General features: G+C 53.8%; 4 protein-coding genes across 7 annotated transcripts in view; 1 reads left to right on the top strand and 3 right to left on the bottom strand.

Annotated features, from left to right (window-relative positions):
- Positions 1-5,577, bottom strand: part of ARSI (arylsulfatase family member I) — a 5,938-nt gene extending 361 nt beyond the window's left edge. The window contains exons 1-2 of the mRNA XM_065849459.2: positions 4,612-5,577; positions 1-3,472 (exon numbers count right to left, since the gene is read on the bottom strand). The exon at positions 1-3,472 is cut by the window's left edge and continues 361 nt beyond it. Of these exons, the coding sequence (XP_065705531.1) occupies positions 2,071-3,472; positions 4,612-4,931 (1,722 nt within the window). The 5' untranslated portion in view covers positions 4,932-5,577 and the 3' untranslated portion in view covers positions 1-2,070. The remainder of the gene's footprint in view (positions 3,473-4,611) is intronic.
- Positions 5,578-24,634: 19,057 nt separating this feature from the next.
- TCOF1 (treacle ribosome biogenesis factor 1) lies at positions 24,635-44,534 on the top strand. 3 transcript variants are annotated; one of them, XM_065848900.2, is made up of 17 exons: positions 24,635-24,764; positions 25,273-25,328; positions 27,885-28,027; positions 28,783-28,889; positions 29,170-29,524; positions 30,336-30,430; positions 30,892-31,107; positions 31,692-31,961; positions 36,020-36,194; positions 36,359-36,501; positions 38,113-38,389; positions 38,635-38,723; positions 39,414-39,642; positions 40,736-41,293; positions 42,858-42,952; positions 43,488-43,524; positions 43,968-44,534. In XM_065848900.2, the coding sequence occupies exons 1-16, from the start codon at positions 24,654-24,656 to the stop codon at positions 43,518-43,520; spliced, it is 2,952 nt and encodes a 983-aa protein (XP_065704972.1). In that variant the 5' UTR covers positions 24,635-24,653; the 3' UTR covers positions 43,521-43,524; positions 43,968-44,534. The 3 variants fall into 3 exon arrangements, with proteins under 3 accessions (XP_065704972.1, XP_071670817.1, XP_071670816.1); XM_071814716.1 differs by having other exon boundaries at positions 38,638-38,723; positions 43,488-44,534; XM_071814715.1 differs by having other exon boundaries at positions 43,488-44,534.
- Positions 44,535-45,220: 686 nt separating this feature from the next.
- CD74 (CD74 molecule) lies at positions 45,221-49,863 on the bottom strand. Of its 2 annotated transcripts, XM_065848902.2 has the most exons (9): positions 49,708-49,863; positions 48,102-48,277; positions 47,901-47,992; positions 47,751-47,804; positions 47,421-47,516; positions 47,093-47,183; positions 46,487-46,675; positions 46,072-46,158; positions 45,221-45,875 (listed from the first exon to the last, which is right to left on the bottom strand). In XM_065848902.2, the coding sequence occupies exons 1-8, from the start codon at positions 49,776-49,778 to the stop codon at positions 46,091-46,093; spliced, it is 837 nt and encodes a 278-aa protein (XP_065704974.1). In that variant the 5' UTR covers positions 49,779-49,863; the 3' UTR covers positions 45,221-45,875; positions 46,072-46,090. The 2 variants fall into 2 exon arrangements, with proteins under 2 accessions (XP_065704974.1, XP_065704975.1); XM_065848903.2 differs by lacking the exon at positions 46,487-46,675.
- Positions 49,864-55,088: 5,225 nt separating this feature from the next.
- Positions 55,089-58,353, bottom strand: RPS14 (ribosomal protein S14). The gene is made up of 5 exons (XM_065849104.1): positions 58,200-58,353; positions 57,006-57,156; positions 56,536-56,697; positions 55,965-56,041; positions 55,089-55,197 (listed from the first exon to the last, which is right to left on the bottom strand). Exons 2-5 carry the CDS (start codon positions 57,152-57,154, stop codon positions 55,130-55,132), a joined length of 456 nt encoding a protein of 151 aa, XP_065705176.1. The 5' UTR covers positions 57,155-57,156; positions 58,200-58,353; the 3' UTR covers positions 55,089-55,129.
- Between the last annotated feature and the right edge of the window lie 230 nt (positions 58,354-58,583).

Genomic DNA, 58,583 nt, shown 5'->3' with positions numbered 1-58,583 from the left:
GTGGTGGTATCTTGGGGACCGGGCTGGCCAAGTGAGGTAGTTTAGGGATGTGCAGCATGCTCCCAGGGTTCGCCTCAGCCAAGGTGATGCTGCACGGCCAGGTCCCCGTAGAACGATGTGTTAAGGGAGCTGGGGGTGGAGATGGGGCCAATGGAGGAGCTGAGTCCCCCTGTGAAACCTGTCCCTGGTGCCACTGCAGGGGACGTGCCCGCAGGGATGCGGGGGCTGACGGGGTGGTGATGGGTGTGCACAGAGCAGCTGGGACCTGCGCACATGCTGCCACGCTCTGGCTTTGCCAACTCTTTCCCATCTTTACAAGAGGAGGCCTCCTCTATTCTGCCTTGCTGTCAGTTTTTTTTTTTACTTCGTTTCTATAGAAAATCCCAATTCCCCCAAATAATCCAGCTAAGAGTAAGAAAAAAAAAAAAAAAGAAATACAAACGTGTCATTGCATTCTCTTCCCGTCTTCGTCCCTCACATACAGGGTTTGAAAGCGCACTGAAAGGTATTCAGCGTGCACGCTGCCAATTGTCACATCTTTCAATGACAGATTTTAAATGAATGTTATTTTGCAAGGGAGAGAGGGGGGGAAAAAAGGGGAAAAAAAAAAAGCCCACACTGCTCATCCAAGAGCTGACAAGTCCTAACGGGCCTCATTTTCCAGAGACAAAAATAACTATTTTCAAAATTCACAGCAGGGCCTTCGCCTACACACACTGCACCAAGAGAAACCTGTAGAGAGAAATGTAAAACACATTGTGTAAATGGAAATGCACCATGCATCCAAAACGCTTTTAAAGCTATTTACCCTCTTTCATGCTTGCCAGCTCTCCTCGGAGCACACGTACACACACTTGCTCCCCGCCAAAGGCGGGGGGGGCTCGGTGCTTTGCTCCCGCGCTGCCCAGCCCCCTGCAGTCGCATGGGCTGGCTCCCCACGGCGGGTGGATCATGGAGAGGTGCTTCCCCTCCACCACATGCACTGCTGGGACAGCAGTGGCCATATGCAACATCCCCGTGTCCCCCATGGCTTCGAGGTCCTGCAGCTACAGAGCAGCACATCAGCCTCTGCAGAGATCTTCTTGAGATCTTCCTTCTGCTCCAGGTTCCACGGCAGAGACGTGGGGATGGGGACAGCCCCAGCCCAAAGAGATGGCTGGCTGGATGCGTAGGGTGCATGGGGTGGAACGTGGGTGACTACAGCCATGCCCTTGGTGGGGTCTGGCCAGGCAGAACTGTGGATGAAAGGATCTGCTGGGTGGCTGACCCATGTGAAGCCCACCAGAGTTTGGGCCAAACCTGCCTCCCAAGTGTGGGGCTGTGAAGAACCATCTGTCCTCTCAGTGCCTCCAACCACATCTCCGTGGGCCATGGCTCCTCACTGGCGCTGCTCCTGGCCCCCCAGGCCAGCAGAGAGGAGAAGCCACAGCCCCACATGAGGTCCATGTAGCAGCAAAGCTGAGTCCAGTCTTGGTGGTCTCAGGTCTGACATCCATGGTCAGGAATCCACCCTTCCACAAAGAAGTATAATAGGGACATGTCATGGTCTTGTGTCTGGGGGAGGCTCTCGAGTTCCCAGAGTAAGAGCAAAGGTGGCAGCTGCCTGGCAGCATGCAGAAAGTCAGGAGCATGTATATACGGGGACATGACATGGGACAACCCGCAGACAGAGTCGCCAAGGCCAGCCACCCCTCTGCATTGCCACCCCAGGATCCTGTGCTGCCTCCTGCCCTTGCAATGGCCAACACTTAAAGTTTGCAGTTGCCTGCAGAGCCCTTGAGAAAAGTGTCTCTGGCTTTGGAAGGGGCTGTGCATGGGCCAGCCCAGCTCAGCAGAGCCGTACGCCACCACTGAGACTGCATCTCCCTTCCCTGCCCACCGAGACCACCGCCCTGTGGCCACAGGTCCAGCCAGAGAGGAGAAATGTTTTGGGGTGAACTCTGGAGCAAGGGAAAGCATGAGGGTGCCGGCCACCTCCCTGTCCGTCCCTCTCCCTCACTCCCACCCTGTGGCACTGCGGTCCCGAGCTCCATCCTGGCCATGCTGGGTGTGTGCTGGGGGATTCTCCCATTAGATGCGATTCGACATGAGCCTGGTGTTCAGCTTGCGGAAGAAGGAGCGCAGCTTGCAGATCTTGCATTTCTTCTTCTTGTTCCTACTCTTCAGGGGCTCCCCACCACCTTCCCACTCCTCCGCATCGTCCTCGCTGGCCCAAGGTCCCCAGGCACCGCCGTTGAAGTCCGGGTGAGCCCGGGGGTTCTCCGCAGGGTACCGCACCGGGATGGCCGTCTGGTTGTAGTGCACCAACCTCATCAAGAGGGTCCTCACCACATCTGGGCGCTGGTCTGAGAGGTCATAGCGCTCATAGGGGTCGGCAGTGATGTTGAAGAGCCACACGGACTTTCTAAGGCCATCGGTGAGACGCTCCAGGTTCCACCAGCTCCCCGGGAAGTTGGTCAGGGTCTGTGGGGGGATCCAGTCGCTGTACCCTGGGTCACCTGTGAGGAGCTTCCACTCCCCAACCCGGATGGAGGCTTGCACGGCTGTGTTCCAGATGCCGAAGCCATCCTCCAAGGATCCATACTTGGCATGGTTGTACAGGGGGTCAATGTTGTGCAGGATTTCAGTTCGCGGTGACTCCTTGCCCTCGCTGATGGCAGGCCAGACGTTGTAGCCATCCAGGCCTGGGACGTTGCTCAGGTTGCCCCTGGCCAGGCTGACCAGAGTCGGGTACCAGTCTGTGATGTGAACCAGGGCCCAGCTGGTCCGGCGCTTGCGCTTGATCAGGGGACTGTGGACAAAACCGATTCCACGGACTCCCCCTTCCCAGTATGTCCCTTTGCGGCCCCGTAGTGGCCAGTTGCTTCCTCCAGAGAAGGTCTGCCCACCATTGTCAGTGGAGAACACAATCACACTATTGTCATAATAACCGTACTTCTTGAGGGCCCAGGTGATGTTCTTCACCGCCTCATCCATGCATGTCACCATGGCGGCATATTTGCGGCGAGCAACGTTGCCCATGGAGCGGTAGCGGTAGATGTACTCCTTGGGCGACTGCAGAGGTGTGTGGACCGCTTGGAAGGCCACGTAGATGAAGATGGGCTCCTTGGGGCTGTGGGACGCCAGGATCTTGCTGACACGCTGGGCATAGAGAAAGGTGGAATACTTGCCACTTTGGTCCCAAGCCACGTCTTCCCCTTCGTGCAGGTCATAGCCACAGACGCCCGGCCCGTCACAGTTGTCGTAGGTGTAGTAGTCCACATTGCCTGTCAGGGAGCCCAGGAAGGTGTCAAAGCCCCGGCGGGTGGGCAGGCATTCCTTCTTGTAGAAGCCAAGGTGCCACTTGCCCACCATGTGCGTAGAGTAGCCGGCTTCCTGCAGCTTCTGGGGCAGGGTGACCTGGTCGAGGGGAAGGCAGTTGGGCTGCCGAGGGCGGATGATGGAGTGCTGCAGCCCTGTGTGGATCTGGTACCTGCAAGGGAAGAGCCAGGAGGAATCTGTGGTGATGGGGAGCAGCACTAGGTGGTGATGTGATGGTACTTTATGTACCACAGACCCCAAATCCATGCAGGTCTCCATGTCACCCAGCCCAACCCCACGGAGCAAGCTCCATGCCAGAGACAGGGAGCTCCTCATCCATCCAAAAGTACCAAAAGAGATGCAAAAAAAGAGAGAGGGGCTCAGCAGACATCTCAAAAGCATACTGGGCTGCTCTCCCAGGATGCCACCAGCAGCTGTCCCCACCGCTGCCAGCTCAGTGGAGATGGCTGGGCTCTGCCAGGGCTGGGCAGCACAACACGAGTTGTGCAGTGATCCCTGAGGGTTGGCAGTGCCCTACCTGGGTGCCCAGGCATCCCTGTCCTCTCCTGCTATGCACACCCCAGAGATGCCTGGGATCCCTCTAGAGCCATCAAGAGAGAAGAGAGACCTTTGCCTGGACCCCAGTGGGCTCCACCAACCCCAGGCAGTAGGTGACCACATCCATAGGCACCTCCCTGGGGCCCACTCCTCAGCAGATGATCTGATTAAATTTGCTTCCTACGGTGAGTGCTGACTACCCAGCACTGCTCCAGGGAAAGTTTCATCTGTCCCAGGAGACAGAAGGGCCCAGGATCAGGGGAGACCTGACTGTGTTGCCATGAGAGATGGTGATGGACCAGCATCCAGCTTCCCATGGCCAGCGCAGCACTGAACGCACGAGCAGGAAAAGCAGGGTCCAGAGGACTGGTAGATGCAACAGAGAATGATCCTTCGACCCCGCAGCCCAGCAGCAAACACCCACGGGCCAGTGTGACAGCAGCATGGGACTGCCTGGGGACACAGCTCTTTGCTCAGCAACAAAGAACCTCAGGGCCAGAGACCACCCTCTCCCAAAGTGATGTCTGTTACCCAACAGCATCCACATTTTTGGCCTTGCCATGTACCACTATTTATCCCATGGGAAAATCAACTGTTTACTCAGGACACCTTCTAGAGAAAGCCAGCAAGATGCCTTTCTCTGGAGGATCTCCATCTTCTGCCAATACGCCAGGGTCTAGGGGTGAGCTGGGGCTAAACCACACTGAACTATGGAGGGGACAGAAGGGGGGACACGAGCAGGCACTGGCTTACCTGCCGGTGATCAGCTGGCTGCGGGATGGGGTGCAGATGGGCTGGATGTAGTAGTTCTCCAGCTTAACGCCCTCGGCTGCCAACCTGTCCAGCGTTGGCGTCTGGATATCCGAGCCATGGTACCCGACGTCGTGGTAGCCCTGGTCATCAGTCAGGATGAAGATGATGTGGGGGGGCCTGGCAAAGGCAGGAGGTAGTGATTTCTCCATGGGGTCCATGGCCACATCAGCCACTAAACTGGGCTTCATCCAGTCCCAGGATAAATAGCCAAAGCTGAGCAGGCTGACGAGCGAGAAGCCCGTGAGGGCATAGACAGCCATCCCGGAGCACGCCACGCTGCCTGCCAAGGGTGCTACTGTCCCGGCATCGCTTCAGCTCCACGGAAGCAGGAGGTCCCCCCCTCCTCTGGGAGAGTCCCCCGACCTAGGGGATGGTCCCCAAAACCCCTGGAGCTGGTTTTATGGGAGCAGCTCCCATGAAGGCACACTCACACGCGCACAAAGGGCTTAATCCGCCGGGGCTGGGTTGCCTTCAGTCAAAAGAAAATAACCCTCGCGCCGCTCCAATCACACACATCTGCATGGCAGGACGGGCTCCTCGCGGTGATTAACGGCGGCCCCAGAGCCGCTCACCAAGCGTCCCGAGTGCTAGAAACACTCCCTGGCTTCTTGGTGTTTTCTTGCCAGTGTTATTTCTTTATAAAGAACCCATAAAAACCCCGCTGGAGAAAGTAGCTGGCTTCTCCTCCGCTCCTGTGTCTGCCTGGCTGTCCGGCTGGCTTGCTCGGGATACGACAATCCTTTTCTTTAAACTCCTGCGGAAGAGGGTGCTAAAGTTCAAGCCCAGAGGTGTTGAGCTCTCCTCCTCACCCTCCGGGGAAAAGCCACCTTTTCCCACCCTCCGCTCCAAGGCAGAGAGTCCCAACATCTGCCCGGGACGTGGGCTAAGCTGCCAGGTTTATGGGGAGCTGCAGCCTCAGCCCCTCCCAGCTCAGCGGCTCCAGGAAAACGCTGGGAAACCCCGGAGCGTGCAGGGTCCTAAGCGTGGCGTTCCCCGAGCCGCCAGCACTTCCCTCCACGCTTTCCCTGAGACATATGGGCCAGGGCCCATGGTGGGATGCTCAGCTGGAGCCCCCGCAGCATCCCAGTGGGAAGCGCTGGGTCCCCACAAGGGACTGCTGGGACCAGCTGCCCATGCTGCCAGAATCACCATCCAAACAAATCCCAGGCAAGGTGAAGCTGTAGGAACTTGTTAGGGCACCCCAAGCGTTGAATAAAACCACCCAGGGGCAGGCGGAGCACTACAGAGTGAAGTGGGTGCTGCTGCACCCATTTTCCAGCTAGGGAAACTGAGGCAGAGAGAGGCCACTTGTGACAGCCAGGGGCAAGGTTTGGTGTGAACTAGAGACTTTTGCCAGTGCAGGGGTGCTGGTCTGAGCTGAGGGTACTGGGACAAGGGGCCAGGTTGGTGCCTTGATGCTTCAGGGGAGCTTTTGGGCGAGATGAGCGATGATCTCATGTAATTCCTTTCGCAGCGCCAGCGTTCACCAGGCATCAGGAAGCCATCGCTCCTGGTCCCCAGCCTCAGGCTTCCTTCTGCCAGGTCCCCTCCATGTCCCTCTCCTGGATGCCCTCCATGGGCTCCCACTGCACTCCATGCCCCAGGTAATGCCCTTCAGTTGCCTCCAGCCCCCGCACCCCACATCTCACCACTGCCCCACGCCAGCCCCACGGCACCCCAGGCACTGTGGAGGAGTGGGCGGGAGGGAGCACAAGGCTCCCCACTCCCAGGAAAGGCAAAGGGAGGGTGGGCTTCTCCCTCCTGGCTTTAGACACAGGCAAAGGGGACACAGACAGGGGTAAGCAGAGAGCCCATTTCAGCTGGGGCTCAGGGCTTGGGGGTTTGCAGGACCACAGGGAGGTGTGCAAGGGGACAGGGGCAAGAGGCAGGGATGGAGGGCTGTTTTCTGCACCTTTCCTTGCTAGAAGAAACCCCCACTCGCTCGAAGGAGCATGGCAGGGTTGGGTTGAGCCCTTCAGCGAGGGTTGATTAATCCCCGAGGGTTCATCACTCATTTCTTCCGCCTGTCCTCTTCTCCCTTCCCCTCACTCCTTCCCAACACTCGCCTGCCTCCTGCACCTCTCCCTTCTCTCCTGCATCTTTAGTTCTGAACAATCCACTTCTTCTGGAAACATCTGGAACTGACTGAAGGGGGATAGAGGTGGAGGGTAGTTCAGGACCCCCAGTTCCTGGGTCCTGTGTCCTCCTACACTGTCCCCAAAAGATCCCTGCAGCCCAGGGAGACCTCTCTGTGTCTCCCTTGAGCTACCTGGGGCTGTGGGACTCCCTGAGTATCCTAACCCGCAGCCCTGTAACACATGGCTCTGTGCACACCTCAGACTGGGGATTATAAACACAGTTCCTTAGAAATAATAGATTTGGGTGAACATCACAGGCTAGAGAGGAAATTGGAGATGTCAGGGCTGAGATGTGGCAGAGACTGAGTTTAATGCAGCACAGATCCCTGATAAACTGCGTCTTGTTTGGGGCCAGAGGATGGAGCAGGGAGGGAGGTGGAGGGAGGCAGCAGAAGGGACTCACCGGCTGCAGGGGTGGGGCTGGAGCCCACCCCCAAGGAGCAAAAGCAGCGCCGAGCACATCCCAGCTGCACGGATTTGCTGCTGCAGCAGCTTCTGCAGTCACAAAGTGGGTCGCACCCTGCTCACATCTTCAAACGAGGAAGCGCAGGCTGGGAAAGTCACCCTGAATTTGAGCTGCTGTCGATGGCCGGAGCTCAGAGCATTGAAAGGAGGGAAGGAAGGAACAGCAGGGACATGGGCACATGTTGGCACAGGGATGGGACCTTCTTTGCCCATCCACGGCAGCCAACTCAGGGAAATCAGTGGTGGGTCTGAGCTGGCCCCATGTCTGGGGAGGAAACGGAGGGGTTAACTCAGCTCAGGGAGCTTTCCCAAGAGCAGAGGGGTGAATAAATAGTGAATTTGTTGACAGTGGCCCTGCTCTAACGGTTCAGGGACAGCGGCTGGGTCACAGCAGCACACGGACACCTCCTGGGGAAGGGGGATGTACAGCCTGTGTTCTCCTGCAGGAAACGCTAAAGTGAAAAGCAGAGAGGGGAATTGGGAAACCACTCCAGATGCCATGAGAAACAGGGTGCAACGGGACATTCAAACCAGTCCTGCTGAAATCATCTGACAGGGAGGCAGGAGGTGGGAGCAGCTGGGAGGGAGGAGGACTACGACGAGGGAGAAGAAGAAATGACAGCTCTGGAGTTCCAGGGTCAGGACAATTTAAGCCAGCTGTGAGGCTGCTCTGGGGGTGATTAATGCGTCACAAGGTTTAGGGATGGAAAAAGTACTCAGGGCCTAAGCCACCCCCTGACTGCCCTTAATTCAAGGCAGTCACTTGTCCAGCCTCTCTCCAAGATGTCTCAAGAGCCAGGAACTTCCTCAGAGAGCTCCAGTGCCTTGCACAACACAGAGGTTTCCCCTGGCAGCTGGCCGGGCTGTGAACACTGAGCCAGCCGGCAGACCCTGCATGCTTTGGTCCTACATTTGCCCAAGTGAGGATGGCCCCGCTCACCTCATCACACCAGCTGCTGTGACAAGATACTGAATCCCCCTCCCAGTCTGATCTGCACTGGTTTTCCAGTCCAAGGTGATGGGGAGCCCCACTGGGTGAGCCGCGTGCTGGCTGTGGGACCAGCAGAGCATCACCCACTTGCGCCCCGACCCAGAGCATCACCCATCCATGTCCCAACAGAGCTTCCCCACCCCAAAGCATCACCCACCCGCACCCCAACCTCCACGCACTTGCAGACCCTTTCCAGCTGCGACTATGCTCCCCATGCTGAGCAATCACATGGCAGCCAGGGTAAAGCCATCAGACAAAGCCCAGTATGCTCCTTTTTGATGCTTTTTAGCCCAAAGGCAGGACCTGCAAAGCAGCAACCCCTGACCAGTGCCTGGGCCAGGTCTCTCCAAATCCCTGCAGCTGGCACAGAGCCTTGCATTTGCACAGCTGGTTCTCTAACCAAATATTTGACTATTACTTCTTTTTCTTTTTTTTTTTTTTAATATTAATTTTATGTGGCCTGGGGCAAGAATGAAAATAATCACAGCCCTTCCTGCTTTTTCCTCCCCACCACCCCCCGGCTCCGGCCGCACTTGCGTTTTGGCTCCAAAGGCGCTCGCTGCAAGCAGGGTTATGCAAACAGGCTCCACATATTTCTCAGCGGCTGCAATCTGCCACGAGGGCCACACAGCAAAGTTTAAACCTAAGCCTCAAATCTTCATTTTTTTTTTTTTTCCCCCCTCTTTCTTTATTTTTTAACCCTTCCTGGGGCTGGAGCCCCTTCAGCCCTCAATACTGGCTTTCTCTCCCCATCAATGGGGCATTATGGCAGGGGAATTATTGAAAGCAGAACTCCCAGGCTTTACAATGGGAGCTCTGTGCTAGGCAAATATTGCACAATCTGTTTGCACGCCGCCGGCTCGGTGCCCTTCCCCCTCGCAGCCCCACTCCCAGCTCACGCCTCGGCCTCCGACCTGCTGAAACGAGACCTTCAAACCAAGAAATATGAAAGGTTTTTAGTAAGTCCCGTCTCTCCTTCTTCAGAGCAAGACATTCGACCTAACGGGGCATCGGGGAGCCGAGCCCGGCCTCAGAAAAACACAGCACGTTGCTCTCGCCTCTTAGATGTTTAAGGGTTTCCGCTCTACCCGGCCAGCGTGTGATGCATTTACTTTTTTATTGGCATGATGAAAGAGCCTAGGCAAGTCTGGAAAAGAAGGGAGCAGTCCCAGGAACGGAGAGAGCTTGTTATTTTGTCTAGAAGGGGAGGAAAAAAGCTGAGAGGAGGGGGAGGCCAGGCGATCCACAGAGAAGGATGGAGGCTGGAGGCGTCGCTGGTCCTGAGCCTGGCAGAGGATGGAGCTGGAGGTGAACACCTCTTCGATGACTTTGAGAGCCTCCGAGAGGTCCCAGCTATCATGAGTTTGCCCTGGAGATGGATCACAGTCCTGTCGCAGTCTTCTCCCTGCCATGAGTGTTCTTTGGTCCCCCACTGTCTTATCCTACAGGGATACCCCCTGCGACCACCTCCCCTCCCTGGTGTACAGTGGGCAGGCAGCACCTGGACCTGCCTCCTCTCCTCCAGCCCCCAAAATCACATTTCTGCACTCCAGGACCTCAATTTCCCCACCTCAAGCCCAGAACCTCCCTGCCTCCAGCTGTACGGACCCTGTGGGGTAGAAGCTGATTTTCTAGCAGCAACTACTGCAGCAAGACCTCAACCAGATTACGCGGATGGGGCTTGGTTTGGGGGAACTTGGAGGTTTTGAATACACCATAATTCCCTCTCTGAAAGCTGGAGCCAGGGGAGGAGAAAACAGCAAATATGCATCAGTTCCTGCTTATGTAGCTCTCATCATCGTTAAAGGAATGAGGAGCATTGCAGCAGCAGCCAGGACGCTGGATGCCAAATCCACGGGGGGCGGCATGTTATAGGGACAGAGACGCGAGCATCAGCCGTCCCTCTGACAAGGGCTCGGCAGCACCTGTGGATGCTACTCTTGGAGCCAAATGGTCTTTTGTTCAACACCCTGCCTGGGTTTTGTGCCATTTGCGCACTTTAGAATAATACACCATCATCATCAAAACGCACTTAGAAGCCGTAGCACAATATTAGAGCCTTTTCTAATGTAAACCATTGCCTCGAACAACACATGTTGAGCTTGGCCAGGGTTTGTTCCTGATCAAAACATTGCTGCTGCCCTTCCTCCTCTCCTGGTTGCCCAGCACTAGCAAAATAAGAAATAAAAGCCCTAAATATGAGTCAGTTTGTCTCTTAGGTTAAGGAATTTTTCTTTCATTTTTGGCTACTGATGATACATCTCAATGATTCTGCAAATCCTCTCGTGAAAACGACTTCTATGCCTTCCTCTTCACATTTGTTTTCCTCCTTCCCCTTCATTCAGGAGACTTCAGTCCACCAGCTCCCCTTCCTTGATATAATATTCCTCCTCTCGCCTTTCCCCACCCCCTGGGAAACTGCAGCTCGCCGCCTTCTCTCTCTAACGCCTGGCGTGCTCGCTTTGAAGAGCTGGAGAGGAGCCCGTGGATTTGGCACCGCTCCTTTCTTCCCATGCCTTATGGCAAAGCTTTCCACATCGCCTGGGTGCTCTCCCTCCTTGTCTTGCTCCCCTTTCCAAGCCCAAAACTCAGCCCCTCCGGAAGCGAGGTGATTCCCTCTGCAGCTTCCTGGCAGAGCTGCGGGGCTGGCGTGATGGCTGGAGCGATCCCGGTTGATGTGAACCAGGGATGTGTTGGGATGTGGATCCTCGTGGGATTTGGGGAGGATGTCAGGGGAAGCAACTCGAGTCTGGCTTTGCAGGCAGGACAGGCTGGAGGTGAGGAACCTGCCTGCGAGCGGCAGCATTTGATGGAGAGAGCACACTGGTCTGGTGGGTTTGTGCCTGGTCCCATCAGGACCAGGGTCCTGGGTTGGACACTGCTCTGTCCATACACACCTTCCACAAGGACTGATCTTTGCTAAAAAATATATACAGAGAAAAAGATTCAGTGGTGCCCTGGCCTCCAAGGGCTCTCTTTGAAGCAGAGGAGAAGGTCCCAAGGCAGTGGAAGGAAGGATTTAAGTATTTAGCATAGCTGGTTTCTGGCAGTGCTGCCATATGACCCTGACATTGGCTTCCCCAACCTATTGATTTTGGACTTCCCCACCTCCATTCCTGACATGACTTATCATGGGATACACAGAAACTCTTCAATCTTCAAAGTATGCAAGATGTTGGCATCACCTCCAACCTCACCCGGGCTGGGGAAGAAAGAGCAATTCTTCCCAACACTCATCTAGCAAACGTCCCTCCATCCCGTAGCCTCACCGAGCTGCACCCCAGCACCTTCGGTAGAGCCCCCAGACAGGCAAGGGCTGTTCCTCCCAGCACCGAGAATGTTGCTTTCCTCTGGGAATGGCCATGGCAGGGGGTACCCAGGGACCGGGCATGCTCCTGGGTCCAGGGGAGCAGCCCCAGACCCTCCACCTCCTCCAAACACCCTGCTGGGGTCCTGGTCCCCCATTCTGAACCACAGCGGACTGAGGGATCAGCCACCCCCTCCCCAAAGCTGGGCAGCCTCCCGGCTCCTGCCTGCCCTTGGCTGCCATCTCCCCTTTCAGGTGCAACCTCTACAAAGGCAGCCGGTGGGTTTGGGCTGGCAGGAGATGCGACGGCCGGTGGGCAGGATGCCTGCCCAGAGCTCTGCCCGCTGCCCCGAGCCAAGGCATGGAGGAGGAGGAGGATGAAGCCCAGTGCTCCCCAGCTTGGCTCGGGCGCCTGCCCCAAACAAGGAGCCCTTTCTCACCGGGGGAGCTGACAGCAGGGCAGGGCAAGGAAAACGCACCAGCCGGGCTCACGCCTGTAACCCATTTACCCGGGATGTGTTCCCTTCGCACCCTGGGGCACTGGCGTGGAGGGGCCGCCTCTCCCCAGCATCAAGGGTTGTTTTCCATCCTGGCAGGAGAAGAAGGCAGAAAGCTCAGGAGGGGCATTTCAAAGGGTTTTGCACCAAGGTTGGCTGCAGCCGTGCCACCGGAGCGGGCAGAGGGCAGGGAGCACGGCCAGACCCCGCGGCTCCCCCTGCACACCCCGTCTACCCTGGGCAGGGCTGCAGGCAGCACCCGCTCCCCCCTCTCAAACGATCTCTGTTCTGTCAAGTGCTGGCTGGGGAGCCGTTCAGAACAGGCAAAGAGCCCAATTAGACATCACATTACTTAATACAAAAGGTATCAATAATCCAGTAGGAGAGATGAGAGAGCTCTTTCTCGCCCAGAATGCCAAGAGCACAAATTGCCTTCTTGTAAGAGAAAGGTTTAATTTCCATAGAACATGACAGATTAAAGCACGAGTGGGAGGGTCCACTCTATTATTCATCAGTCTTCACTGCTAACAGGAGAGGGTGTGCTGCCTCTTTTGAAGTTTCTTCGAAGGCCCAGGGTGCCCACAGCCATTTCGTTGGGGTGGAAATCGAGACACAAAGGGATGTAGCTTCAAATCCTCAGTGCTCACGTTCCCTCCTGCCCTGGGCTTGTAACACACCAGCCTTATTGCTGCTATTGCTTCCCAAGATGAGTTGAACTGGAAGGTCCTTGTTTAAACCCAGAGATGTGTCTGATTTCAGGACCTAAACCAGAAGAGATGTTTGGGGTGACTGTGCTGCTGCATCAGTTGTACCCCAAGCCTGCCACAGCTCCCTTTCCCAGCTGTGCAAAGAGCTCCGTCAGCAGAGAAATCTAGGATTAAGCTTTGGAGCTTGGATTCTTCCCTCCAAAATGGGAAACAAGGCAAAATAATAAGAAGAAAAAATAGTTTCCATCAGCTGAATTTACTGAGGAGCACACTGGAGTATTTCACTTGAATGGAAAACTCCGGGAATGATTCTCTGGGGGCAGCACATTGCATTTGCAGTTAAACTCTGCAGGGTGAGACTGATATGCAGAAATAACTTCATTTCAAAGCAGAGGGGCCTGGAGTAGCCTCCTCCTGGAGCCATGGGTCACAGCAAGCTGTATTTACTCCACCCGATCAAGTGAAGGAACACAATTACACAAACAAACAACATCAAACCCAGTGTGGGGGAATCCTGCAAGGAAATGTGGGCACCTGTCAACTAGGAAAAATATGGGGAAGGGGCTGGAAGAAAAGTCCTGGGCTGGTGCTGGGAGCTGAGGCTGAGCCACGGTGTATCCACCGGGATTCCTGTCGCACATGAGGACGGCAGATAAATGTGCTCCGCAGACGCCGGATCTGGAGTGCTGTCCTCGTATTTCAAGCCCACCCATTACCATTGAGGGTTTTCTCCTCTCAGTCACAGGCATAACTTACAGGGTGGTTGTTGGGAGGCTTAAAGTACCTATATCAATACTGCAGAGGGTGATTCATGATTATCTGCAGTAATCCAGAAGCTATACAAAATTGCTAATAATAGGTCTTCAAAACCGACATTTTAGTCAAGATAAAAAATGACTGGAACAAAATCCAATCATGCTTTGCTAAAACTATAAATGGAAAGGTATAACCCATATTCAGCTCCCCTAAACACCAGGCTAAATGAAAGCAGGGCTGTAGATCAGCCCCAGGATCCAAGTCAAAGAGGGATTGGGATCCCGCCCTGGGAGAAGTTGATTCTTGAACAGGTTGAAAGCAGCTCCTGAATCACTGTGTGCCACAACACGATCTTAAATCCGAGATGACAGGGGAGATTTACTAATTGGGGAGCATGAATCTGCCCTGGCAGCACATGATGGGCTGCAGACCAGCAATTGCAGAGCTGCCAGAGCTAAGCCTTCAGCTGTGGGGATGCGGATGCAGGGCTCGTGGTCCTGCTGAACACCATTTATTTAAGGCTGCCATGCGATCCGATGCACAGTTGCTAGGTGACCGGAGCCCAGGGCTGCGAGGATAACGTGCAAACAGCAGCGCAGGTCAGCCCTGGTCCAGCTCCTCAGCATCACCTCTCTGGGATGCATCAGGTTGTGGCTGCACATCCAGGGAGCAGCACAAGGAATGGGGCAAATACGGAGCTTGTCCAGGGGGACACCGGGCAGGGCTGGAGTGAGATCTCTGCGGGCAGGGAGGCCACAGAGCCTTCCCCAGCCCCAGATCCCAAAACAACTTCTCCCCTGCAGTTCCCACACTCCTCCTGCCTCCAAATGCCTGCTTACCCTGTTGGGAAATCTCTTCTCACCCCGCCTGACTTGCACTGTTTCATCTGCCTACGGATCGGATAAGCTGATAAAATGTGCTGAACACACCAAACGGAGCCTGTTCCCTTCATCCGCTCCTGCCGCCAGCTCATCCAAACCAGCGTCGCCGCGGCCAAGGCCTCGAAAATCTCTTTTGCCATTAACACTGCAACAGAGCGCGGCGTTTGCACGGCCAAAGTCAACACAAAATTTGCAGGGATTTTTGTGGTATTGAGGGCAATTTAATGACTGAAGTCCCAGGCAGATTTACTGTCACAATTTTCACCGAGGACTGTAAAATTCAGCGTGTTGCAAGCCGGTCGCTAACACTGGCTTTGGGTTTTCCCAGTTCTGGCTTGGAAAGCAGCAGCAAACACTTCTGCCTGTTGATGTGGAACTGCTAGGTAAGTGTAGGATCAGCTGTTCCCCACCAAACCCCACGGCCCCGTTTTTTTAGCATAAACAGCCCCTTTTCCATCTTCACCACCCTTCCTGAGGGAGGAGATGTTTTCTCTCTCCTTCCTTGGGAAGATCTTCACAGAGAGTCCCAGCAGGGTGAGGAAAGGTGAGGTTTAACCCAACAGTAGCTCCTGGGAGCTGGAGAGAAAAGGAATATTTCTTACTTTTTTTCCTACCAAATCATAAGGCATTTCATAGTGACCACTTAAATGAAACCAGACTGTTCAGTCCAAGCAATTACTCATAAGCAGCATCTAATTACTTTTAGTATTTAAAGAGAAAACAGAAGAATCTCCTTGGAGTATAAACTCAGTGAGAACACTGCAGCTGCAAGAAGAGAGCCCATGTTACCCACACACGCAGCCTCCTTCCCATCACACTGCACAGCTGCACCCCATGTCCCTGGTCCCCAGGTGCCACCCAAAGCACCCAAGGGTGCAATCACCCCTTTCTTCCCTCATCCAGCATAAGAAAGAGATTGGAGCGAGGGGATTTGCAAATATACATCCCAATATACCATATCCATACATGTGCTGGTGCACGCACACGGTCCTGCAGCAGAACAAAGGGGAAAATGAAGCTGCGCTCCGTGGGAAACCAGCGCCGGGTCCCTGGACAGGCAGCCCGTCCTTCCCAGGGAGGCTGGGCCAGTTCACGATCCCATCACCAGATAAGATCAGGGGCTGGCAGAGCAAACCCTCCTGTCTGGTGTGCTGCAGGCTCTTCCCGTCCCAGCGAGGGATGAAGTTAGGAGGGAGCTGGCTGGAGCTCATGGCCGGAGATGCCGTCAAGCCCACACCCGCCACCCCGGCCTCCTGGGAGAGGAGAAGGATGAGACACCGGCTTGGAAACCTCCCAGAGCACTTTAATCTCCTCTCGTGGACAGTGGCGGCTGTTCAGAAACATGGGCTGTCCCTCTAGAAGCAGAATTGCAAGGATAGTCCTGTGAGAAGCCCTGTGCTCCCTGTCTGCACAGTGCTGCAGGGGGATGCTGCGTCCCAGCAGGCAGGCAGGAGAGGGCAGAGGCAGCAGGGACTGCTGCTTTTCCATGGGGAACGCCACAGGGGTTGGGATCTGCAATAGATTCCCCATGGGGCCAAAAGACAACCAGCAGCCCAAGTGTATGGGCATGGAGCAGCCTGTGTGATGTGACATGCCCAGGGCCACCACCTGCTGGACCTGTGGGGACATCCCAGGCAGCCAGAGCGAGCATGGCTGGAGCAGGAGAGGGAGCATTCTCCCTACATCCCAGGTGGCATGGATGGTCCTGAAACATCCTTGGCAGTGGCACAAGCTGCCTCCATCCCAGCCTTTTCTGAGTTTGGAGGACCCCTCCAACCAACCTGTGTCCCCAAGCCTTTGTCCCATATCTTTGGAGCACCCGGAGCTCCCCAGTGACCACAAAGGACAGTTACAAAGCAGGTCTCAGTTTTTCTAAAATGACTGTAGAACATCGTTTTCACATTAGACCACCAATGGTGAGCAAGGGTGAGGCTTCTTTCCCTGCCCGCTACAGCGATTTTGGGGAGTTCTCTTCTCTTTTGGCAACAGGAACGGTTTGCTGATGCCAGCACTGATACTAACTAAAGCCAGGCAAAAAAGTAAAAGAAGTCCCCAGCTCCTCAGTACCAGGATCACATTCCCAGTTAACCCTCTCTCCCATCTAGGACTTCAGCAAGGACTCTTCAAGAGTCTCTGGCTGCCCAGCTCAGCTTAGTCTCCAAGGGGTGATTGCTGTCCTCTGCTAGCTGAGGACACCTCCGAGTTTGTCCAATGCCACCACAGCACAGGATGGGACTTTGTCACCCTCTTGTGGCTTACAAGGGCTGGCAGGTTTGCTGTGGCTCTGAGGTGGCCACAATCCAGGCCCCCTGCTCCAGGGAAGGCAGGGGAACGCCTTCAGCCCGCTCCTTGCCCCAGCATCCACGCTTTGCCCTTTTGCTCCCAGGAGTTTTGGGGAGGCTGTTCCCCCAAAAGATTGGCTCTCCCGCCCCATGAGTCACACATCTCAATAGCGATTTCTTGCCCATCTGATTCAATATCAGACAAGAAAGACCTTCACCTTGACTGGGATACTCCTGCTCAACGCATGCTCCCAGTAAGCCACGGAAAGTATCTGTGAGTCCTTCAGAAGCGGTTGTTTTAAGGCACTCGTTCCTTCCCAGTTTAGATGGCTGGAAATCTCCTACCCAATTCCCAACCCACCCAAATCTCAGCTGGGAAAACAGGCCACACCATCTTCTAAGACAGAGGGAGATTCATTCAGCTTTATCTGAAAGCCATTTCAAGTATGTCCAGATTCGTAATGAAACTTGGATAAACCCCCAGAGATTAATAACAGTGAAGGGCTTTTTCGGATACCGTGTTTTTTTTCTGTTTCCAAGAGAAACATATATATGTGCTTTGGTAGAATCTCTGCGTACGTTTTTTGGCAGAAAAGCTAAAATAAATCCCTTCACTGCAATAACCCTCGAGCAAGATAAGGCAAGAATCTGTTTGCAATCGCCATGTATTGTTGTCATACGCAGATAAATGGGCACCTCTGGCCGTGCTGTCCCCTCCCAAGGCAGGGAGGACAGAGACTAACATTGCTGCAGGAGCCCACCTCTGCTGCTCACATCGGTGCAGGTCCAAGCCTGCTCCTCTCCCACGTTACTTCTACACAAGCACATGTGTACGTGATGTTCCTGCATTAAACTTGAGCTTTTCTGGTACATTGAAGTCACATAAACCTTGAGAATACAGTTGGAGTCAGCATGGAGCTGCGTCCCCCGGGAGCAGAGGCAGAGCACTCCCAACCTGGGAAGCCCATGAGTTGACAGGTTTGGGTACCAGGAGCACAAGCCTTCCATCCTGCCCGTTCCCTTGTGGGAGCAGGCAGAGTGGTCAGGGAATGGCTCAGGGGTGGTTCAAGGGGTGTCCGCTTGGAGAAGGACCCAGGGAGATCGGTCCGGAGCCACCAGGCTGGCTCCATGCTCATGGTTTGGGAGGATGAGGATGCTGGAAGCAAAACCATCACCTCAGCCTTGTCTGCACAAGCTACGAGCATCAGGAAGAGCTGGTACCACCGCGACACAAGGCAAGGCTTGTGCTGGATGTGCTTGCACAAGGGCCTGTTGAAATAGGACAAGGGGTGACGGGTTTAAACTAGAAGAGGAGAGATTTAGGCTAGACATGGGGAAGAAATTTTGATGCTGAGGGTGGAAAAACACTGGCCCAGGTTGCCCAGAGATGTGGTGGATGAACCATCCCTGGAGACATCCCAGGCCAGGCTGGACGGGACTCTGAGCAACCTGAGCTGTTGAAGATGTCCCTGCTCATGGCAGGGGTGGGACTGGATGAGCTTGGAAGGTCCCTCCCAACCCAAACTATTCTCTGATTCTAAATTTCCCCTGCCTGCAGACTGAGCCATGCCAAATGAGGGTAGACCCTTGAGGGGTCTCATGTCCCTTGTGGGGTCTCATGTTCCTTGTGGGGTCTGTCCTCAACCCGCAGCCACTTGGACAAGGGGTGCAGGTCATGGGGAAGCCATGCTCTTCACAACCCTCCTCCCAAGGCAAAGCATTTAATGAACAGACCCCCAGTGACTGCGCGGAGCACTAATGCATCTGGCATCTGGCCACTCCCCTCCCTAAACCACTGCGGCTTTTTCCATCTTCACAAGCAGGGAAAGCAATCACCACCATGGATGTGCTAAACGAAGCAAATAATGGTGCTCTCCTCCTGCCCAACAGTCACAGCCAGGCATGAGAGGACCAGGAAGGGACACTAATGTACAAAGCAGAAACCCTCAGAACAGGAGGGATGAATTCTTACTTTTTGGGGTTTTTTTCCTTTTTATCCCTGTTTTCAGATTGCTGCATCTCCACTGTCGGCACACGGCTATGCCCACGCCAGGAGGGTGCTGGCAGGGGAGGGCAGTGGGACACGCTGCCACACAGCAACGGTCCTGGCGGGGTCCCCTTGTCTGGGTGATCCCTTCTGCCAACCATCCCACCCCAGCAAGCCTTCCTCTCTTTGCCAGCCTCCCAGACACAACACACAGGAGGATTTTGAAGCAAATTGGCTGGCTGTGGGTGGCAATTACAATCTGGGACTGTGGGGCAGAGACCCTCAAGCTGGGGGGCAAATGCTCCTGGGTTACATGGGAGCGCAAGCAAGATCCAGCTCGTCCATGGCAAAGTTGTAGGACACAGCCACGCTAGCACAGCAGCTCACTGCTGAAAAATAAGAGGTTGCTCCTTCTCCCTCAGGCTCATACCGGGGCACTTAACCAGGAGCAAGTGTTTTGCTCTGGTCCAAATTTTGCTGAGAAAAAGCTCCTTATCCTCCTTTTCCTGCTGCACGGCTTTGGACTTAACTTAAAGTAGCAAATGACACCCGACGGGGGAAAAATAATACCCCGGATCTCTGGCTTCACGAAGGCAAACACAGCCCCTTCCCCTCTCCTCCCAGGTAGAGCTGCTGAGATCTGGATAAACACAGCAGAGCTGTTGTGGCTGTTGGTGTTGGCCGAGCTGCAACACAGGCTGCCAGGCCTTTTAACGGGGATATGCTTCCAAACGAGAGCAAAAACCTGGGGGAAAGCAGGGCTGGGATGGGGGTTGATTAATAATAACAGCCCTTCTGCTCACTGCATCAACATGTATCAGATCTCCTACCAAAAAAGAAATAAATAGTTTAATGCTACAAACTCTTCAGCACCAGCGCTGAATAACTGCCACACCAGTAGACACACAGTTAGACATAACCAGAGATACATTTCCAAACTAGATTGTTAAAATTAAGCATATTGCAACCAAATTTTAATGTCACGTCTTCTGCTCATTGCAGTTCTCAGATCTGTTCTTTCAGCTACAGAAATCAAAAGAACTGTTTTATATGCTGTAGGCTTAGAGGTTACTTTTCTCCCACAATTAATTAGTTTGAAACTAACAGGGCTGGGTTGCTACGAGTTTCAGTGATGGAGCTGTTGGGTTATGTGTGTATATATATATATATGTTATTTTTTATTCCACTTCTGAGCTGCTGCTTCTCATCTGGCAGCAGGCTGCCAGCAACTGAGTCAATATTATTTGATGCTTGCCTGGTAGCTACATGAAGGGATCTGATCACCCCAAGCAAAGCCCCAGCAGTAAGTGGCCACATCAGAGAACCTCCCCGCAGCCCTGGCTCTGGGGATCCATCCCACCAGCGGCTGGGGGGCCGAGGAAGAGGCAGCTGCGGGGCCACAGCCTGGCTGCCCAGAAGGGCCGAGGGCTACGCTGGAGGTGGCAGGGAGGCCTATGCTGCACCGGGTCGGGTTCTCTGAATTCTGTTCTTGCACTTTGTACGGAAATCCTATAAACGTAACCTGGGAATTGAGTGCAATTTATAACCCCCACGTCCCCAAAGGCAGTGCGGACCAGATGTTTCAAAGTCAGTTGCTGGTTTCACCACTGATAAAGCACTGTGGGCTTGGTTTTACCTCCACAAATGTGGCTGTTAATTAATGCAACTTGAACACCCAGGTCCTGGAGGGCACCTGCCACCCAGCTGGCTGGTGTGGATGCCTAAACGACCCAAAAGGTATTTGCAAAATTGCAGGCAGAAAGCTGCCCAAGCAAGGCCGAGCTGTAGCTCACAGTTTTGTACACAAAACAATGTCATGATTCATCCAAGATTGCCATAACCCATCGCGTTTCATCAGGATGCTGTGGCATTTAAAATGGCATTTCCTCCCATCTGCTGTGCATTAGCAGACAAAGAAAAAGAAGGAGGGAGGGAGAGAAGAGCAAAACAAAGAGGGGAGAAAAAAATGGGATTCCTGACTCAGACTGTTCCCAAAGCAGCTCCTTGTCCTTGCAAAGCCCGAGCCCACCCGTCCAGGCAAAGGGCAACGAAAAAGGCTGTGGACAATTTTGCCTCCAGCCCTTTCTGGGGCCTGGATGCAACCCAGGACATCCCCAGGCAGGTGGTGAGAGATGCTGATATTGATGGTGAGAGATGTTGATATCAGCAGTGACTCAAAACCCCACAGAGCAGCACCTGGCAAAACACCCAGAGCTAAGGGCTGCCAAAGCAGAGACAAATCTCCCCAAACTAACCACTGTTGTGGTTTTGTTCTTCCTTGGTCATTTCCTTTTCTTCTCTAACCCTCCTCGGATCTTCCGTTGCCCTGTCCCTTCCCTGCCTCACCTTCCCTTGGATATGAAAACCCCATCCTGCACCTCTACTTCTCCCTTCACGGCTCCTCCTCTCCCCTCTCTGCCTGTGCTCCCACCTCCTCTCCTCCCTGTCCCTTAACACTCTGTCATACTCCTCCTTTCATCTCCATCTCTTGCACTGCCCCTGCCCTGACCCGTCCGCAATTCCTCGGTACTCTCTCCTCCACACAGCCCAGCTGGCATCTCCAGGGTGCTTTCCAGGGGGCAAAGAGCTCAAAGCCATTTTGGCAGGGCACTCAGAGCAGGGAAATTCAGCTCATCTTCTGAACTGAGCCATGAAGATTATCCCCTAAACATGGCTTGCACTGTCAGCCAACGATCTGACTCATGAGACACATCAGAGTTACCTGCTGGGGGCAACAAGGATCCTGTCCCAGGCCACCCACCCACCCTTGGCTGGGGGGTCCTGCCCTGGAGCCGAAGCAGGAGGAGTGACATGTCTGCAACTCAGTGCTCTGCCTGGTATCAGCAGCCATGAACCAGGTCAGGCGAGGAGCTGCGCCAGCTGAGATGCTGCCAGAGCACCTTTTGGGTCATCCCTGCTCCAACCCCATGGTGTAAACACCAGCAGCAGAAACTTCCTCAAGCAAACAGCCCAGGATCCCCCAGTTTCTAGACCCCACAGATGCTATATACCACCCTGGCATTCCCATGGGTCACAGGGTCCCTTCACTCTGCAAACCCACAATGGCCCTAAGCAACCCCACATGCATGAAACACAAAGGTCGGACCATGATGGGAGATGTGTCCCCTGTTGCTACAAGACATTGTACACCAGAAACTTAGGGGTGGACCAAGACATTAAATTGAAGCTCGCAGAGCAGCGAAGTGTCCCTGCAAGCCCGAGGGTCCAGCAAACGTGCCCAGAGGCTGTCAGCTCCGGTCTGAGGAAGGCCAGCGCTCCTCAGCCTGCAAGCACGCTCCCTGAAGCCGGGCTTGGCCCCGACACAAGCAGTCATTCAGAACGGAATAGGTGTGGACAAGTTTGACCCCAAGCAATAACCAAAGAGCATGTGAAAGTGGCAGCGAGCAAAGCTCTCAGCTTGTGCGGCTGCGGGCAGGGAGGAGGCTGTGTGGTTATTAGCAGACTGAGCTGAGCTGACTACTCAATTACAGCTGTTTTATCCCCTGTCTGGATTTGAAACAGCTTCCTCCGATCTCTTCGTGACTCAGTGTCTTGGCACGGAGGACGCATACTCCAGAGGTCAGCTTTTGAAATCCACCAGGGACATTTCACCTTCCTAAAATAAAGAGTGGGCAAAATATTTTCAACCTCCCTCCAAAAAATGCACACACATAAAAAATCACTCCTTAATAAGTGTATGTTGTTGGGTCTCAGCTGGCTTTGGGCTGGGGTAGATTTTCCTATTTATAATCATACAGCTGTTTGCTGACTGAATACCTCTATTTATTATTTGGCATGTTTACTAACTGCCTCAAATACCTTCTATACCTGTAACTGTGGTGCAGCATACATATTATTTTTTAGATTTCTCCATTTAAGTGGGTTGTGTCACTCCCAGGCCCTGCACTGCAGTTTGCTGAGGGTATTCGTGGTTTGAGGGCACGAAGCTTTGGACTCAAGTGACCCTGAACTGCAGCAGACCTGCAAAGAGACGCTTGGGGGGAAAAAAGGAAGTCAATTTTTCAAGCCTTTTGCCCATGGGCACTCAGAGCTTTAATATATTATATTTGCCATTCTTGAGAACAATCTCTCCTGAATGTGTTTTCTCCTGTCTGGTCACCCAGCTTCTTCCTTTCTGTGTTTTACTGAAATTGGTCAAAGCCAAACCTTTTGTGCTTTCCAGTGCATGAGTACTGAGCCATGGGAAGGAAGAGGAGGTCTTCAAATGCAGCAGCGCAAGGACTTGTTGGGTTCAGGGCACCAGGGGAAACTAATGCACCTCATACCATGAGCCAATGGCTCTGCCTGTACCGTCCCATCCCTGAAAGTCCTCAGAACCTCTCGCCCTCCTTCGCTGCTCTGCTGGCATCTTGACGACTTGCTGATCTGGTCACTTGCACCCTCCTCCTGCCATCCTGCCAGTGCTAAACATTCCATCCACCCTCCCCTTGGACCAATCTAATGGTTCTATTGCCATGCCCTGCACCACACAGGGTGCCTTTCATTGCATTTGTTTAATTTAATTTGCCTGGAGAAGCTTCATTGTCCGGAAGAGACCCTCTGCTTCTTTCTGCCCCAAGCCTGGGCAGCACTTCCTGTAATCACCAGGTGGGAGTGGGCAGAGGTACAGGCAGAGGACAGTTGGTTTTAGTGTTAAGATTTAGCGTTTTTTTAATAAACAAAGCAAACTGAGCAGTTGGTGGAGGTATAAAACCATTCCAGACCATGTCAAAGCAGATTCAAATCTGTCCATCAATACACATGCAGCAGGCAGTGCCCTTTGTGGGGTTGAATCTCCTCCCAACCTCATTTTCAGAGGCTGTGAAGTCAGCTTCCCTGAGCATCAATGACCGTTTGTGCAGGGGGAGGTCAGCCCCAGAAAGGACCAGCCAGGTCTGCGTTTCATTTACAGGAGCTGTAAAACCGCCACCTGGCCAGTGGCTTTACAGCTTTGGACGATGCTGGTGTCAAAGACGTTCGGTGCAGGAGCCAGCTGGAGCTGAGCCAGTTTTATATTTAATCTTGCCTATAAATACAAATAACGGGGTCTGTATTTGGAGTGAGTGACAGGCGCACCACGGACATTATTAAACTTTCCAAAAATAAACCTCTGCCAAAGTGAAGGGAGCCAGATTTTTCCTGGAAAGAATCAGTGCAGGACGAGGGGGGTTGGTAACAGGGCAGCCCCTCTGCGAAGGGCCCCTCTCCAACAGCTGCTCCGTGTCAGGAGCTCCTTCTTCCCTCTCACTGTTTGCTTATTTTAGCCCCAAAAATGCCTGAGCAGCTCCTCAGAGCAGCTTAATGTCACGGAACCATAGAATGAGAGAATAGTTTGGGTTGGAAGGGACCTTTCAAGCTCATCCAGTCCCACCCCTGCCATGAGCAGGGACATCTTCACCAGCTCAGGTTGCTCAGAGCCCCGTCCAGCCTGGCCTGGGATGTCTCCAGGGATGGTTCATCTACCACCTCTCTGGGCAACCTGGGCCAGGCTCTCACCACTCTCAGTGTAAAATATTTCTTCCCCATGTCTGGCCTGAATCTCCCTTCTTTAGTTTCTTCTCACCCCTTGTCCTATCGCGACAGGCCCTGCTAAAGTCTGTCCCCGTCTCTCTTACTGGCCCCTTTTAAGCACGGAAAGGCAGCAATAAGGTCTCCCGAAGCCTTCTCTGCTCCAGGCTGAGCACCCCAACACGCTCAGCCTGTCCTCACAGCAGAGCTGTCCCATCCTCGAATAACTTCTGTGGCCTCCAACAGCTCCGTGTCTGCCCTGTGCTGAGAACGCAGAGTAAGGGCGCTGCTTCAATAACACCCGGACTGTGCTCCTCCCGGGCCGGCCGGGCCGCTGGCCCCTGCATGGTCTGACAGCGCCGGCCCCGCCACTACACTTCCCAGAGAGCCGCGCGGCGGAAGCGGATGAGACGTGTGTCGGCGCAGCACGCGGTGGCCGGGGCGGCGGGGAGCGGGCCGCGCCATGGCGGCGGGCGGCGGGGGGGGACGGGAGCTGCTGGCGCTCATCCACCAGCACCTGCTGCGCGGCGGCTACGCCCGGGCGGCCCGGGAGCTCCAGGCGCAGACCGGGCAGGTAACGGGCAGCGAGGCCCGGGTGGGAGCTGGGAGGGCAGCGGGGCCTTAGGGGGAGGTGGTCCCGGAGCACAGGCTTCGGCGGGGCCGGTGGGCCTGGTCCCCCCTGCTCGCCGTCCAGGCCCGTGCTGGGGGTGTGGGGCCCGTGGCGCCGTGCGGGACCCACAGCTTCCTGCTGGACACACGTTCCGGCCCGGCCCCGAGTGGGTCCCCCCGGTGCCCGCGGGCTGTCCCGGCCCCGAGCCGGCCGGGGAGAAGGGCCGAGGCCGGCATCCCGCCGGAGAAACCCGTCCTGGGCGGGGAGTGCAGCTGCTCCCCGAACACGTGCGGCTGCCGGTGAAGTCCCGCCGGGGGTGGGACACAGGTTCACTGGGAGCGTGTGTGCGGGGAGGACACGTCCCAGTGTTCCCGGGGGTTCCCGGAGGGACCTCTGCGGTCCCTGGTTTAGTCTGCTGGTCACATCTTGTAGCGGGGCAGATGCCTGACTTGTGTCCCCTCTGCTTCCACAGAAATTGCTCCCTTCCTTCACCACCTCTCTTGAGGACATCTTTACGCACTGGGAAAAGTAAGTCAGAGGAGGAAATTACTATCAAATAGCTTCCAGGCTGCGTGGCACGTGTGATCTTTATTTCCTGGAATTTCCCATTGTCAGAGTATTTCTGATTATAACTGTGCTCAGCAGATTTTCTTCCTAGCCTCTGTTTTCAGACCAATGTGTTTTAGATGTTAAAGACTGTTAAAGGTTTAGAGTCTCCTGAGCTAGGAGATAATTGTTACTGTAGTTTTGAGCAGCTGATGCTGTTCTTTCCTTTTCGGGTTGCTACTGAAGTATTGTGGAGCTCAGAATTGTGCTTTATAGGCAAAAATCTATTCCCTGGTTCTGTTTCACTTTCTTTTTAAAGCCATGTGCTTTGCAGGAATAGTGACACAAGAACAGAGAACTTGGACGGCTGCTGCAATGCCAAATCTCTTACAGGGACTTAAACCGTGGCGGAATCCACGTATCTCCTGACTCAGAGGAAGTCTCTTGGTTCCAGCCTGTCCTTTCAAGCCCTGACATGTTCCCCCCAACGCCTTCCCACCCTGTTATTCCTCTGAGTACCCAATGTGAAGCTCTGCAGTGCGGAGCCTTCCCATCTGTGGGATGCGATGGGTTGGTGCTGGGGTGCAGCGCTGCAGAACCCCAGTTATCGGGGTGGAGCTGGGCATCTGTGCCGATGTTGGGGAGCACTGGGGTGAAGATGCTCCTCAGCGTGGCCGTCCCAGAAGCTGATGGTTGCTTCAAAGGCATCTTCTGCTAGAACGCCTCGTGACTTTGTGCTGCCCCAGTTCTTGCTCTTTCGCTTCCGTGATTTTCTTACTTGAGCGTGAGAAAGACTGGATCTAGGCAAGGACGTGGTGGTGTAGAGACAGACTTGTGGTTCTTCCCTCTAACAATTTATTGGTCTCTTGGGTATTGATGGTGACCTTTCTTTGTGCGAGTTGTCCTGGGTGCTGCTGCAAACCCATCCAGACACTGTTGCTTTTAAAGCTTGGGGGGGTGACAGGACATTTGTATCATATTTAGTTCCTTTTTCTGTAGTGTCACCCTTCTGTTGCAGTCCGCCCCCCCGACAGGTAGTGCCTTTTATTCCTGGTCCCTCTACGTCACACCTGGACTGGAGTCACAACGAGGCATGTATTGACAGGTAGTTTCGTTTATCCAGAAACTGCTCTGCCAGGCTGGAGTGCTCTCAATGGGTGAGCTGTAATTCTCACATCTTGTCACTTCATAGGCTTTTGCCCTGAAAAAGCCTATGAAGTGACAAGGCTTCTTAAGCTTTTGCCTTTCCTCAGACTGCACTGCAGCTCTTACCTGTCCAGTTGAGGCCATCCGTGGTGCTCTCCTTCAGAAACTCTCACAAAGTGAACCTGAAAGTTGAGATTTGCAGTTACCAGAGAGCAGCCTCCCTCCAGGGCTGTGTTGGAGGATGCTGCTGCTGCGAAAATGATGGAAGGTGCAGGGCGCAGCAGGACCAACTCAACCCCAGGAGCACCCAGAGCCCTGCAGCTCCCAAATGCTCTGGGCTGCTGTAGGGCCAGCTCCCATGGGCACTGCTCTTTTCCCAAGCACCTGGTCACTCACGACAAATTCTCACAGTGTTGGGGTGTCATAGCTGCCTGTGTGCCTTACCCTGTTGTTTTATTAAAGGGATTATTACAATAGTGCACAGCACTTTGTAAGAGGAAATGTGCTGTCAGTCTAGCCTGCTTGAAAAAATTAGGTGAACAAATAAAATAAGCTAAACTGGCACAAAAGCGGGGTTTTTCTTACCTCTGATAATTGTGAGTGTCTCAGCGCCTTTAGCAACTTAGAAGTGCTGCATATGTGAATCGCTCACGGACATGTGCCCAGCCAGTGTTGTCCCTGTAATAAAGTGAATGCAGTACCTATGTTTTCATTTTTAAATTAATGATAACTTTACCCACGTCTGTTCTGCTGGTACAGGTAGGGTTCAGAGCCTGGAAACATCTTTCTCCAGCTTACGTGTTTAGTGGTCATCTGTGATGGCTTCCTCCCCTCCTTACAACACATTTTCTGTAGATCCAGCTACTTCCGTTCTTAAATCTCTCTGCAACCTGACTTTTCTGTCTTTTGGCCTGTGAGGCCAAGTTCAAATGATTTTTGTGGCCATTAGATTCATTTCTCATGGACTCTTGGAATGCCAAGACCTGTTTGGGCATCACTGCCTTCACCCTGGGGCTGTGTTTATTGACTGTCTGGCTATAGTTGCCTCCAGGAGATGGAATTTGTTCTTCAGGGTGCATTTGCTCTGTGGTGAGCAGTAGCATGACCAGATCCAGATACATTTTTACTTCTCTGCTAAAGGAAGAAAGACACACAAAAATAAAAGGTCTGTGTTCAGTAGCTCCTGTGCTATTGCAAGGATATGTTGTGCTCAGGAGGACTGGAGATGCCTCCTGCAAGGTTAGACAAGTATTTCTGCCACCCACTTGGGAGCTGTAGAGCAATGACAGTGTGTCCTTAGGCTGGAGCCTGACCTGAGAGTGGATGAATAATTTTATTCTGTTTTGTTCGGGGTATCTTTTCTCCATTTTGACACAAATTCTGTTCCCTCAGAACTCCCTCGAATTCCAGGAGAAGAAAGCTGAGTGATGAGGAGCCAGCCGTCCCAGAAAAGATCAGAGTTCCTGATCCTGTGAGCAGCTCTGAGAGCTCAGACAAAGAAGAGGATGAGAAAGAGAAGGCAAAAGCTGCAAACGGTAGGAGCCTTTCATTTCCCTGGAGTTGACAGAGAATGACTGGAGGCTTGTGTAGGAGCAGCCTGACTTGCTTGGCTAGAGAAAATGCCTGTAAATTGATGGCTATTCCCTTGCGCTCTTAGAAAAATAGGACAACTAATTTAGCACCCCTTCTCCTGTGGAGTTTCTGAGGAGCACAGATGTCTGCTAAAGCTAGAAAAAAACTGTTATGATTCATTGGGAAGGGATGGGTGTTGATGCTTGGTTGAAGCCTTGGGAGCCTAACGCTGCCCACCGTGGAGCACCTTCTGTTGGTCCCAGGAGTGTGTTGGGCCAGCAAAAGCAAGGTCTTGTCCCTGGATGGAGGAAGGACTTGTTGGTTTGTCTGGAAAGCCAGTGCCCTCTGTCTGATGTGGGGACAGATCCCTGGTGCAGCTGATGTGGGAGGTGTTGGCTTGCATAGTCTTAACTAAAACCCATGTTGTGTGTCTGATACGTTTTGGCTCAGTCTCATCTGCTGGAGACCAGCCCTTGGAAACGTGCAGATCTTGGCAGGTTCCTTGTCTTGGTGGTGGGAAGAAGAATGGGTTGGAGGAGCACAGCACTTGCCTTTCAGGAGGACAGTGGCAGTGGTGTTGGGGCAGGTATGGAGGTGGGACCCTGCCCTGCCTGCTGGGGCCTTCCTGCAAACCAGAGGCCATCTTAATGTTAGGGATGTGCTCACACGATGTCTCTGTGGCTCTCACGCAATGTCTCTGTGGCTCTCTCCTGTGCAGCAGCCAGCCTTTCCCTGGCCACCAACTCAGCAGTGAATGCAGAGAGCAGTGAAGATGATGACTCCTCATCAGAAGGGGAGACACCAGCTGGAAAAGCTGCAGTTACGGTAAGGCAATTATTCTCTTGGCTTTGAAGGCTGATGGTATTCCATGGCTAGGACTGTCCCAGGCTTGTTGGCATGTGTAGACTTGTGGGCTGGGGTGGAATTTATATTTAAATGACCCTCCTACACTGGTATAAACCTCTTAGATATCTGTCCCCCAGCTGCTTCTTCCCTAAAGAGCTCTGTGGCTTGCCTGGCTGTCAGATTGCTGTTTAAGGTATGTTGCGTCCAGTTTATCCCCTCATTTGTTTATAGGCTTCTAATTTATTTTTGCTTCCTGTAGGTGACACCAGCTGTGGCGAGTGGTAAAGCTGCTAATTCCCGTCATTCTCCTAAAAAACCCACTGCCCCAGCAGGCAAAGCAGCAGCGTTCTCTGCTGCAAATAGAACTGTGGTCGCAAACAAGCAGCAGCCCAATGCACTGGTTGCATCTGCAGCTCCGGCCAGGGCTGAGCAGAAACTGCCTGGTCCTGGGAAGCTGGGACTTGCCGCAACAGCCGTGGCCAAAGTAGGTCAAAGCAAAGTACCAGTAACGACCAAAGCACCAGAAAGCTCCAGCAGCAGCAGTGACAGCTCCTCATCAGAGAGTGAGGAGAAAAATGAGGCACCGACTGCCAAGACCCCAGCACCAAAAGTGGGTAAGGAGCCCATGGAGTGTGGTAAATGCACGTGTGCTCCAGCTTTGCTGTGAATCAAATCCGAGCTGTGCCTTCTGCCTGTTCCTTCCTGCTCCCTTGCTGGAAAGCTCAGAGCGATGCTCGTTCCTTGAGGAGGCTGTGAGAATACTGCAAAGCAGCCAGCTCCGGAGCTCTGTGGGATGAATCCAGCCTGCTTGCTCCCATTTCAAGCGGCAGATTCTGTGCTAAGATGTCTGTCTGGCAGCACCCAGCACCGCGGGGCTGGATATAACAGCGTAGCATATCTGAAGGAGAGGCAGGACTAATACTGCAGATGCTTTCAGTTTTTTGTAAAGGCATTGCAGCATCTTCTTTTTATTCCCAGTCGCAAAGTGATTTTTTTGGGGGTTTTTTGAAGTCTTTCAGGAAATGTTCTACTGCTTTGAAGTATGTGTGTGTGTGTGTGTGTGTTGCAGGGGGTGAGGAACAGGTCGTAGAAGCTCTGAAAATCCTCGTTTTCTGGGCTGTTATCCAGAGGAGGTCCAGCTTGGCTGGGTGCCCCTGCAGGGAGCTGTGTGGGGCTGCGTCAGAGGGTGGCCAGGAGGGATCTCCTGTCTCAAGAGAGTGGTGATCATGGGCCAGCATTTGTCTGGAGAAGCGGTTCCCAGCAGGGCACTGATGCTTTCAGCAGGGCTAGGCCCTCTTCCCTGCAAATCCCCTTAGCCATCTCTGCGGCTTGTTTTGTTTTCCTGACTTCAAAAGCCACATTAGCATCACGCTCTGGGAGCTCAGAGCAGACAGCAGCTGTGACATCCCCTTGCCTGTGTTTCAGAGCTGAAGCAGGCGGCTGGGGCTGCTGAGAGCAGCAGTGAAGAGTCAAGTGATGAAACGTCCGAGGAGGAGGAACTTGCAACTCCAGCCGTCCAGGTAGCTTATCCAACCCATGGTCCTTGTCTCTAGGAAATCACTTCCCTTCCCTCAAAGGAGAGAGGAAATGCTGCAGCGCTGTAATCTGACAACACTCTGTTCCCTGGGTGTATGGGATCCCCAAACACAAGGCCAGAGAAACATGCTGTGTGGGTGAGAGCCCCACTAATCCCTGCCAGCATCAATCGTTCCATCCCAGTTCCTCCTAGTGCCTGAAGCTGAGGGAGGTCCTTTGATCTGTAGATGATTGGTGTGCAACTCCACAGATGTAACCAGGCCGTCTGTGGAGAAAGTGTCTTGCTTCAGTGACTCCGCAACCCCTGGGTCTGAACAAGTCTGTCCCAGTCAAAGTTAGCAAGGCAGCCTTCTTCAAAACAGATCCCATGCGCTTGCAGCTTTCAATCAGTTTCTTCCAAGATGTTATCTGATTTCTCCTGTTCCTGTTTCCCCCCTGTCCCTAGGCAAAACCAGCTGTGAAAACAGTGCAGGTTAATGCAACACCTGTGAAAAGTGCACCTGCTGCTCCAGTGTCCCTCAAAAAGAACACAGTGAAGCAAACGGCACTGACACCAAGCCAGGCCAAACCCTCACCCACAACGGTTCCAAAGCCTGATGACACATCAGAGAGCAGCGAGTCATCTGACAGTGAAGATGAGGAACGTCCATCAGTAACCCAAGTGTGTCTGTCTGAGACTCTGTCTCCTTGCACACCTCTCCAGGGCTAGGAATCACAGTAAAATGGAAATGTTGTAAATGCTTGTAGTGTACAGCAAAGTCACGTTGGGGGTGGGAGGAAAAGAGGCATGAGGTGTTTAAAGGCATCTCAGTGTCTTTGCTCTGAGCTTTGATGAAGCCATTGTGCCTTTCTTGAAAACAAAAAATCTATCAGTACTTTTAAATTTAAAAAAGAACAAAGAAACCCCAACAATTCTTTTCCCACCTAAAGAGGCAAATTGTCACAGCTGAATTTGCCTCTCAGCTATAAGTTGCAATAAATAGTGTGTAATTTGTCGAACTGTGTTGCAGCTTAGTCTCCCTGCTGTGGAGAGTGCAAAGTGCTGCAGTGTACTTCACTGGAGGGGACTGGTAGTGTCAGCGGGCTGGTGAAGAATATCTGGTCATGCTTTCTCATCTTGGGGAAACTGTCCCCACACAGGCAGATGAAAGGATGTCTTGTGTGTCCTGCCAGTTGCTAATCTTCCTTCAGTGTTTGCCTTTCCCAGGGGGATTCCTTGTTTCACGCTGTTCTTGTCTTGTCCAGGCAGAGCCACCCCCAAAACCCTCCCAGGCCGTCCCATCCCCGGCGAAACCTGCACCAACAGCATCACGCTCCGGCAAAGCAGCTCCAGCAAAAACACTTAATCTGGTCCAAGGGAAGCCAACACCCAAACCAGCAGTGCCAAAGCAGGCCAAAACTGCAGCAGGAAAGACTGCTGCTCCCACCAAGCCTGCTGAAAGTACGAAGCCAGCGGAGATCTCTGACTCTTCAGACAGTGAAGAGGAGGATCCCCCTGTGCCCATCAGCCAGAAGGTAGGTGGTCCCACCCTCAGCTTGGTGCCAAAGGATGGGATATGCAAGAGAATTGTTTAACCCTTGAATGCCGCCACCAATCTCCTTGAAACGCCAGTAGCATGTAGTATATTGTATCTTGGTCACTCAGGGGGGAAGATCTTTCTTCCTACCTCAAAACAAGTATAGCCTAACTTTCTCACAGTCATCCCAGACAAGGGTGGGGGATAACCTGTGTGATACCAGCGGGTTCACTCCACTCGTGCCAAGCCCCTCTAGATTGGGCCTGTGTGCGAGGTCACAAACAGCTTGGTCGTGGCTCTCCTGGGAGAATTTATTTAAGACCTCTCTTGCAAGAAGGACCATGAACTGGACTCAGGTGGCTGAACTCTTAGGCAGGCAAATCCTTTCCCAAGACCATTCTTAGGCTCATTATACAGAGACCTTCTGCATTGACTCAGCTGCAAGGATCTTTGCAAAGTGCCCTGAAAGCAGCATTTTGGAGATGGCAGCTATTATCTGCTGGGGAGGAAGGGAAGCTGGGGGCAGAGCCTCACATGTCCTTGCAAGGAGGTTCTTTGTTAACACATCCCTTTGCTATTGACAGGCAGGAGCCAGAGAGGCTCTGCATTTTTGTCTTTATAGCCTTGGTCTGCTAAGGTGGGTGGAGGGGGATGCATCTCTAACAGTTGGCTCTATGCTGCTCTCTTCCTGTATGATCACTTGTGAAGGTTCATCTCTGGGTGGCAGGAGCAGCTGTTCTGATACCTGTGCCATGGGGTCTCGCTGTAAAACTATTGATACTCGTCCATTCTAGCAGGGTTGTAGGTGAAGGACATGTCGGGGTAGGTTTGTTTCCCCCCAGTGTTGATTTGAAACTGACAGCAGCAGGTACAGCTATTTAACCACTTCAGTGTCTTCCCTCTTGCAAACTGGCAATTACCCCTCAACAGCCACCAGTCAGCAAGGAAGAGCTCGTCATTGAGCAAGCTCTATTTTTGCCAAACAGGCTATTTCTTCATGTGTTAGTAGCCTACAGGCAGAGACCATGAGTGAAGATAAACCATTAGGCTTAGCGGTGTCCACAGTCCTGTCCTCACAGTCAAACTCTTCTTAGCTCATCCTCACCATCTGCTACTTGGGCATATGCTAACCACTGACTTACTGTATCCTACAACTTCCTCTGGCTTCTGTGCAAGATGCAAACAGATACAGGGCGTTGGAAGCTGCTTCATCTTTCCTTGTGGGGGTGGATTAGCACAATTAAAATGAACATCATGCCGAAATTGAACTGCTTAATTGGTATGTTTACCCCCGAAGAGTCAGGAATATTTAGTCAAAGAACTTGACAAGGTGTTTGCATATTTTGTGGGGGGAAGGATGGTGGCGGGGGACAGTCTGCATTGACCTTAAAGATACTGTGAGCTGCTTTTCTTGTGGAATTGCTAATTCTATTCTGCTTTGGTTGGGCATTTTGGGCCAAGGATGGCACTCAAGCCCTCTATGGACAAGCTTTGGCTTCTCTTTACCAGAACTGGGCATGAGATGCACGTGCATCCGTTTGCTGGGAACCTGTGTCTTCCTGGAGGATCCAAGGAAAACCTGTGCATGCTGCACTGATAGAAGCTGTGCCAGCAAGTTTTTATCTTGGACCACAGGCTGTGTGGGGAGAGGCCAGATCTCCCAAGAGCTGGAGGATCCCAGTCTCTCTCCCTCCCCAAACCCTGTACTGGCTCCATTGCAGGTGACAGTCCCACCTTTTCTGTGTAGTGACACAGCCAAGATACCGATCCCAGTCCTGAGGTGCTCTGGGTGCTTCCGTAGTGCACAGGCAGCGATGAAGTCTGACTGTTACAACGTGTTCAGCACACGTGGCTCAGCGTTGTTTCCCCCTCTTGTCATGCTGCACTGTGTGATGCAAACGGACCCGGCGAGCAGCAGATGGGTCGTGCCGGAGCTGAGTCATCACACTCGCGCTGAGAGCCACGGGCAGCTCCTGGGCTGTGAGCTGGAGGGGGAGCAGAAAATATTATTTCCTTTTGAATTATTTTCCTCTTCTCTTGAGTTGCTTCAGTACCTGTGACTGAAGTTGTCAGAAGCTCTGTCTGCCTGTGTTACGCTGCTCCCTGGGTGTAACTCGACCTGATGCCACCTGGAGCTGTGCTGTCGGACATGGTGCCTGTCAGCCATCTGACAGTGACCAGAATGAGGTGGATGGAGGGACCTTGGCCCTGTCCCAGGATGATGTCAGAAGTCCTGAGGCTGTGTAAAGCTTATGGTGGTTTCTCTCTGGACACTGTTACGTTCCTTTTGTGTCAGGAATGGCAGCTCTTTCCCAGTCTCTTTCTACATCAGAAAATGAAGCAGCACTTGTGCTGTGCACCTAAGTAGGAGAGGAGCCAGTCCTGATGCTATGAAGGTCTTGAAAGTCAGCAAATGTGGTCTGATCGCAGTAGAATCCTACCCTGCACAGCAGTGCTCGGGATGAGAGGTAGAGGAGCTAGAGCATTCAAGTAGAGTGTGTGAATTCCTGTGTCCGTTTCAAGTAGTTCTCTCTCTTCAGCATCGCAAATCTGGCCTCTCTCCTGGAGACAGTGACTCACTGGGATCAAAACAAAACAGATGAGTGAGGTTTGCAATCCCCCTGCTTCTCCAAGCGCTTTTGGAGGTTTCTGTTTCTCTAAGCAGAGTCAAAATGTGCTTGGCTTGTCGGAGAGCTGCTCTGTAATGGGATAAACATGCAGATGCTGTTGTCTACTTAGTGTTTGGCTTGGAGATGATAAACGCTGCCCCAGTGGCAGCCTTCAGCAGGGCTGTGCCAGGAAGCACAGGAAGATCCATCCTCCTGGGAGGCTGCTCGGCTGGTGCTCTTGGCTGCTGAAGTCCCCCTTGTCCTCTGTTGTGGGCTGAAAGAGGGTATGGCTGCATTGGCAGCATGGCGGGTTTGGGACAGGGGTTGGCAGGGGCTGTGCAGCCAAGCAGAAGCCTCTCCCCTCACAGGAGGCCTGGAGACAGGCACTGGAGCGGGCTGCGTCACGTGCAGGTTGGATGGGGTCTGCCTGCCCTGGCAAGCATGATGTGCTCCTTGGCAGAGCAGCCCAGAGATGAGCGACGAGTGCGGTAAACGGAGTGGGCGCAGAGCACTGCGAGCCTGGAGAAGATCTGCGGGTGGTGAAGTTACCAGAGTTCTCGGCGAGCACTCCCTCTGCTGTTGCTGGCCTTCAGCAGCGTTCGGGGGTGTCTACAGCCCTCAGCCCAGGATGGGAGAGGGGCTGGGAAGAGATGGTCTTTCCTGGCAGTTGTGTATCTGGTGCGGTGGCAACTCTGGCTTCCCAGTGCTGATGCACGAGTTGCTTGGGATGGTGGCTCCTGGCCTGTCCTGGGACATCAGAGTATTGAGGGGTGCCGTAGAAAGGCACAGCCCAAATGATTTGTAGGGTGGTTTTTTTTTTCTGTCTGGAGATTTCTAAATTCTTAGACCTGTTGACAGACCAGTTTCCAAGGCGCTCAGTCGTATCGTGGTCCTTGTCTGTCTCTGCCTGCCCTCTGTGCTGCCAAACACTTGTGTCAGCCCTTTATCTGCGCTGAGCTCTCCAGCAGCTCCAGGATGTAGCTGCTCTGATACTGTGTCTGTGTTTTGGCGCAAGGTTTCCCAGCTCCCACTGATTCCCCGCGCTGGGGGAAGGTTGTGCTTAAACAAGAGGCTTCTTTGGAATGGGATTCTGGGGGTTATGGTGCTTCTCCTGCCCTCAGGTTCCTGTCCAGCCAGTGTCTCAGCCTCCATAAGGAATTGCTGCTGAGCTTATGAGCACTGTTAGCCCTGTGTGCTCGTGCGATAAAATGCACTCAGGCTTCCTGTCAAAATCACTTTGTGAAATGCAGCAGCGTGTGTCTGCAGCAGCTCAGGCCGGGCAGTAACTGAAACCCCTTCCAATCTTGACATGCTAAGGATGGAGTGAGCGTTAGTAACAGCTGTGTTAGGGTAACATAAAGCCCAGCTTGAGCTGAAACTGCGCTTAAACTCCTAAACAACACCTGTACTAATACCATGTTTCTGGGCTTGTGTCTTTTTTGTTAAGAGGTTAACAGAACAGGCTGGGCTGGTTTCCAACCTGAGCCAGGCTGCTAAAGCTGAGCTGCCTGAAAAAGCAGTGGGAAGTACCTTGAAAAGCCAGGCCCCAGAAAGTGAGAGCAGTGACTCGTCTGACAGTGAAGAGGAGTCCCCTGTGGCACAGACACAGCCTCCACAGCCCGGTAAGTCTCCTGGCAGCAGCCAGGATCCCTCACCTGCATCCTTATGGATTTCCTTTTCTCCCCTGCACATGGAATGGCCCAGCCTGTTGTGATAGCTCCTGCTCTGGACAGCCACGGAGGGCAACTTTTGCTCATGATGACAGTCTCTTATGCTTTTCCTGCAGTGAAGACCAATGCTGTGCCCCAGCCAACAAACACAAAGAAGGCACCAGCTCCAGCAGCAGCAGCAGCCCCTCCACCTGTGGACAGCAGCGGGGATTCCAGCGAGGAGACGGATTCAGAAGAGGAAATAGTTCCCCCTTCTCAAGTAAGGAGCCACTGACTTGCTGGATGTGATTCTGTTAGTCCTGTGCTCTCAGGAGGTCTCAGGACTTGGGAGGGGGTAGTTCGGGAGGTGATGCACAGTGCAGAGAGGAGCCCTCCCCTTGGCTGGGTCAGGTTTTCTTGGCAACATCCCTGAGTCTCACTGACCCTGGCTCTGGGTGCACGTCTCAGCCGCAGCAAGCTTGCAGTGTGAGGGAGCAGCGGAGGGTGTGAATGTTTTGGCAGGAACATGAGTAGGTGCACGAGCCCAGAACTCCTCTGGGACTCTGTCCGCTTCGCCATGCTGCAGGGAGTTAGACTGGAAAAGCAGCCAAATCCTTGCAGGCAGAGTCTTTGCACAAGCTGGGAAGCTCCAAGACAACCTGCCATGTTTCCTCACAAACCCCTGGGCCTGGGGTCCAGCTGGAGCTCTCTGGACCCCGCCTTGGGAGGCTGGAGGGATCTACCCTGCAGGGTGGCACAGTGATGACCCCAAATCTGTGCTGAGGACACTGCTGCATGTTGTGGAGCTGATCCCAGCTCTCTGACCTGAGTCTCTTTGTGTCTCTGTGCCTGTCCCTGGGGCCTGAGCTGTCCCAGGGTGAAGCTGGCTTTGGGTGTCTCTGCACTTCTGCTGCAGTTTGAGCCTGAGAAAGAAACTTCATTAAGAAGCTTTGAGGAACGTGACCATTGTTTCTGCATGGTGGTGGCTTCACTGGGGCTCTGAGCCCTGGGCTCAGTGGCCAAGTGCACTACATGTCCCACACGTACGTGTCCCCTGTCTGGCCAGTGCCCCTGCTGGGAGAGAACGATTATGTGCATCCAAGGAAACCCTTCCCCACGTTGGCCTGATGCTGTGGCCAGGGGAAAGGCTGTCTCCCTCCAGCTGCTGGGCAGGCAGCCAGCCTGAGCAGTCCTTGATTAAAGCACGTTTTTAGTACCAAGATTGTATAAAATAACGCAGTTGCTGTAACTTGAGCTTTGTGCAAGACGACTGAGAGCTCATGTCGGATGGCGGCTCTCTGCACGGTGGAGCATTGCCTTTCTGTAGGCCAGATGTTGTGCAAGGGAAATGGCAGCCCACAAAGGCCCGGTTTGTTGCATATCTGGAGGGGTGTACTGCTTACATGGCCTGGTTTATAACACAAACCGGGAGGCTGAGCACTCCTTCCTTGCTCCCACTCTCTCCTCTGCTTGTGTTTGTGTCTTGGACCTGATGTCAGTGTCTGATTTCCATGCCCCTGGCTCTTCTATTTTTAACCTCTCTTAAGTTTAGTTTGATAGAGGTTTCAAATGTGAGGCAACAATATTGCTTCTTGTTAATTTGCTCTCTAATCTGTGGCTTGCTTGTGGACCTGAAGGCAGATTTGCCGTGTGATTGGTATCTTTGCTTTACCTCTATTCCCAGTTAACTCTTGATGTGTGATTTTTAGAGTTAGATGTGGGCTGTGCCCTGCATGAGAGGTTCTTGGGCTGACCTCAACACGAATGAGAGCAGTGTGGCTGAAGAAGGGCTGAGGTGTTCCCAGCCCATCTGTTCTGGGCTGCTTCCTAAAGTTCATGGGCATGAGCAGTTATTCCTCCTTCCAGATGCATTTTGTCTTCCTCTCCCCAGGCCCCCACTTCTGGCCTCAAGCCAACGGTTCCTGCAGGAAAAGCTCCTCCAGCCACCACTGCCACCCCACAGGCTGCTCCACCGTTGGGCAGTCCCAGAACCCCAACCAAGAAGCACGAGCTGCAGCCAGCACAGAACACCCAGCAGAGCCAGGCCCAGCCAAGCCAGGCCCAGCCAAGCCAGACTGTGACCCCCGCCCAGGCAGAGGAGAGCTCGGACAGCAGCAGTTCGTCGGACAGTGAGGAAGAGGAGACGCCCCAGCAGACCCCCAAACCTGGTCAGTTCTCTCAAGAAGATGCTCTCAGAGTTGTTGGCCAGTCCAGGGTGGGGACAGTGTCTTTTTTTATCTCATGGGACACGTGTCACCTTCACATAGTGGTTGCAGAGGTGTTCCCCTCTCCAGTGTGGCACGGCATGCCCCTTTCTGTGGAGGGAGAAGCCTTTTGGTGGCAGTGACTGGGTAGATGAGCCCAGCCCCAGGTGGCAGTGATGGGTTTGATGGGACAAACTCTGCTTCTCCAGCAGGCTCGCTGCAGAAACCAGGAGGGACCCAGCTGGCCCAGAGCTCCTCCTCAGAGTCCAGTGAGGAGGAGGAGGAGGCATCATCACAGGTACTGTACCTGAGCAGTCTGGGATCCTCTCAGGTCTTTGAACTAGCTCCTAATTAGGATGAAGAGAGGTCTAAATTCTCAGCCATAGCAAGTGAGGTGCAGGGTGGGTTTGCCAGCACAGGAGTGCAGTCTCCCCAGTGCAGTGCTGTGAGCAGGAGAGAGGCTTTTGAACCTGGAATGCTCCAGCTTCCCCAGCAGAAGGGATGGGAGGAGGTGGTGCCTTGCAAGGGTTAAGCCAGGAGAACTGATGCACGTGCCAATAGCAGCAGGATTTTTTTTTTCCCCTTTTTAATTTGTAACTTAACCCGCGTCCAAGCCGTTAAATTTCCTTTCTAAGGAACGTGCAGGGCGTGCAGCACATCTGCAGTGCATTAGCTATACGTGGGTGCACGTTGATGGCCAGGAGCCTCCCCCAAGCCTGCTTTACTGGGCAAGAGCAAAGAGGAGAGACCCTCTCTCCATCAGCTCTTGCTGCTGTAAGCTCAGCCAGCATCTGTCAGTGCTGGCCCCCTCTCCTGGCAGCCCTGCTCTTTGCAGGGCCACCTGAGCGGTGCAGGATCATTCTATGGGCGGCCAAAGGTGGGACCTTCACTTGGAGTATGGGGGCAATAGCAGCAGAGACAGATCTGTGTGCCTGGCGTGGGGGAGGCTGCCCTGCTGTGACTCCTCAGTGTGTCTGTGCTGTTTCAGTCCCTCCTCACAGGTTATTCAAGCCTCTCCAGGACCCCAGCTGCACCCCAGGCACCAAAGACAGTTCCCCCTCAGCCTATAGATAAAGGGGGTCAAGCGAAAGTGGCCGTGACTGCTTCCAGCTCCCTGGCCAAGGCCGCCATGAAGGCAGCCGCAGCCGACAACTCCAGCAGTGACAGCAGTGACTCCGACACAGACATCAACCAGGTGGCTGCAAACCACAAAGCAGGTGGGTCTCCCTTGTGAGGTCGGGAATCTGCTTGACACAGGAGCAAAGCCGTGCTGGCACGGGAGAGTGACACTGGGACGGGGCCCTGTTCCCAGTGTGTCTCCACTGCAGAGCCCAGCAGTGCGCAGTGCTGCTGCCGTCTGCTGGTGTCTCCTAAACACAACACGGCCCTCTCCTTCTTCAGTGCCCCTTCTGTCCAGGCTGGCTTGCAAGGCTCTGTGCCTCCTCCAAGTTCTGCTTTAACTGCAGTAATTATTGCCATTAATGGGAGCAGATAGGGCTGTCACTGAAACCTCTGCACACCGCATCAGTGTGATGCAGTAGTGGTGGCTTCTGCGTAAGGTTTAAACGCCAACTGAAGAACATCTGTTCTACAGTGCTGGTGTTGAAGACTCCCTTTGGTCTTTCCAGGCTCCGTAGCATGTAAGGAGGGCAGAGGAGGGGAGCCGTATGGGAAGACCTATGGAGAAAAAATGTTTCTGTTCTACCATCTCCCTGTTATTCTGGTTGTGGGCAAATAGTAAAACTTGGACCTGGAAGCTGCTCCTGCTCTGGTTTGACCCTGAGACCTTCAGATGAGCTCTGGTCTAGCTGTGAGCTCTGGCCCACTTTGGAGGCTCCAATGTTGACCTCTTGGGCACATGGTTGTTGTGCAAAGGGTTGTTGAGGGTGTCAGAACTATCCACAGGCTCCAGAAGGGTCAGGTGCTGGCGGATGGGCTGTTGGTTAACTGTGGTGGTGTGAGTACCTCCTCCACCTTGGGGAGTCCCTGGCTTGCCAGGGGTGATGTCCTGGGGAGGGACTGCTCTGTGCTCACCCATCTGGTCCTACAGTTTCCTCTAGTCCAGTCCCTGTACTCCATGGATGTGGCCAAAGCTCTTGTCACCTGCTGTCACCTATGTCACCACATACTTGATCGGAGGCTGAAGCATCTTACTCTGGCTCTGCTGTAGCTGGATGACCAACAGGTTTTAATTTTATGGGAGAAACAGATGCTTCTCTTCAAATGCGTATTTCAATCCTCCAGTAATTCATGGTCTATGTAACAAATGCTCCCTGAGTTGTCTTCTCACTCTTGTCATTGTTTCTGCAGAAAACAACCCCCCTCCAATGCAGGAAGCCACAGGAGCCTCCAACAAAGAGAAGGTGGCAGGAAAAACAGAGCCAGGTCATGACAGCTTCAAACCTACCCCACTCAAGAAATCCCTGGCCGTGAAAGAGAATGACGTTGGGGCAAAGTTGGTGCAAGTGACCCCAGTGGCCACAATCCCCATCCCACAATCAGAGGAGTTGAGTTCAGGGAGCGAAACTGAGGTCACTACTGCTGCCGAAGTTCCTGCGGTGCAAACACTGGAAGGGTTGGCAGTGAAGAAGAAGAAAAAGGAGAAAAAAGAAAAGAAGGAAAAGAAGAAACATTCCACCACAGCAGACAAGGCTGTGAAAACTTCTAAGAGCAAAGACAAAGAGAACAAGAAGCAGAAAACATCTCGGAAGCGGAAACTGTCAGGAGAGCCTGGGGCTGTTGGGCAGCCCAAGGAGAAGAAGCGGAAAGGGCAAGCTAGCGACGAAGTACCCAAAAAGAAAAAGAAGAAAGCAGCTGGTGACCTGGAGAAGCTGCCAGACAGCAAGGAGAAGAAAAAATCAGCTAAAAGTAAGCATCCCTCAGTTGGGGCAGCACTTACAATAGGTTCTTGCAACTGATGCACATGCAGCCTCTGGTGTGGGGCCTTGTAAGGAGCACCTGCCTTCCCAATAGCTTCCTGTTTGATGACTCCCCTCGTGGGCTGCCCAAAGCCAATGCGAGATTTTTAACACCCCACTCTGGTGTTTTTCTGCAGTCTCAGCATCAAGTTGTGTTGCAGATAGTAAGCTGGGCTCTTCTGCCCCTCTGTCCTGCGTCCAGCACAGGAGGAACTGCATTAATTCTTGTGCAGATCCTTCCCACTTGCAAAGCAAGCTGGTGTCCCTGTATATCTGGTGTCCCTGTATACCTGTCCTGCCAGGGCTTTCTGCTGTCCTGGGCCTTGTCCTGGCTGGAAGCAGCTGCCTAGCTGAGGGCTGGCAGAGGGTTGAGGTGAGTCTGCACTGAGCCTCCTGAGGACTCCTTTGCCCTCCTTACATGACTGGGCTTTAGTTTTCGCTAGTTGTAATGCATGAGAACAGTTCTGCCAGCCCAGCTGGCTGCTCTCTGACAAATCCAACACGTGCTAGCGAAGAGGTAAGGTGACATGTGGCGGGGGACAGCAGGCAGAAGGTCCCTGACGTGCTGTGGGCATGGCAGCAGAAGCCCAGCGTTCACACATGCAGGGCTTTGCGTTAGAGCTTCCTGGACGTGGCTGCTTGCTGCCAGCCTCTTCAAAAGACGTCAGCCGTGAAATCTGCGCTGTCATCTGCCCAGTCACCACGGCTGTTCCCCATGGGGTGACACTGCCCTTTCCTGACCCTGCCTGATTAGTGTGTGTGCAGTTATATGGTGAGCAGCTCATTCAAGAGACATGACTCAAGGCTATTACCCCTGCTTTCAGACCCCTGGAGAAAGGAGAATGGTGCCAGCCTCCTGCTCCTTGCTCCCAGTGAAGTGTTTCCTGTCCCTCTTGTCTGCATGCCTCTCTAATGCTCCGTTTGCTGCCCTAATGCATTTTTTTTCCTCTGCAGTGCAGACTGCATTTGCAAATTGGAGCTGGTTCTATGCTGAATCTTGTAGGTTTTTTTTTTTTTAAAAAAAAAGATGGAATGAATGGGGCACTTCTGCTGGGGTTTCTGTTTTGCAGAGATGCAGCCCTTCATTTTGGAGGAGACAAGATTGTCCAGCAGCCCTTGTGTGGGCTGTTGCACAGGGTTGAGCTGGAGCTCGTTGGAGCAGTTGCGCTGAGCTGAACCATGTGTGTTTGTAGCTCTCCTTGCTCTGGTTTCTGGCACGTCCCCAGCTACTCCAGTGCTGAACTGGTTCCTTGAGGTGGGTGGGCAGCAGGAGGTGGAAAAAAGGGGATCCTGTGTAATTCTGCCCAGACGTGTGTATGGATGGTGGCATCAAACCACCCTGGCTCAAAGCTGGTGTAGAAACAGCCCTTGTAGCAGGCTTTGCCCTCACCCAGTTACCGCTCTGGAAAGCTTGCTCAGGTTTGGGTGAGATCAAAAGCTCACAGGGGATGCTCCATCTCAGAGTCTAGCAATACCAGAGTCCCTCTTGGTTGACTTTTCTTTCCCTCTCCCAGAAAAAAAGACTGGAAAAGAAAAGAAGAGCAAAAAGGTGTCTTCGGAAGGGCAGCCTGTAGCAGATGGCTCTGCTGAGGTTCAGAAGAAGAAGAAGGTATGTGCAAGACCCTGGGATGGAGGTACCATGGGAGAGCTGTTCTGAACCACGGTAGTGATGCTCATCCCTGCAGTGTGCCAGGCTGGAGAGGAACAGCCATGTCCTGGCCTTGCTGGCAGCACAGGGGAGGCCGCAGTTGGTTGTGGCTCATCTTGAGACACCTAGACCTTGGGTTGGTTGGGATTGGGGTGGTTTGAAGAAGGGCTTGTTCCTCTGTTGCTCCCCCAGGAGAGATCCCTTTCCCTGGAAGGGTCAAACCCAGGGGCAGAGAACCTGCCCAAGGAGTGAGTGCTCTTCTTCAGCTGCCTAGTTGTTCTCAGCAGAAACTGGAGTTCCTGAGGGGTTGGCAGGCAGCTCTGTCCCATCCCAAGAGCTAGGAAGGGGGACAGAGGGAGGTTCTAGGATGTCCTTGTCATGGGTATGTCCCTGTAGGGATGGCAGCCAAGAAGCCTCTGTGGCTTGTGGCTTTGATGGGTCCTTCATGTTTGTGGTGTAGAAGATACTGATTTATTTTTCATCCTTTACTTTTTAGAAGAAGAAAACATCTGAACCTGAAGGACTGTAAGAAGGTACATGGTCTGTAGGGACTCTCGATACCTCTGAATGGCGGTAACCTTGGCCAAACTCAGTACTTCTGGGCCAGTCTCGGGAAGACAGTGTCCCTGCAAAATGTTCACTGCACCAGCCTGGCCTAAGATTAGAGGGCCAAGGAGCAGAGCGGTGTAAGGAAGGTCACGCAGCAGCGTGCTGGCTTCTCTGGATGTGTTTGATCTCAACTCTTTAGCTGCTGAGAACTGGACGTCCAGCCTGGATGTTGCTGTCCTCTGTCATCGGCAGAGACAAGTGGCCTCTGGCAGTGTCCCTGCTGACCACAGGCAGCTTGGAAAAATAATATGGATTAGATGGTGATGGTGTAGCCACCTGGAAGTGGACCAGATATCCCTGCTCTGCTCAGCTGTGGGGTTGTTCTCCTCCTCTCCATCCCTAACTCTTTTAACTCCTCTCCCCAAAGGTACCACCTCCCTGTGATTAAGGATTTATGAGTGAAGATGAAACAGAGGAAAAGGAAGCTCATCAGGAGAATTCCAATTTTTTTTTTTTGTAATAATTTATAACTTCTTTTAACTGTGACTTTTAGAGCAGAGCAGTGTAACTTTATGCCTCCTCCTGCCCTGCTGTGGCCCAGAAACGAGTTTATTCCCCCTCCCCGCGGCTCACCTGTTGCACAAGAATTCAACTGAAGGAGGCAGGTTGACCAGACAAGAGCCAGCGTGTATAAACTGCTTTCCTCCTAGTTGACATTCAGCCATCTCTTTATCATCACAGAGTTATATTTTTAAGAGAAAGTTCTACCTTTTTCTTTTTTCCTTCCCCCTTCTGTCACTTGTGTTGTCAGTCCTTTTGCTACTATGGAAGAGACCTCTTGGGTTGACTTTTTATTCTGACACTGACGGCAGCGATTATCGTGTCCCTGAAGTTGCACTGAACAGCTGTACCCAGCAGCTGTTCTCAGCCAAGGCGGCAGAATTTTTTGTGGGTTTTTTTAATGAAATACAAAATAAAAAAGAAAAAAAAGTGAGATTTTGCTTCAGCTGGTTGAAAAGGAGGTGACCAGGGGCAGGTCACAGCCCTCTCTGGAGGGTGCTGCAAGTTTGACAGAGCGTAGCGTCTCCCCATGTTTGTGAGCACCAGTTCAACCCCTTGGGAAACAGGAGTTGCATTCTGCCTGCTCCCTGAAGAAGAGCAGACGCTGTTGCTCCTCAGCTCTGAACTGCATGTTCTTCCAGCGGTGATTTGTACATTTTTTTCCATTACTATAGTGCTGAGAGGCTTGTGCATCACCCTGTGCAGACCCACCCTCCTGCCTTGCTGGCAGCTGCTGCCCTGTGCCTTGTGCTGGGCTTGTTTCCTCACATTGCTCCCAGACCCGGGGTTTAGCAGGTGAGGATAAAGGGAGTGGATGCCCCCTCCCGGGCTCTGCTGCTGAGGGCAGAGCTCTCTGGCTCCCTCTGGGTGCAGGAGGGGGATGGCTCCAGGGCTGGGGACAGTTCTCCCCCCGCACTGTCACTTAAAGGTGACACCAGCCTCCTGGGGCACAGGAGAGACTGAACAAGTAATGGGCCAAGAGCGTGATGTACGTATGTATGAGCCTGGGTGAGGGCATAGGTGTCTAAGTTTCTTTGCAGAGATTTTTTTTCCCCTTTTTTTTCTTAAGATTCATTTATTTTTAACTTAGCTTCAACTCATTTGCAAGCACTGCCCTGGTGGAGTTTTTATAAGACTTTCTTATTCAAAAGTTTATTTGAAATAATTAGCTTGTGAAGTCATTTATAAAGGAACTAGCAGATAATTGGAAGCCCCTCTGCCTCCAGGGTGGGCTCCTCCACCCCGCTGTTACCCACTGCTGCGCTGTTCTCCAGCCTGAAAGCAAAAGCTGAAGGCGAGCATCTCTACAAAGCTGAGCACTCCACAGAAACACCCTTTAGTGTAGGAATCTTAACAGGGCCTCAGCCTACAGGGGTTAGTTAAGAAGCTGGTGGAGGTTGTTTTGCTGCTTTTAATGTTTGTTCAGTGTAAGAAAGCATTAGTGGCTCATTCTTCAGCAGGGGTGAGCTCTGCCACTGAGCAAAAGGCACCAGGATTTATGGCTCTGACGTTGCTGGAATCATTTTCCAACCTGCTTTACCCCGACTCCAAGGGAACACTCCATCTCTAGCACTGATCCCGGTGGCAGCTCAGCCCTGCAGCAGGGGAGGGGTCGCAACCAATGCCTGAAGGGGCAGGAACACCCAGGGGTGCCCGCTGTTAATCGTCTCAGGAAAGCAATGTAAGAGCAGAAATGAAGTAGAGAAAAAAACAAACGTGGGAGCTGGGATGCTGAAGAGGGGACAGGCATCTGCTGGCATCCTCTTCTACTTGCCTGTTTTGGGGAAAGAGAGGAGGGGGTCAGAAAGGTGGCTCCAACCCCCCCCCCCAAAGCCCAGGCTGCTTTCGCCATGTCTCCATCACCACCCTCCACCCCCCAGCAGTGCTGGTCTGGCTCTTGGGGCTGGACCTGTGCCTCCCCCAGTCCCACCTCCTTTCCCTGACACCCCCAGGCCCACTTGGCCTCTCACCTTTCTCCAGACCCAGCTTCTACATGTCCACCCCAGAGGCCATCCCTGGCTCCACAGTGGTGGTAGCGACAGTGGTCGTGGTGGTATCTGTAGGAGAGGGGACAGAATACAGGTACTGGACCCCCCATCACCACCATCCCTCTGAAGGCAGTGGAGGAGAGCCTGCACCCACCCCCTGAACCCCCCCTGTTTGGGGACTGGGGGGCTCATGGAAAACTTTGACTGCCATCACTGCAGCTACCCCAGGAGGGCTGTGCCTGGGGTTTTTAGGGTCCCCTCCATCCCTTACATGCTGGCACATGGTTGAGGGATGCTCCACAGCTTAGACATCCTCTCCTTCCTGAACACATGCAAAATGGGTCACAGCATCCACAAACGCTGCTAATTCCTTTCCTTCCCCTCCCTGGTGACCTACCGGGGCAGTCCAGTTTTTCCCGAGTGGCAGTGCCCTCAATCCTGGTGCCATTTTTGTAGGAGCACCAGCAGTAGCCCGTGCTGGCATTGCACTGCTTTGGCAGGTAGTCGCCGCTCTCATCGCACTGGGGTCGGAAGCGACCCGGATGGACACCCCCAAAATTGGCCTCCGCCTGGCATTTAGTTTGCACTAGGGCAATAAAAACAAAGGGGAGACATGGTGAGCCCCCCCCGGGCCCTTCTGCTGCCCAGCGGCCTCAGTGGGAGCTTTTTATCCAGAAGCAGTTAAATTTAATGCAAGAGGCGAACAAGCCCCACCCCGGTGACCTCTCCAAAGCTCCTAGGCTACCCAGGGACTGAGGATTTGGTGTGGTGCTCTGGCTTTTCAGGCATTTGCTCATCTTGAATGCCCCATGGCCAGGGGCTCTCTGATGTCCTAAAGGCCACCAACTGGAGGCTCCTCAAGGAACCAGGAGGTCCATGACTGGCCAGGGGACAGAGGGGCCGGTTGCCTCTGGAATGGGCATGTTGGCACCTCCTGGGGGGTGGTTGTCCCAAAAGGGTCAGTCCCGGCCCTCCCCAGCTCAGCAGCCCCCATCCCTGATACCTTTCTCTGCTGGGATCATCTTAGGATCCTCTGGCTTGGGGTTCTTGGCCATTTCAAACAGCAGCCACTTGTGCATCCAGGATTCAAAGGCCTGCAGTGAGGGGAACCAGCATGTTAATGTGGACAGGGGGTACACCATGGGGGAACCATGCTCCGAGCTCCAGCCTGGACCAGGGAAGGTAGTGAGCAGCACCACCTCCCTTGGGGTGGGAGTAACCCAAGCATGACTCAAGCAGGACTTTGCTTTTCCAGGTGGGGACACCCCACTCCCTCCCTAAAGCAGGGGTGCTCCTGGAAGGGACAGGGTAGGTTGGCAGTGAGCACTGACCTTCCATTCCACATCAGTCATGGTATTCTTCAGGGTCTTCATGTTGTTCATCAGGTTGGCCTTCAGATCTGGGAATATCTTCCTGGGGTCTCCTTGCTGCAGAACGACCACCACAGTGAGACAGGGCAAAGAAAAATGAAGTGTGGGGGCAGTGAAGCTCTGCTTATTTCAGCCAGATGGACATTGCAGGAGGCCAGGAGCTCCCACCAGCTCAGAGCACCCCAAGAGACCCCAGACCCAGCCAAGAGACAGCTTGAAACCAGAAGCAGAGGGTCCCTCCTACAGCACAGGAGGCAGCTATGCAGTTGGTGGGGGAGCTGGGGACCTTACCAGCAGCAGGTGCTTCACTTGGTCCTCGGTTCTGTTGCTGGGGGGTGACATGTCCTCAAGAGAAAAGGCAAAGAGGCAGTGTGAGCGCAAGGGCTGGCAGCGAGCCCTGGGGGCAGCGGCCAGTGCCAAGTGGCGGTGGGCATCTCTTACCATGATCTCTGCAGAGGGGGCGAGAGGCAGGACCCTCATGGCCAGGGGTGTGTTCACCATGGCCATCTTCATCTTGTTGGCCGGCTTGGCACCTGTCAAGGAAGGAGCAGTGTGAGGGGGCCTGGCTGGGTGGTCCAGGGGGGTCCCATCCCCTCTCCCTGGCCACCCCCCAGCCATGCTGGTGCTCATGGGGTTACTGACTTGCAGGCAGCTTCCTCTGCAGTGCTTCCAGCTGCAGGGTCTGGGTGGTCTTGGTCAGTTTGCTGATCTGCCCATTCTGCTGGTAGACGAAGTAGACGGTGACAGCCTGGCCAGCGATCAGCAGGGCCACCAGGATGGAGAGCGTGGAGAGGGCAGCTTTGCGGCCCCATGCAGACCTGCAGGACATGGAGAGGGAGCTCAGCCCTGGCCACCAGCTGCAGATGGCCTCATACTCTGCTGTCACTGCCCCCCCAAAAACACCTCCTGCAGCCCATGACACTGTCCCGCGCTGCCTCAAGCACCCCCTCCCAGGGGGGTTGCAGCCAGACAAATGGAAATTTCCCTGTCGCAGTGTGCAGAAGTGAAATCTCAGCGTGAAGGACATTCCTCCGCACATGGAGGAACCGAAACCCACTGCTGGGGTGAGTGGAGGCAGACATGGGAGGGTACTGGAGGAGCATGTGGGCACACAGGGTCTGCAGGCAGGACACTGCCAGGGGAATTGGGGGCACAGCATCACTCTGGGTGATGAAGCCTTACGAGTCCCACAGGGCAGAGGACATATGTCATGGGATGCCATATTGCACTTGATTTTTAAAAATTTGGGCAAAAAGCAAAGGTGCGGGGCACCCCGAGGCTGCGGGCAGCACGCAGGCAGGCCAGGCAGGTGGGTGTCACGGTGCTGCCACCGCACTCAGGTGCCAAGTGAAGGCAAAGCCAAGTGCCCCACAGCCACCCACTATGCTGCCAAGGCCTCCCCGGGCCAGATTCTGCCCCGCCGAGGGGAATGGGGTGCTGGTGGGGTGCAGGGGTGTCCCAGGGAGCCACCACCAGCCTCCGCTGCCCGAGCAGGTGGGGGCACCCATGGGTGGTGCCGCTGCTGCAGGCGAAGTCCGGAGCGGGACGCGCTGCGGGGTTGTCTGCCTAGTGACTGATGATGTCAGAGCTCCCGGGCTTCTGATTGGTTAGAGTGTTTGGGGATGCCCTCAAGTTGGGAGATGGGGAGTGGTTGGGACAGGGGGGTGGCTGGGATGGCGGTGGGGGAGGTGGCCCCACAAAGCCGGATGGGTCCTGGGTCTACACTGTGCCCCCCCTGCCTCATAGCCACGTCATCAGCCTTCCTGCCCCATAGCCACACTGTGCCCCCCACCCCATAGCCACTGCGTGACCCTGCCTGCCCCATAGTCACGCTGAAGCCCCCAGCCTCATAGACATGACTTGAACCTGCCTCTGCCCCACAAACGTGCCGTAGCCCCATCTGCGCCATAGTTACCCCATGAACTTGTCCACCCCACAGCCACGGCATGCCCCCATCCGCCCCACAGATATACTATGACCCCCCTTGACCTCACAGCCACCCCATCGTCCCACCCATCTCACAGCCTGCCTGCCCCACAGACACCCCACGGCCCCCTTGGCTGCACAGTGTCCCATAGCCACAGTGTGACCCCACACACCTTCTGCCCCATAGCTGCTCTGTGCCCCCTTAGCCCAACTGTAGCCCCTTCCAACCCACGGCCATGCAATGTCCCCCCTGACCCATGTCCCCATTGTGCCCGCGTCGCCCTCCCCACACCCCCTGCCGCACACCCCATGTCCCCAGCACCTCTGGGCGTCCCCAAGACTGAGCACACCGCTGCCACGGTCGGACATGAGGTCCCGCTGCTCCTCCGCCATGGCTCCGCTGTCGGCACCTCGATAAGCAATGAGCACCCCGAGTGCCACTGCTGGAAATACCCCCGGGGACGCCACCCTGCCCCGCCACCCCGGGGGGGGTAAAAAAAAAGTCCCATTGGCTGCCAGCACCCACATCACCCGTTGCCAGGCAGACCTCTGCTCGGCAGGTCTCTGATTCAGACATAACGCTGAATCCGACCGTGAGCGCTGTGGCCGGTTCGTGGGACATCGTTCCCCACCCCACTGCCACGGGCGGGACATGACTCCCAGCCTGGTGTCACCCTGTTCCATGGGCCTGGGGACTATGGCACCCCTGCGGGGAGGGCAGGAGGTGGGATGTGGGGTGCAGGAGCTGGAATATGGGGTACAGGAGGTGAGAAGTGGGATGTGGAGGTGAGATGAGGGAGGTGGGCATGAGAAAGGAGGTGGGATGCGGAGGTGAGATGCAAAGGTGGGATGCAGAAGGTGGGATGCCATGGGGAGGGCTCCCGTCACCAAAGGCTGAGCAGGACCCCTGTGGGGACATGCCGTCAGGGTACACCCCTCCTCACTCACCTTCGCTGCCTGGGAAAAGCTGCATTTTGACACAAACTCTCCCTCAAGGGACATTTTGGACTCTCCAAGATGGGGGTGCTTGGCCAGCGCCTCTCAGGCTGAGTGGGTAACAATTAAAGGACCACCGAGTGTTTTCAAGCCCCTTTCTGTCTTGTGACACCACCTTGCCCGGCCTGCAGTGGCACTGGGGATCTGAACCCCAAAACCTGAGAGGGAATGAGCAGTCCCCCAAGGTGGGTGACCCCAAAGCACCAGTGGGAGTGGGGCAGCTGGCTTCTCAGCCCACCCCACAGTCCTGCTAGGGCTCCATGGGTGAGAGCAGCCACCCACCCCCATAATGCTGATTTTAGGTGACTTTATATGAGGATCCGGGGCCGCCCGGGGGTAACACGTCCCCAGCGCCAGCGCTGCGCCGTGGGGCTTGGCCTTGCTGGCCACACCGCACCCAGCACTGGGCCAGCTCCAGCCTCAGGACCCAGCATGTTGGTGGGCAGGGCCCAGCCAAAAGTGAAACTCCAAGCATGAAATTAGAAGCAATTTGCTCAGGCGTCACTAGTTACCAGGCAAACCTCCCCACACACAGCCCAAGGGCCAGAGAGTGGAGAGGGTTTCTCCGGCAGCTCCATACTTTCTCCCAGTCAGTCCCAGAACCTTCCAGGGTACAGAATATCCTAAAGCATTTCCAAGGAGCATGGCAGGGTTTCCTGGCAGATGCTGTTTCTGGAGGAGAAGCAGGAGGTGGTGGGATGATGCTCTGGCTTCCCAGGTGGGATATCGCAGCCCCTGTGCAGATTTTGGTGCTCAGAGCCTGGTCCCATCCCCGAGCTCATATGAACCAGCTGGGGAAGTCCCGGGGGCACCCAGGGGTGCGGGGACCCACTGTCCAATTGTGCCTGTCAGCCTCACCTCGGGCCCCTGCACTCCCAGATCCTGCCCCCACCTGCATTCCTCCCTGGAGGCTATTTTGAAGACAATTTATCTGCTACTTTTTAGGTGATGTTGCATTTAGAAATCACCCAAGGTGTTTAAAAAAGAGAAAGGAATTAAAAAAAAAAAAAAAAGAAGAAGAGAAAGAGCATATAAAACCCTTCCATAATTGTTTCAGCTCTCCCCTCGCTCTCAGCCCACAGCAAGCACAGGGGGTTTGGGGGAACACGGGTCTTTCTCACAGCCTCGCTAGGGCCGCGCGCCCTCACGCTCCAGGCGCGTTCTATGACCGGCCCCAGCTCTAAGGGGAACTAAGTCTCAACAGGAACTCACCCAGAAAACCCGCAGTGATTTCATGCAGCTGAGCCCAACTCTGCAAACCACAAACACAGGAGATAAACTTGGGGGTGGGAGAGACCCCCACATCCCCTCACGGGCAGGCTGAGCTCCCAGCCCAGCTGGGGACTGTCAGCACCAAACCAGTTCTCGCTCTGCACACAGACATTTCCATTAACTGATGTAGTGCTTCTATTCCCCTCCCGCTATACCTATCTGCACAGGGATGTGGCATATAAAGTGTTTTAAATCTGTAAACTGACTTTCCTGGGAAGACACAGAGCAGCTTTCAGCCCGCCTCATCCCCCTCTCGTTCTTCCATAGCCTGGGGCTGGCACCCAGGCACAGCACAGGCTCCTCACCACCCTGTCACCCCCAGGGCTTCATATTTGTTCACATTTTATGCTGCTCATGAAAAATTTGATAGGTATCATTACAGGATGGTGGAGAACCAGCTGCCTTTTGGGGGAAAAGCAGCCATCTGGAGCAAGGAGCATTCTCAGGGCTCAGCTCAGATCTGCTCATTCTCTCAGCGCCTTGTCCCAAGCCAGCAGAGCAATTATTTCAGGCTGGGAGGTAGAAATAAAACCATGGGCATTCACGTGAAGCCATTTGTTACCAAACGAGCCTCCACCTCGCAGCCCCTGCACAGCCTGACGTTGGGTGAAAACCCCACATTTCTCATTCTTGGCAGCACAGGATCAGCCTCGGGCAAACCGGAGGGGAACGGCCCAGCCGCAGGGCTCAGCAGTGAACACAGACCCATCTACAGGGGCTTCGTAAGCTGGGGATGTGCTGCAGCCCCAAGCAGCCCCATGGTCTCGGTGGGATGAGCATCCCAGCCGGGGAGACGCAGGGTGGGCAGCCACATATGTCCCCCCACACACAGCCGGGGAGCCATCACTCAGATGCAGGGGGGTTTGCAGGTGACATGGCTCCTCACCGGATCACACAAGACAAGCCAGCTGAGTAGGGGCAGGAACAGGCAAGAGCCATGAAACCATCCACCAGGTCACCCAGGAGAGTCTTTCTCTCCAGACAGCCCAGAACAAGCGCTGGACAGCCAGCTCCACACAGCTCCCGCCTGGCTCTCCTGTTTCTCTTCCTCATTCACCATTTCTCCCCTGGGGGAGGTTCAAACTGACGCAGGACGCTGTTTCAAAGACATTCGGTCAGCTAAGAAATAAAAGTCATTTTTGCCACGGTGTAGTGAGCCCAGGCACACCCTGCCCAGGGCACAGCATAGCAAGGGCAGCGAGTGGCAGGGGCTGGGCTTAGAGCAGCCTTGCACTCCCAGCAGAGCTCCTGAATCTGAAGATTAAAGCCCAGCAAAGCAAATCCCCTTCCTGCACTGGGAAGAGCTCCCGCCACCTGTGCGAGCCCCAGAAAACCTTGCGGGGGAGGATACACCAAGCAGGAGAGGTCTGGGTTCCTCCTGCCTTGGGTTAGACACGAAGGTCTCAGCTTGTGCTTCAACAACCTGCTCCAAAAAAACAACATCGCCGCAGGGCAGTTGTGCTCTGCCACAGTTTCCATCCTCGGTGGGCAGCAGAAGGGAGATGGAACTGAGCAGAAAACATCACAAACTGCACCCAAAGAGACAAAATAGGTCTATTGAGTTTGTACCGCTGCAAAGGTCCTGCCTCGGATGTTATGTTCCTATAGAGCTTTCCACAAATGTACCCTGTGAAGCAGCCACATTGTAACCTGGGACAGAGTAACATCCACCAGAACAGCAACAGGCTTCACTGCATACAGTATTTAAGAAAACAAAACAAAACTAAAGCTGTTAGTGACACACCACACCTCTGCTTCCCTCTCCCCACGCACCTCTACCCTCTTCCCTTCTCAGTTCAGCTCCACGTTGGCTGAGCTACTGGTTTCACGTTTGCAGCACCTTCTCCACACAGAGTTCAAATAACACTTCAAGGACAGGAAAACAGTGATTTGAACAGCAAATAGTGTACTTCTAGGACAGTAAGGCAAGTTTATTTCTATAAAGTTTTCCATGGACCTATATAAAATTACAAATAAAACACTCTGTCTGTGCCAAGGGAAATGCTGGCTTAGGAACATCTGTCCAGGCTGAGATTTTTTTTTCCACAGAAAAAGGAAGTCATGTATTAAGTAACAGTTTGCAGAAAACCCAGCAGCAGTTTGCTTGCTCACAAGCCCAGCTTTCTTTTCCACAGCAGGGACACCTCCAAGAGATCATGACTCACTTTGAAACCACAAGCATCCAAGTTTTCGCTATAAAGACTGAGAAGCACCATTGGCTTCACATGAAACAGGGACCTTCCTCCACAGTGAAACTTGTCCCCTTTTACCACGCAAGAAATGGCTCAACAACCAAGCACCAAACCCAACAGGAGCAACGTGCCCTGTGTCCAGCCCAGGACAAGTAACTTCACCAGAACAGAGTGTTAAGAGTAGAACACCTCCACTGTCGGCCAATGTGTCTTTCCCGTGAGGGGAACGAGGCTCAGGAGTGGGTGAAGGAATCCCCCATGAAGCGCTTGAAGATGCAAAAGCGTGGGAAGGAGCCCACACAAAATCTGAGGCTCTCCAGCCTCAGGATCTGCAGGCAGACCTTGTCCAAGAGCCCAGCACATCAGAACACTGCCTTCCAGCTTGATTTTATAGCTCACACTTCGTGTATAAGACTATTCATATTTGCCACATAACTGTGCTAAGAATCCTGTTTTTCAACCAATTCTGACCAATAACCATCACTTTAAGCTTGACCACAAGTATTCCTGGACAAACATCTTACCAGCTCCAGATGAGCTCCCTCGCTCAGTGCCAGGAGTCCCACTGATCAGTCGACTGCAAGAGAGGCACAACCTGATGAGTTGTAGCCATCTCTACAACAAACTACTGACTGCAGGGCTGGGGAGAGCACAGGACACACAAGACAGGCCCACAACGAACCAGGCACTGTGTGTACTGTGGCTGATGTCACCATTTCACAGGAGGAATTTTGATTTTATCTCTCTCAAAGCCACAGCTATTTTAACCACAGGCATACAGGACCCTGACACCACGAGCACATAGACCTCACCTATCTTAAACTGTAATCAAGTAGCGTAAGCTCCCAAAATCTTCTCTGGGTCTAAAAATCCTGCTGCAGCCAAGGAAGCAACAGGAACAGGGCTGATTTCAAAGCCTGGAGAGCTGGGAAGAGAACATTGGCGGCAGCACATCTCGTGGACGGCAAACATGAGTGCAGGCAGCCAGGCGAGACTAAGTTAGGAGTAATTTTGCTTAAGTACCTCTAGAAATATAAATATATAAACAGAGCGGCTAAGGGACCTGTAATTCCAGTGCTTTTAGCAGCTTTCTCAGTGTATGTCCAAAAGCACCTCAGCCGCAGCAGTACTAACAACCCAAACCAGAAGCCCGGCTTTAGAGGATAAGCCATTCACGGATGTAATTAAATTGAAGCCACTCAGCTCCTGAGCGTACCCCAGTAAGAAAACGCATGGCAGAGAAGAGGTTTAAAAGAGCTTTAATAACCAAAGGTGCAGCATTGTTTACAGACGACGTCCACGGCGACCACCCTTTCTGCGAGTGCTGTCAGAGGGGATGGGGGTGACATCCTCTGTGAGGAAAAGAAAACACAAAACACACCGTTACCTTCCAGAGGTACCCCAAGAAAGCAAGTAGGCATGACCACCCTGCCCCAGCTGTCACCCCAACATCCCCCAGCTGCACCTTGTCGTCAGCCAGCACAGGAGCCAGGCTCAGCCACAACACATGCTCAGTGGAGCGAAGATATACATGAATACATCAAGGGTTGGATGCCCACGGCTTTTAACACTCCAGAAGTAAAAATCCCCACTTCACTTAAACCAAGCATCTGCAGCGTTTCCAAAGAAACAGAGGGTGTCTGGTGTAACTTCCAGAGTGCCAACACTGATGCTTCTCGTGACTCCTCTACAAAGTCTGGGACTATCCCTCACACAGTTGGAGGAACTGCATTATTACTCAGTCATAGGCTCAAACCAAGGCCGACACAACATTTCTGAGTGACAGAACAGCTTCAGCACAAACACTACTACGTAAAAGGAGCACGAGCGCCTTGCTGTGCGGCTGGGGCTTGTGGTGCAGCCAGACCCCTGGTTTCTGCAGTCTGCTCACGCCACCTCCTGGTGAATCCTCCATTTACCAATCTGTTTAAATTAAATTTCACCTACAGCGGCACCTGACACAGACCAAGAACGTCCCAAGTGAAGCCATAAAAAGGGGCACGTATGCCTATAAAGCTCCTTTTACTAAACAATCCCTCAAAACTATTTTTTGAGGTAGCAAGGCTCTGCACTGATATCATGACACACACATCCAGCAACCACTTTCTCCATCACTCACCAATGCGGCCGATCTTCATTCCAGATCGGGCCAGAGCTCTCAGGGCTGACTGGGCACCAGGTCCAGGAGTCTTGGTCCTGCAGGAGAGAACCCATAAGCTCTTAAATGATTCAGAAAGTGGACACAGCTCGCAAACAACTGACAACGTTAAAAATCACAGTTTCCTCACCTCAAAACATTCCGATAGAAGAACTTGCCTTTTTCCCACCCCCAGACCCTAACCATTCCCACACCAACAGCCACCGGACACACACTTCACTCTCATGCCAAGGTAATCTCCAAATGTGACAGCACTTCCCCACTCACTACCAGATAAATCAGAGCACAGCACAGCTCTGGCCAACTGAAGACGTCCATCCCAAATGGGTTCCAGGTGCTCAGCGAGAGATGACCACATCAGCCACTCACCACACAATGAGACAGACACCCTTCAGGTCAAATCTAGTGTCAAATTCCCAGAGTGCATCCACCTTCCCAACTAAGGCAGCACAAAGAAGGGATGTGGTGCCACTTGGCCAGGTTCTGAGACCAGGCAGACCTTCCAGGAATGACAGGGTTCAGCCCAATGTACCTGTTGCCACCGGTGGCACGCAGCTTGATGTGCAGGGCAGTGATGCCCAGTTCCTTGCACCTCTGTGCAACGTCCTGGGCTGCCAGCATTGCCGCGTAGGGAGAAGACTCGTCTCGGTCAGCCTTCACCTTCATGCCACCAGTCACACGGCAGATGGTTTCCCTACAACACAGGAAAATATTCAGAAAACAACGTCCTTCCTCTTTCCTCCCCACAAACCAGCTCCTCGGTACACACAGAACCTGTTATTTCAAATGTTACTGGATCAATAAGCTGCCAACTGGTACCTCGGGCACAATATTCATCGCAGAGGAACACACCAAGCCATCTGGTCTGTGTTCAGGGACACATACCACCTCAGATTGCAGCTCAACAGAAGCTCAAGGAGTGTGGTGGAGCCTCTGGCCAAATGTGATTTCTGTTTTCAAAAGCCAGGTACTGCAGGGAGGTGCCTGGCTTTCAGTACTCACTTGCCAGAGAGATCAGTCACGTGGACAAAAGTATCATTGAAGGAAGCGAAGATGTGGCAGACACCAAACACGTTTTCTCCTTCAGCAACCTGAGGTCCCAAGCTGATGACCTGTTCCTCTTTCTTCTCCTTGCCCTTACGAGGTGCCATTTCTGAACAAAAAGAAATAAAAGTATGAGTGATGGTGAATTTCTCAACATTCACTTACAGGATTTTATCGACCTCCCTGCTACTGCAACCTTTTACCAAGCAACATGAGTTATCAACAGTAAAACGCAAACAGTAATTTTGGGGTACAACTGGACTTCCTAAAAAACCCCAATGCTGCCAGCTTTGCTGCATCTGGGCAGACAGGCCACCACCAACTGTTCAGTGGGGGTTCCAGCTGCACTTCACAGCAGAAGCTAAGCTGTGCTTCATGTCAGCTCAGGCACAGCCAAGCACACAAGAGTCCCTTTCCTCTATAACCAGAAACACCGGAGCACAGGGAGATGGTTCCCTCTTGCCCCCTCCTGCCAAACACCAGCTACAACTGGCGCTTTGCACAACAGAAATGTCTAACAGCTTAATTAGGGATATCAACCCAAGCACGACCTAGTTTTATCCACAGGCCTCTCAGCACGACGGTTCTCTCTCCACACACCGAACAACCAAGGCCCAACACGGTCACTCCACAAAGCGCATCCCCTTCCTGGCACAGTCAGCCAAACTTTGGTGGATGCTATTGTCCCCAGCTGGGGTCCACAAAGCCCAGCGGTATCTACACGACAACCGACGCAAAGGCCGAGCCGTGAGCGCTAGGACCCCGATCTTAACCTCAGAACTACGCACCCGCTGCTCTTTAACGACTGCGTGAAACCGCAGCCCCGGCCGCTGAGGGTCGGGCTCACACCACCAGGCCCGCAGCCCCGGCCGAGCACAGAGCCACGGTCCAGCCTCCCGACTCCTCCACGTCGCCAGGCCCAGCCGCCCTCCAGCCCTAGCCGGGAGCGCCGATCCATCCCCCAGGCACCCAGCTACGCCGGCTCCCGGCTCGCCCGCGGCCTAACGTCCCGCTCCGCCGGACGCGCCTCCCCTGCGCCGGGCCCGCTGCTCCGCGGAGTCCCGGGCCCGATGAAGCGGGGGTCGGATGGGGAGGCCGCGGGGAGGCGCGGATGGGCGGATGGCGGCGGGTGCGCCGCAGCCCCACACTCACCTGCACGTCTGCTCCGGCGGTCGCCGCTGGAAAGGAAGTGGCGGCGTCAGGGAGCGGAAGTCACCGCCGCTCACCCGGAAGTGATGGCGGGAGGCGGCTGAGTGCTGCCGGGCAAGCAGCGTTTCGCCGGTCGCAAGCGCAGGACTCTTCCCCTATGCTGATCGTAATCGTGATCCCCACCCTGGTCTCGATCCCGCCGCGCCGGCCGCCGCCGTTAAACCGTGAAGGGCGTTCCCGAGGGCACCCCGGGCCGACCTCCCCAAGATGGCGCGGCCACCTCCCCGTCCCGGGTCCCTTCCCAAGATGGCGGCGGGCGCCGTTGGGCAGCGGTGCTCCTGCCTGGGACGCGTCAGGACAGCTTTGGAAAGTCGGGTCCGAGCCGGT

This window comes from Patagioenas fasciata, chromosome 14 (genome assembly GCF_037038585.1).
Source record: "Patagioenas fasciata isolate bPatFas1 chromosome 14, bPatFas1.hap1, whole genome shotgun sequence".
Taxonomy (NCBI): Eukaryota; Metazoa; Chordata; class Aves; order Columbiformes; family Columbidae; genus Patagioenas; species Patagioenas fasciata.
This window is presented reverse-complemented; position numbering and strand designations above follow the sequence as displayed.

Excerpts from the sequence above, each read along its gene's own strand:
- RPS14 (XM_065849104.1), bottom strand. The coding sequence starts at position 57,154 with ATGGCACCTCGTAAGGGCAAGGAGAAGAAAGAGGAACAGGTCATCAGC. Across the intron at positions 56,042-56,535 it reads CGTGCCACCGGTGGCAACAG|GACCAAGACTCCTGGACCTG; the intron begins GTACATTGGGCT and ends TCTCTCCTGCAG. Across the intron at positions 55,198-55,964 it reads AATGAAGATCGGCCGCATTG|AGGATGTCACCCCCATCCCC; the intron begins GTGAGTGATGGA and ends TTTTCCTCACAG.
- TCOF1 (XM_065848900.2), top strand. The coding sequence starts at position 24,654 with ATGGCGGCGGGCGGCGGGGGGGGACGGGAGCTGCTGGCGCTCATCCAC. Across the intron at positions 28,890-29,169 it reads CTGGAAAAGCTGCAGTTACG|GTGACACCAGCTGTGGCGAG; the intron begins GTAAGGCAATTA and ends TGCTTCCTGTAG. Across the intron at positions 30,431-30,891 it reads TTGCAACTCCAGCCGTCCAG|GCAAAACCAGCTGTGAAAAC; the intron begins GTAGCTTATCCA and ends CCCTGTCCCTAG.
- CD74 (XM_065848902.2), bottom strand. The coding sequence starts at position 49,778 with ATGGCGGAGGAGCAGCGGGACCTCATGTCCGACCGTGGCAGCGGTGTG. Across the intron at positions 48,278-49,707 it reads AGTCTTGGGGACGCCCAGAG|GTCTGCATGGGGCCGCAAAG; the intron begins GTGCTGGGGACA and ends CATGTCCTGCAG. Across the intron at positions 47,805-47,900 it reads CCCCCTCTGCAGAGATCATG|GACATGTCACCCCCCAGCAA; the intron begins GTAAGAGATGCC and ends TTTTCTCTTGAG.